This window comes from Nelumbo lutea, chromosome 4 (assembly GCF_056320005.1).
Source record: "Nelumbo lutea isolate HS-2025 chromosome 4, American lotus-T2T, whole genome shotgun sequence".
NCBI classification, from domain to species: domain Eukaryota; kingdom Viridiplantae; phylum Streptophyta; class Magnoliopsida; order Proteales; family Nelumbonaceae; genus Nelumbo; species Nelumbo lutea.
This window is the reverse complement of record NC_142687.1, coordinates 56,924,880-56,996,968: the sequence shown is the minus strand read 5'-3', so window position 1 is coordinate 56,996,968 and position 72,089 is coordinate 56,924,880. Positions and strand designations below refer to the sequence as shown.

General features: G+C 39.6%; 1 protein-coding gene and 2 long non-coding RNA genes across 7 annotated transcripts; 2 read left to right on the top strand and 1 right to left on the bottom strand.

Moving 5' to 3' along the window:
• The first annotated feature begins 29,638 nt into the window (after positions 1-29,638).
• On the top strand, positions 29,639-32,892 carry LOC148860739 (uncharacterized). Its single transcript, XR_016112578.1, has 4 exons — positions 29,639-30,747; positions 30,854-31,346; positions 31,444-31,515; positions 31,667-32,892. It is a non-coding gene; the product is annotated as an uncharacterized LOC148860739 (long non-coding RNA).
• A 6,678-nt stretch (positions 32,893-39,570) lies between these two features.
• On the top strand, positions 39,571-63,496 carry LOC148860738 (uncharacterized). The gene is made up of 2 exons (XR_016112927.1): positions 39,571-40,052; positions 62,944-63,496. It is a non-coding gene; the product is annotated as an uncharacterized LOC148860738 (long non-coding RNA).
• On the bottom strand, positions 55,468-66,661 carry LOC148860737 (eukaryotic translation initiation factor 3 subunit C-like). 5 transcript variants are annotated; one of them, XM_088984594.1, is made up of 5 exons: positions 66,335-66,648; positions 66,162-66,231; positions 65,923-65,994; positions 64,000-65,817; positions 55,468-56,734 (listed from the first exon to the last, which is right to left on the bottom strand). In XM_088984594.1, the coding sequence occupies exons 3-5, from the start codon at positions 65,944-65,946 to the stop codon at positions 55,742-55,744; spliced, it is 2,835 nt and encodes a 944-aa protein (XP_088840720.1). In that variant the 5' UTR covers positions 65,947-65,994; positions 66,162-66,231; positions 66,335-66,648; the 3' UTR covers positions 55,468-55,741. The 5 variants fall into 5 exon arrangements, with proteins under 5 accessions (XP_088840720.1, XP_088840722.1, XP_088840723.1 ...); XM_088984596.1 differs by having other exon boundaries at positions 66,079-66,231; positions 66,335-66,643; XM_088984597.1 differs by having other exon boundaries at positions 66,162-66,256; positions 66,335-66,505.
• Positions 66,662-72,089: the final 5,428 nt, after the last annotated feature.

Below are 72,089 nucleotides of genomic sequence, written 5' to 3'. Positions count from 1 at the left end.
CTTGTAACCACGCTGTAGGGCCTAGCCTTGGCATGGTACTCCTCTCTACCGCCGAGGTCTATAACATCATTGGCCCAGCTGGAGACCCAGTTCCTACCACAATTCACCTATAGTCAAAAGCATTAGAAAACTTCAGCCAGCCTTAAGCAAGTTTGATAGAGGAAGGCGGAGTCCCTTAGAGATTACCTGGCGAGGTTCAACAAAGAAGCACTCCAAGTCAGGGACTTAAATCAATCAGTTGCAGTGATAGCCATACAAAATGGACATTGCCCTTCCCCATTCAACTTCTCCATCTCCAAGAATCCTCCTTAGACATTGGCCGCGCTAATGAGCGATGTGCAAAAGTATATCAACGCTGAAGAGGCCCAGGCATAGCTCAGAGATGAAGATGAGACGCTCGACAGAAAAAGGAGAGATATCGACAAATGAAAGTCTGAGAGATCGGACAAAGATCACAAGAGACAAGATCGTCGGACCAACCATAGACCTCGCACCCCTCCGCCGACCTATCGGAATTTCATGCCACTTAATATTCTACGGTCTGAAATCCTGATGCAAATCAACTCCACCTATAACACTCATACTTGTCCGTGAATTGGCAACAATTCCGAGCTGGCACCTATGCTAAACTATCAGGTGAAGCTACGATTTGTAGGGTGGACTGAACGGTAAAAATCTCAATAAAAAAGAGATTGAGCTTAAATCATTCCCTTATTATGCTGCTATAGTAGCTTGGAGAAATGGGTGCTTAACACCTTCCCTCTCCCAATCCTTCTGGATTTAGAATCTCTTGGTTAAGTGCCTTTCTTAGTGGAGAATAGAGCCACTATCAAGAAAATAAAGTCAAATTTCAAAGTTGAAAATGAGGGCCCATTTCCTCTAAAAATTGGGTGGCGACTCCATCTTTTTGAGCCATCCATGAGCTTCTTGGAGTTCATAGCTGGTGACATACTAGGGAGGTGATTAGGACCTTTACTAGGTGTTGTCTGGGCTCATTGTGCCTAATCGTTGCATGCTGTTAAGGCTTAAAAGTTTAAAAGTTATTGGAATGTGATTTAAAATTGCATATTTGAGAATCTTGGTGCGATAAACCTTCCCAACTCGGTTCGAAATTGCATTTCAGTGATGCTTAGTGTGGTAAACCTCCCCAATGATTCAAAATCGTGTCTTAATGCTACTTAATGCAGCTAAAATTCCTAGAAGTTCAAACTTGCACCTTCTTGAAGCTTCATCGCAACATAGAACATCAAAGTCACACATTCTTTCAACTCTATCATAACTCAGAACATCAAACTTATGCTTTTTTGAAGATCCATTGCAACCCAAAACATCAAAATCACACATTCTTTTAGCTCCATCGCAACTCAAAACATCAAAATTATACCTTCTTTTAACTCCATTTAAACCTAGAACATAAAAAGCGTACATTCTTTCAACTCCATCATAACCCAGAACATTAAAATCATGCCTCATTTCGGTTTCTTCGCACTTTAGTTAGCCAAATCGCACCAACATTGCACATCAGAATTGAAGGGATGAGAGGTCCATCAGAATTCTCTCTCCCATGTGGAAATCACATTCCCTATTTTAGAAAATTACATTTTCAATGATCAATTTTGAACCCAAACCGAACCAGATCTGAAACCAAAAGGTAGGAAGATCTATGTTAGAAAATCCAAAGGACCATCCTTTTACCAACCTTGTGATACAATCTATGTTAATGTGACTAAGTTGGTAATGCCACAGGCACGTGTGATTGATTGTATCACGAGTTCTTTTCTTGGGGATATCATCCGACATAGTTTCGGTTATGTTAGTTTCCAGAGAATGATGAAGAACATAGAGACCATTCTCAAGTTTTTCGTATGCGAGAAATTTGTTATTTTTTTAATAGTAATCATATTACTAAATATAACAGAATATCCATACGCACACAAGTTTGAAACAGAAATCAGATTTCTTCTCAAATTAGGTACATAAATACAATCTTTAAGTACAATAATTCCTTCTCTGAAAATTAATTCTACAGATCCTATGGTTGTAGCTGCAACACTTGTAGAAGTCCCCAAGTAAAGAGTCACCTCTCTGTCACTCAGTCTTCTACTTGTCCTGAACCCCTGCAGTGAGCTACATGCTTGAGTCGAAGCCCAGAGTCAATACACCAAGAAACAAAAGTTACCAACAAATTGGTTTTATGATAAAGGATTCAAAATTACCTTGTTTCTTGGATTCGAGGTACTGAGGACAATTCCTCTTCTAGTGACCGGCCTGGTTGCAGAAGTGACAAGCATCTAATGCTATGTCTTTCCTCTGCCTTTTGGACTTAGTTGCTTTCTTCTGAGGCTTTTTCTTTGCCTTCCTCTTCTATTTGCCTGATTTACCAGCTTCAACAATCATGGCAATGGGCTCATCCTTCTTGATCAGTTCCTTGGCCCTTTGCAACATATTGCTGAGTTTCTAGATGCTAACATTTAGCTTATTCATATTATAGTTCATGATGAACTGATTGAAGGAAGGAGGCAAAGAACTTAGGATGGCATCCACCTTAGTGACATGGGCAAGCCTGGATCCAAGAGCCTCAAGTTCATTGATGTATCCCATCATCTTAAGACAATGGTCCAGGATATCCTTGGACAATTCGATATGATTGAACTATCATTGTATCGGATTGTCTAAGGATGCTATGATGTAGCAGTGGGGAAGGGAATTTTTCTCTTCCCATTCCTAGTAGTCCCTCCTACGGGCCTTAGAAGCCCTATCACCCGGATGTTCTGGAGCAGGGTTTTTAGCTACTTTGTCCAACTTTTCAGATGTCAGGACCCACATAAGGTTTTGGTACCAATCAGCGTAGTTTGGGCCTTTAAGTTTGTTGTCATCCAACAATTTTGCGAATTGTTCATTTGCCATTTCTAATAAAAATCAAATATTAGTCCACAACCTTATTTGATTCATGTTATCTAAATAGATATGGCTTTTAATCTATGTTCAATTCCCATTTGTACATCTCTGAGATTTTCCTCCCATCTCAGTGACGGAGACTACGAATTATGCCTCTGGAAATGTGGGAAATCACATAGAGTGCATGGATCCAACTGTTTCAGTTGCATAACCCCACCACCTTTGTATGAAGGATCATATCCACTCATCTTATGAGATTTCCCTTTGGCCTCTGTCAGACAAGGTTCATTGCCATTTTAGGTAAAACCTTTCTGTCCAGTGAGTGCTCACCCATCATGTTCGTGAACGCCAAACTATTGTGAGAGAGTCTTCCATTTTATGATAGGCCCCTCCCACATCGGTCTATGACGCCCCTATCATCTTATGAAACGTTCCAACAAATCCAGTAGCAAATGGATAGTCCAATTTTATGGTGTGTTTCCTCATTACTGAAGGTTCCATCTTTATGCTAATGATAGAAGACCTTTAGAGAGTTCATCATATGAATCTCCCTATCACATGCACTCATATTTCAATGGAGGGAACGAAAAATACGCCCTAATTTAATTTAGGTCAAACCAAAGTGGCTCCCACTGACTTTCATAAAGCCAGATTTAGGTGGGCCCTAAACGGCTAGAGTTCCGCACGGTTCCTCTCGGGGAGGTGTGGGGCCCACCATGAAGGGAGATCATCCAATGATCTTAAGGACACCATGGAAATAATATGCATTTAGCCATGGTGTGCGTAAGAGCCACTATCGTATCAGCATGGGCCAAGTACTTATGACCCATGAATGTTCCACATCACACATCCATACATCACAAGCATGAAACATAATTAACCCAATCAATTAATATCTGTAAAACCCATAATTAAAGCCCATGATTACCCATAATATTACTGATTAATATTATTTAGGTATATGGGCTGAATTGCAAAAAGCAGTTCAGCCCATATAGCTTTTATGCAGTTAATGGGCTAAAACAGTTTTAACATATTAAAATAGAGTTTTATAGGTGTGGGCTGAATTGCATCTTGCAATTAACCATCAACTCCTAGACCAAAGAGTGTAAAATTAGGACTGAGAACAGCCCCCATTGAACCATAGATTCGGTCCAACTGGTTGGTCCAATCTGGCTCGAATGGGTCTAGGGTTTGATCTTTAATTCAAGATTTAATTCAAGAACATGATCTGAAATTAAACTACTGATAAAAGACATTCAAGAATCAGTAGAAGGGTTGTTCATAGATTTGCTACCCTGCAAAATAGAGGTTAGTTCGCAGTTTGCAGTTTCTCAAACTACAAATCGCAAATAGCTGAACCCTAATCTGTGAAACTCCTTCCTTTTGTGCGATCTACTTCAAATTTGAATGAAATAAAAAAGAAAACCCTAATTTTCTATTAACATTACATCAAAAAGAATTCCTATACATTCTATCTAAAATAAAAAAAATTATAAACAAGAATGAATAGAACAACAGGTGCGCAATTTTCTTGCACCAATCAAGAATTTGATCTCCACCGTACGAACAACCCATAAATCAAGATAAATATAAAGAACAAATCTAAATATAAATCAGATTTAAAAAGATTTAATTTCAGATCAATCGCCCTTAATCTGAGTACCAATTTCCCAGTTTATCAACAATCTGCGCAAATTGGGTAGAACGCCTTCTGCCCATTTGCGCAGTTTTAGATCTGGTCAATTTCGGTTCAAGATTTGAACCTGGCTCTGATACCACTGAAGGGATAAGAGATTTATCATATGGATGGCCGAACCCTACAGGTAGGTTGGGCAAAATTTCAAAAAAAATCACTTTTTCTCTCTCTCATGTGGGAATCACATTCCCTATTTTAGAAAACTGCATTTTCAAGGGTCAATCTTAACCTAAACCGAACCAGATTTGAAACCAAAAGGTAGGAGAGGGATATACTTGATACGGAGTAGTAATAACCCCCAATGAAAGTGTTCACACCCAAGGAGAATACCAAAGACTGTTCCCACTGAAGATGACACAACGTAGGGTGGAGCAGATCAGTAGGATGGTTCTTCAGCAATAACCGGATTCGTTAGCAAGAACTCGACGGAGGGCAGGTGAGCACGACTTCTGATTATCTTTTCTCCCAAAAGATAATATCAAGAACTCTTCTTGATCACTCCTATAGGTGGAGATTGAATTAGTAGAGGCGGCAAGAGAAGGAAAGGGTAGAATTCTGAAGTAGTCGAACTACAAGATTTCTTTCTTGTGATCTGCGAAGTAGAAGATCTTTCTTCTTTCTGTGTGTTTTTGGTTCGCCCCTTGCTGCTCTATTTATAGCCTTTAAAGAGAGGTTCTCCTAATCCCATTAGGAGTTTCCTAATCCAAATCTTGTATTTGGATCTGGACTCTCTTTAAGAGATAATGATAATCCCTTATCTTATCTACAGATAAAGATCAGCCCTCCTAATCTAATTAGGAGTTTCCTTATCCAAATCTTTATTTGGATTTGGACTCTCTGAGTGGATAGGGACAATCCCTTATCCTATCTGCTGATCTGAATCCCAAAATCTCCATCTTTTAATTAATCACATTATGCTAGTTCGATTTGTGCTTTAGGCCCATTAAGTCTATGTGCTCACTTATCCTCCAAACTACTACCCAGTTGGATATCCTTGTATTGCATGGAACCCAAAGATTGATCTACACATTAGACACATGGGTTCAACCCAACCTTTGTTACAAGGCCCTACCGAATTCACTGTAGGAGATAGTGAACCCTTGAGCCCATCACCATGGACTCTTAATGGGCCCAAGGACTGTGGGAAGATGCAAGATTAGCCCAATAGGTATTACCCTCAATGGTTTTACACTTAACCTCTCAGCCCATAATGATCAAACACTGCCCGACAATGGAGGACCTCTCTCTCGGCTACAAGGTATAGTGCTGCACTCTCTACTCACATGGATCTTGGGAATTAAAACATTTTGCAAACATTTTGAAACCATAATATATATATATATATATATATATATATATATATATATATATATATATGTATATCTCTATATAAATATATTTTGCAAAACAAATTTCAACGGTTGAAATCAACTGCCAACAGTTTTGGTTTCCATCAGAGAGAGTGCATCCCCGATCATTCACTTTGTCTGACAAAGGGGTTGATTCTGTCACTATGATCACTCACTCAGATGAATTCTCGGACTATCCCAACGTACCCAGGTTTTGACCCCCTCTAAGAATCTCACTGATTGGCATATCAAAGACAGCCCAATCTGACACCCAGTGCAGTATCATAATCGAGTCTAAGGGTCAGGTGTAATATTCCAGTTTTGCCCACCAGTCCCAAGGTCCTGGGCAATACTGGAGTGCAAAGTTATGACCTTTGAAAGTTTGCATGCTTTGAGTGTGCAACCCACAACCCAGTCACCGGAATGGTTCTTGACTAAATCAACAGTTTTCGATCATTTGATGGGTCTTGATGGAACCGGACCTGAAATACCGGCTGGGTGATGATCTAGCCGATTGGGTCAATGACGATTTGAAAACATTGCTTTAGTACCCCTAAAACATTTACAATTCTCATTTGGTAGCCCCCTCTTTTTTTTTCCTCTCCCCTCTTTTCTTTTGGTGTTTCCTTTGAGAAAAAATGCAATCTTCTTTTTTTTTTTCTTTTTATTAAGTGAGAAGCTTTGATTAATCTTCTTTTTGAGTAGCTGTAATTTGTAGATGTTTGTTTTATTTCTTTCATCTTTTAGTTTCCTTTAACAAGTATCAATAGAACTTAACTTTTGTTAGTTCCCCAAATGTGGCCACCAAGAAACTTGTAAGATTGTTTGTAAGCCTGAACATGTGGTACCATTTTCTCCTTGTTCATTGCTTTTATCTTTGTATCTCTTTTTCATGATTAAACACTTACATTCACACACATTCTCATGTTATTCAAATTAGAATCCCATCTTACCTATTAGAGGAAAGATAGTAGGTGTGTGCCCTTGTACTCTGGTCCTTAAAGGTTTCACCAAAACCCTTAAAAGTGGCCACCAATAAAAGAAGCTCATTTGTCCATGGGTGGAGGTTTAAAGGATAGCAACCTTGTTGTAACCTTTGAGTCTAGAACTCACTTAACAACTTCATGCACTGCACCTAAAATACCCATGCATAGAAGCCTTAGATGGAAGTAGGATAGATGAACCTTAATGTAACTAGGATTAGGATCAAAATAGTCTCAAATCTTTTTAATCCATAAAAAAGAGAAAGAAACTTGGTCTTCCATTAAAAGTTAACAAAGGCTACACCCAAGTTAAAATTACCAAATTTTAATGTTAATTTACATCAAAGCTAGGTTTTCTAAGTCTAAAAAAAAATCCTGAATCAAAGTCAAACAATAATAATATAAGATAAAAAGGACTTCCAATCAAATTAAAAATCCAAATTAAGTATACAATGTTCATCTGAAATCAAAATCCAAGAAAAAATAATAAAAATAAAATAAATTCTAGGAATCAAGACCAAAACCAAACCTGGAACTTTCAAAAGCATTTGCTTCATGCGACTCCCAATTCTCGTTTTGTGTGACCTACCAAAAGTATTATGACTTTATCTTCAGGCATAATATTAAAATAAAAAAATGTAGAAAAAAAGATAGAGAATCAATCACTTGGCGTAATATAAAAATCTCAATCTAACGAAATGCAAAAATATTTCACCCCGTGTAATCTATCTTTAAGCAAATCAATCAATAGCTTTCCCACTTGTACATAATCATAAATGTAAAAATCTTTCACTTCATGCACAAAATTCTTTTTCTCCGACTTTAAATTTTATCTCATTGCATGGTAGTATGTGCAAAAGTGCAAAAAGATTGATAACTTGTGACCAAACCACCCTATCCTTAAACCACTCTCATGAAGTCCAAACCATTGCTAGGGGGCATCAGACTTACTTCAACATCCTGACACTTTGCACCACATAGTTTTCATCATTTGGTTCGTCGAAGTTTTGACATACAAGTTGCTCCCATTTGAAAGACTCTTATTACACATTAAAACGACGACATGTGCTATAGCAATTATAGGACAACTGTTAAGTTTCTAAAATATTTTCAACATCAAACATAAAAAATCAATAATCAATAACCAAAATCCATATTAACTGAATAAATTTTCACCAAATATTGAAATCAAATAACCAATTCAAGCTTCAATGTCAACTATATATCAAAAATCAAAACCTATAAAAACTTAATAAGCTTTCTAAACTTTAACATCAACTATCAAAAATCAAAATACCTATAAAATGAATAATCTTTCATTAAATATCAAAATCAAAATCCAAAAGATTTCATCAAATAACAAATTTGAACTTCATAACATCAACAAGTTTTATCAAATATTAAATTTCTAAACTCTATCAAATCCTTCAAATTGACACTAATGCGAGCATTAATCAAAAACAAAAATAAAATATCTAGCTATTTATGGGATGGCACCACTGTATTCCTCACATGTTTGTTTGGTAGTTGCATCTGACTTCAAAAACATAGGGTCATACTACACCTTCCAAGAAAAGGCAATGCACTACATCAACTTCACCCTTAATTGAAATTACAATAGAAGAATTTCCTCCTCCAACCTCTTGTTTGCCACAAAAATCTCAGTGTGCTTCTCTTTCTTTGTTGTTCGACATTTTGCTACCTTCAACAAAGTGGGACAGTTGTTAGCACCCCATTTTTGCTTGCTCCCTTCACCCTACCTCTCTATACCCTCCTTTTAGATCCAAAAACTGGGAAACCCAATCATATCAAATTGAGATTTTCCGAAAACTAAAATTTCCTCTTTTGACACAATCCACGAGACAAATAAGAACCTTGAGATTAATGTCAACATCCAACTAGACATGACCCCTAGATTTAAGAAATTATAACTTAGTTATATGTTAGTTTTTATGACTAAACTCCAAAGATCCACTATTTATCATGTCAACTTCCTTTCTAACTTCCCTGATCTATGTAGTATTCAAACTCCAATTCTCCAAAATTATATCCAACACATTCATCGCCTTAAGATAATTAGGATACAATCAACTAGAAAATCCCATCACAAATCTATGACAATCAACCTTGAAAATACTAAGATTTCATTTCAATAACCTTGAATGACTGGAGCTTGAAGACCAAGATCAACCATTTCTTTCTCAAATCAAACCATCCACTTGACTCTTTACCTTAATGTGTGCCCATATGTTAAATCTCAACTCAAAATTCCCTTATTTAGTCATCTGTTCAACAAAGATTACAATTTGACGTTTACAACTAAAGAACACAAAAAGTAATAACCCAATACCAAAATCCTTAAAATAAACCAGCTTAGATTATGTTCAATAAGTCCCAAAATTCCCTTGTTAGATCTTCCATCGAGCTTAGATTATGTTCAATAAATCTCATTGATCAAGGGCATACTAGCCGTCGATCTCCATCATCCAAAATTTATTTAACTGATCAGATCTCACCACTATATTTAAAGAACCAAAAGATCCAACATATCAAATTTCATGACCTAATTCACCTATTTGACCGTTAAATTAAAAATATACCATTTTGATGCGTTAGATTAAATTACCACACCAACTGTCCCAACCTAGAACTCGAAGAGGGTGGGGGATGATGTCATGCCCATTCTTGACCTGACCAAACATATGGACTAATGAAATTAAGCCTAATAAACTTAAAAAGCCCAAAACCCAAAAATACCTCCACTTAAAACCAAGCAAGGACAAAATAATATTTGTAAGTGGATTAAATTTACATTTTCTGCCACTAATAGCCCTAAATATGAGACTACAATGGTAGGCACGCCCCAATCTCCCATTGGATGCTCAAAACTCATAAAAACCAATCCCCCAAATTAAGGATAATCTTTCACCAAATAAGAAAGCTTGATTGGGCACCATTTTCTTTGAAAACTCTTTACCCATTTGTGTAAAAAAAAACTATCTTGAAGTCCAGGATTTCTGATTGAGTAAATTTTAGACATCTTCTCTTCCTTGTCTCCACAAATAATACAAAAATCAAGCTCTAAGGGGGACCTTTTTTGGGGGATTTGAAGAGAGGAGAAATAGAGGAGAAACCTCAAAAGCATTTCTAACTAACGTAGAACTCCATTTCCAACTCAACCTCTGAAAAACTCCAAATTCATCCTACTAAGTTTTAAATATGAAATTTGAACAAAATATCCAAACATTCAACAACTTTAAACCTCTATTGAGGTCGCCTAATCACTCTTTAATTTGTTTAATTTGACTATTAGAATATCATTAGCAAGGTTACATACAAGAGGTAAGTATCTCATCCCTCCTTTCAGCTTGAGTTTGTAATTTCTAGGTTGCATGAAGTTCTAAGACCTTAGATAACCATTGTTCTCAACTTCTTATAGAGTGAGAAAAAGAGGCAGAAAGACAAGGGTCTTAACCTAAGGCACAATAACATAACAACAAAATCGGTCTCGTGAGAGGTAGGAAGCATGTTTCTCCAAATTTCTGAAACTTCAGCAACCATTTCTATTGGAAATTAAGCATAAACCTTTATTGTATAAGGATAGTACAACAACTTGGAAAGAGGGGTGTCCAACATCGTCCCTCTTCCGATCCTTGGGATCCAAAATCTCTTGGTTGTATGCCTTTTCTTGTAGAGGACAAAGTCGTTATCATGACAATAAAATTGATTTTCAAAATTTAAAATGAGGATTCATTTTCTCTAAATAATGTGTGGTGACTCCATCTTTTTGAGTTAACCATGAGCTTTTTGGAGCTCACAGTTTTGTCACCTTAACGACCTTCCCAACTTTTGCCCATATTGGTCAAGAAATGATACTTTTATTTGTTATATTAGAAACTTCCTATGGATCCAAAGAATTTCAACCAAAAGGCTTATTGTGCCTACCATCAAGGATGAGGACATGAGACTAATAAATGTTGGCAATTAAAGTATGTTATCAAACACTTCATTAATGATAGCCAACGCAACCTTGAGCTCGAGCTTGTGGACATACTGCTAGCTAAAGCACCTTTGCATTGAACTTTGTTTTGTTAGTCTTAACGCTTTTAAAACTCGTTGTATTCATATGATTACTTAATAAAAGTTGGCTTTTTTATGTCTTTATTAATTAATCTATGTTTGTGTCCCAATGCTTACTCCCAATAAAACAACAAATTCATTTAGGTCTCATTTGTCCTTCTAATATATCTAGATTCAATGAACAAAAATGACCTTAACTAAAGACTTGATATAAGTCCCGTGGATGTGTTCTTGAGAAAAGATGGTTGTTGATTAGAAATTCAAAAAAGAAAATATTTGAAGAAGGGGACAACCCAGGTGGCATAGGCACTAAAGATACAAGGCGAAATCTACTAGCAATAGCTACTTCTAAGTCAGCATAGAATAAAGGCACCCTTACAATACCTGTGCCAATTGTTGATTGATCAAAGAAAGGACTGGAGGCCATTTTCGTCCAATCATTTCCCCTTAGTCCCTCATCATTTATTCAGACGATAGTTAGCCCATTTGAGCCTTTCGTCAAAACTTTCCTTTGACAAAACTCACAAGTTTCCATGGATGAGTAAATTAAAGAGAAAGAAAAAAAAATAATAAAAAGAGAAGAAAGTCACAAAAATGAAAGTAAAGAAAGAAGTAGCGAGAAACTAAGGGCAAGCTCACTAAAGAACCCCAACATTTGTAAAAGTAATAATTCCCCCCCTTGAGTTGTCAATTGGGGATAAGCTTAACATGTATTTATTTCATGAGTTATGCATGCAATCAAGAGATGAAGGGAGGACATTTATTAGTCATTTACTCACTCTGACCCCCATTATTTAATCCACTAGGCCACCCTTTGAGCCTTTATGTCAACCGGTTGTCTTTAATTGAACCCTTTTTTGAAGAAACAAATGTCAAATGTTCAAATTTCCTTACACTAAAACAAAAAGTGAAGTCAAAAGGAGAAAACTAGGGCAACAAAGTGCGATTTTGAAAGCAAAAAAAAATAAAAAAAAACAATTTCAGATGTTAATAGATGAATAGGCATGACACTGCTAAATGAGGGCAAGATATATGATTTCTTTAGGGATGTTTTGGAAAGTTCATTAGTTGGTAGAAAAAATCTCAAATGTTAATATATGAATAAGCGTTGCAATCCTAAATGAGGGGCAATTTTATCTTTTTAAATGGAGAATTATGGATGTATGATTTGTTAGGGAATTTGATTTGAAATTTCTCATTTTATTCGAATTAGCATATAATGTGCTTGATTTGGCGTTTAGAAATCTGTTTAAGTCATTGTAGATGTGGCACTCTTAAAATGAGGGTTAAAGTTGTCTTTTTAAATAAATAGGACCTTACTAGAGAAAAAGACCACCAAACGCCCGATTTGAAAAACTGGGTGCCAAATGCAAATAATTGCTTATTCAAACAAGCACTCCTAAACTTGGCCCTATATTAATTAACCATATTAAAGAAAATATAGTGTAACAAAGAATAATTGTTTTTTATTGATGATAAAAATAAGGGCCATTTACTTAGACACCCCTATAGTTTCAACTATTTACTAAAACCTAACTCTATTTTGCGTATTACTAAAACACCCCTTATAATTTGCATATGTTTTACTTAATTGATCCTCCATCAAGAACTATTTGTATTTCCATTTGGGAATGGTCACATGACCTAGGCATGCTGAAAATATGAAGGGGCATTGATCCAAGTTTTTGATTCCAAAACTAAATCTAGTAATTCTATTATGAACCTTTTAGAAAACAAATAAATCCTCACCTCACTTAATAACTTTGTTTGGAGAAGGGGTAGATTACATGTGATATGAAAACTTAAAAGGGTATTTTTAGAATAAAAAACCTTGGTTCCATGCCCTTTCACATTTTCCAATTGCTTTAAGAGGTCAAGTGGCCATTCCCAAATAGAAATACAAAAGGTTACTAACAGAGGGTTAAATAAGTAAAGTAATTGCAAACTATAGGGGGTGTTGTACTAAAATACAAACTAGAGGGAAGGTTTTAGTAAATACATAAACTACAAGGGGAGTCTAAGTAAATGACCCTAAGAATAAAATACAAATTTAAAACCAACAAAAAATGGAGTTGTTTTATGTTTGGTGGTGAATCAACAATTCAACCTTTTTGGGTCAAAATGGGTCAACCCTTGATGTCATAGTTAAATAATAAAAAAAAATTAAAAGAGATGAAAACACACAAAAATATAAAAAAATACAAAAATGTAGGAAACATGTGGCACATCACTAATATCATATATTCATCATAACAGACAAAAATAAGTATAACAAATGAGAATAACTTTATGGTGGAAATGGAAGACTTCCCGTGCAAGAAAGTGGAGAAGGATCCCTGAAATGGAGACTAAGGTCTTGTTGCTGGAGGAAATGTATGTTTAGGAGTTTATAATGAAAATTAGAAAAGGAAGAAGAGGTATTGTCCTACTACATGGTGAAGCATTGTTTTGGTTCCAAAGCTTTCTTGATGGAGTAGTTAATGTTAGCTGGTGCTCCGAATGGAAAAGCAAATTCAGCCATTCAAAGAAATAATACACACCAAAAAGGAAAAGAAGCTTAGAAAATTGGTTTCTTACCCTCAAAGAGAGATTTGAAAAAGAAAAAAAGCAAACAATGGTGATCTCAGAAGGAAGGAAGTTGGAAGGCTGGGGTCAAGAGGCAAATGAGTTACATAAAATAGTAGCTAAAATTTGGAGCACAAGTGTGAGCATCGGAAAACGGATCACTTGGGCTGAATTGGAGTTGCCATCCATCAATTATGTAAAATGGAGGTGATGGGACCTCCGAGAATGGTTTTCAAAAATATTTTATTTTAATAGTGACTCCAGATCCCGGGGCATTGGCTAACCGGTTTGGGTAAGACTCGGGTGGGAGAGGGAAGGGGTTAGGCACCCCTCTCCTGAGTCCAAGAGGTGGGGCCTACATGGTATTCCAAACAAGCACAATCACAAATGCATAATTTTTTAGACAAACTAGCAATAAAGGAAACAAACCACAATAACATACCAAGCCAAAAGAAAAACCTCCTTAATTTATTTATGTATTTTTATTTATTATTATTATTATTTTTTTTTTATATTTTCTTTTGTTATTCTCTTATGGAACCCTATTTGATTTTATTCATTTTTTTATATTTTTTGAATTCTTTATACTTTTTATTATTTTTTACTTTTACTTCATTTTTTGTTATCTATTATCATTTCTTGTGATGACCTATTCTCCCCTTTATTCATGATTTTCATTAAATTTACTTTTTTATATTTTTATTTCTTTTATTTTTCATTTTTTAACTTCCCTTTTTTGTGATTATATTAATTTACCCTTCCTGGCCTATCATCCTTCTCATTGTGAATCTGAAATGTATAGTTATATTCTTCTTTTCACCTAGCATATATTTGCTTACATTTTGTCTGCTACAGACAAATGGAACGAGCTAATTCAAACTACTTAATTCAATAACAAGAAGCAACTACTTAATTCTCAAAAAATAACTAAAACTAAGGAAATGTGATATAAACTAACAAGCAATTAACAAAGGGAAGTGAGAACCTGATACTGGACAGGAACACGATTGACAAAACAAATAACAGATCAACGAAAAGAACTAGGCAGTAGACTAGCTACAATAATCACCGGGGAAGAAAATTGATCAAACCAAGAATGATCAATTCCATAATGGCGCATGAATTCAGGTTAAAATTACATGAGAATTTAAAACTTCTGAGAACAAAAGGCTTTTTTGGATTGGTGACGAAGGTTTCATCAAGACTGGTTTGGACAGAAACTTCATCACCAGTTCTGTTTACTACTTTTGATCGGATTCCGGCTATCCACGACAAAACACAGGAGATACGATATGAGGAAATCAATCAAATATATATACGTATAAAAGCGAGAGGAAGGAGAACAAACAAAAACCAGAGAAACGACAACATAATACTTGTCCGGGATTTTGGCCTATGCTCAACCGACGGAACAAGGAGACCACTCATTGAAGAAAGACACTAAGAGAGAAATTCAATGGCAAAATAGTTGGTGTTAATACGGTGATGCAATCTTGACGGGTGAATCAACAAGACAGGGGTAAAATCGGTGAATCGGATGAACCCTGTGGTTAACCAGACGACGATTGATGGCGCGGATCCTCCTACTACTAGGGGGTTGTCCTTAACGCTGGAATATCAACCTCCCTGACCCCTGATCATTATCATCAGCTTAGGAAATCACCATTGCTGCCCTGTCCTATGCTCCTTCGTCGAAGATCAGAGCGACACCGATGAGCTTCAGAAGCCAGGAATGATAAAAGAAATGGGCGACATGGATAGGAGGAAACAAAAGAAAAAAAAAAGGGAAATAATGTTGAAGATGAGTTAAGGAAAGGGAGAAGAAAAAGAGAGAGGAGGAGATCGAAATCCCCTTTTTGCCGCCACTGGTTTACTCTGTCGAGAAGGGGAGGTGAATAGGTGAGAAGGAGGAGAGAGTGAGGGAGATCTGACTAGAGGTGGAGTGAAAAAGGGATCTAGCCGGAGGTGGAGGGGATGCCACCGCCACAATGGTTTTGTTCGAATAGGGAAGAAAATGAACAATGTATTTTCAGATTTCAAAAATTAGAAGAGAAATGAATAGTAGATTATCAAGGGGTAGCTGCTTCTCCTCTGTTTTTCGTTCGAAGGAGGGAGGATATGAATAGTAGATTATCTTGAATGAGAAATTTAGGTTGGGTTTTATATGTAGGAATGAGGGCATTTTGGTAAATCTAGAGAAATCTAGGGCATTTTGGTAATTTTGGAAAAAGGGTTCAAAACGGGTCTAGGGCTTCAGACCAGGCTTTTTGTTCAATGATGTGGGTTTTCGGTCAATGATAAATGGATTGATACGGTTTTGGGCTCAAAGAAGGGTTTTGCATGTACGGGCTAATGTGATTAGTCAAAATAGAATCTAAATTTGGCATGGTGGGGTTTTTGGATGTTATAGGTTGATTGTTAGGGCCGGTTTGGGCCAAATAGGCCCATATTAGACATGTAGGCACCCCATTTTTGTGCTCTTCAGTCTTTCTGCAGTACTTTAAGCTTCAAGCATGCTTCAGCTAACCCCGTGGTTGATTTGGGAGTATTTTTTGAAATTTTACAAAATTTGGGGCCTCAAGGATCCAAAACTATATGTATGTAGAACCCAAAAAACTAAACCTAATGACACCAATATCACCCAAATCCAACACTGTTTAGCCTTTCATATTTAGACCCAAAGCCGGAACTGATTCTGATCGTCTGATCGGAGTCATTTCGACCCAAAATCACATTTCACACCAAATCAGAAATCCAAAATCATAGGTACGTAGAGACCAAAAAACCAAACCCAATGACACCAATGTCACTCAAATCCGACATTGTTTACCCCTTCATCATTAGACCTAAAGCCGGAATTGATTCCGATTGTCCGATCGGAATCATTTTGACCCAAAATCACATTTCACACCAAATCAGAAATCCAAAGCTATAGATATGTAGAGCCTGAAAATCGAAATCCAACAACACCAAAATCACCAAAATCCGACACCGTTTACCCCTTCATCCTGAGACCTAAAGCCAAAACCGATTCTGATCATTCGACCGGAGTCATTTTAAACCTAATCCTCATTTCACATCAAATCCAAAATCTGAGACCATAGGTACGTAGAGCCCAAAATTCCAAATCCAATGAAACCAAGATCGCCCGAATTTCGACACCGCTTATCCCTTCATCTCAAGACTCAAAACCGAAACCAATTCCGATCGTCCGATCGGAATCATCTCTGATCCAAAATCCTAACCCCCATAAAATCTGAAATCCAACCTTATAAATGGATAGAGCTCGAAATTCTGAATCCAACTGTACCAAGATCGTCCAATTCCGACACCGTTAGCCCCTCCATCTTGAGACCCAAAGCTAGACTCGATCCGAGCCCTCCGTTTAGAACCATCTTCACAATAACTTCGAACTTAGGGCATTCCACGACCCAAATCTCCCCTAAGCCTCTAGAAACATCTTAAAAATCTAAGATTTGACCAGCTATAGCCTCCAATCAATCAAGCCAATCACCTAAACTTGGAATGCTCAAGTTAGGTAAATTGGTGAAGTCTTTCACTCTTTGTCTTGATTGATTGAGAGAATCTCTCACAAAGCTGTCTTGACAGATCACTCTCTCAATCAACATTCATTTTCTCTCTCAAAAAATATATAAATACCACCCCTTTCTCACATCCTAGACACACAATCAAACCTACACAAGCTAACTTAGGGAGAGAGCTGAACTCCCACGGCCATTACCCACGTCCCAAAACCTCCCCACTCACTCTCCATCGTCCCTAGAGTCCCCCATATCATTTTGAAGCCAAAGAACATCCTTGGGTCGTGCCTCAATTCAAGAAAAGAGGCATGAAGCATTCTTGAAGCGAAGATCTTATTGTAGAAAAGTTAGTCATCAAGCATGTTTTCCAACGCTTGGGCTACAATTCAAACCAAGAACAGCCAATGAATGATCAAGAGCACATACTATGAAAATCTCCAACTAGAAATCATTGAAAATGTCTACGTTGTCAATCTGTCATAGAGAATGCATCGGTGGAGAGAAAGACCGTTCCGGCTAGTTAAGTTCTTGAAAAAGATACGCCCGTTAGCACCCCATCAGCATAATTTCTATTCATCCTTTTTTCTTCTCTTTGTAAGTATCGAGTAGGATTAGTCAGAAATCTATCCGAAGAATTTTGTTGTTAAGGTTTCAAGTTTCTTCTTTTGATTAGTTTATTAGTTCAATCCAAAGATGGATTTGCTAGCTTGTGTTAGATTTCATGTTTAACGTATATTCTCTTCATTCATTGAGATTTTTTTTCTTTTTTTTGTAGTTCATTGATATGTTTATTTATTTGTTTACCTTTTTTTACACTTAAGTGGCACTGTACCTAGTTAGATAATTTGCATGCATCATGTTTAAACTTATTTAGCTCCGTTGCTCTCCCTCTCCTCCTTTTTCTATTAGTATTTGGACAATGCTCTCATCTAGTGTAGTGGCTGTTTGTTTTGTTAAATTACATGATCGTAGTCTGATGTCCACGATATGACCATGTTACTAGTTGCACATTCAGCCATTTCACATGTTTTCTTACCATTCCTTACTAGTCATCTAATTTTCATTAGCTATTCAACTCTTTTTTCTTATTCATTTGTTATTGTAGTCTTTGTGACCTATTATTTCTTTAGTTTGTTCATTAATATAGTCTTTTTATTCATTTAATTATTTGTCTATCTTAGCATGACTCTTTAATTGTTAATTTGCTTTTTTTTTTATTTGTGCAATTCCAATAATTTCAATAGCCAAAAAAATTAAATTTCCTTGGAAAATTGGTGAAGTAGAAGCTAGTTTAACTAGGCGTGTGTGGGGTGCCTAACACCTTCCCGCACCGTACCTTAGTCCCCGGACCCAAAGAATCTCATCCCCATTGGGTAACGAGTCACCAAGAAAACAAAATGTTTTTCTTGAAAAATCCCGAGTTTTCCTAAATTCCCAATTCCAAAAATTTAGGTGGCGACTCCAAACTCCATATCCGAATCCGTCCCCCTCTCGGGTCGAGAAGCCACAGATGGCGACTCCACTGGGGATTTTCTAAGAGGACCAAACTAAAAAAATCGAGTTCCAAGGATATTTAATTAATTTTGGGCCTGCACACATGATGCACACACTTCACACATATTGCATTGCATCTTGTCCTTCCGACTCGACTATAGGTGGCCCCTGGCATGACTGCTTAGGGACAACTGTCCTATATAGAGGAGGACCCTTCTCTCTACCTTCGGCATATCCAACCACCACTTGAATAAGGTTGGTGGCTCTTGATAAACGAGGTGAGGCCTCAAGAACATACCCATGACTTGTCTTGAGGTATATGGGCAGCCCAATCCGATTGAGGTTCCCCCACACCCCTTAGGAGCCGATAGAAACAAACCCAAGTCCTTGCATGTAGAGCCCTAGCAACTACCCATAGGAGTCCCAACTAGGCATTTTAGCACATTGGTACGTATCTGCATTTGCCTTTTACTTGTAGTTAGTTCTTGTTGTCTAGCATCTTTCTTTTTGTTGCATTTGTATTCTTGTTTTTGTCATTGCTTAAGAAAGCAGGTAGGAGCAATTGCGGGCCCACTCAGGTACAATTCTTCATTTTCTTTCAAATAAAAGCCTGCACAATCCAAGACCATGGTTACAACCCAAGGTCAACCTAACTCAAGTATGGACTTCTCACAATACCTAAGGGTTATTGAACAGATGTATCAGAACCATTTGGAAAAATTGCAAACTCAAATAGATCTGTTCAAGAATGAAGTCAAACAGCTCCGGCCCAATGATCAGGCCCAACCCAACCAAGGGCAAAGTAGTCAAGCCCAACCATTGTAGGCCACATCTATGCCAGTCCAACCCAACCAAGGGCTATACAACCAAGCCCACACTTCATGGTCCCCGTGCTTTCCAATTCAGCCTAACCAAGGGCAAATCACTCAATCCCAACCATCATGGACCTCATCCATGCCAATTCAGCCAAACCAAGGCCAAATCACTCAAGCCCAACCATCATGGGCCACATCTATGCCCGTCCAGTTCAACCAAGGGCAGTACAATTAGAGTCAACCATTGTGGGCCACATCTATGCCAGTTCAGCCCAACCAGGGGCAAAATACACAAGCTCAACCGTCATGGACCCCAGCTCAGCCCAACCAAGGGCAATATAGTCAAGCTCAACTTTCTCAAGCCCCATCCATGCCTATTCAGCCCATTCAAGGCCATCCCAGGCAAGCCCATCCATCACAAGCCACAATTCCAATGCAACCCATCCAAGGGTATTCTTGTCCAACCCATCCCTCACCAATGCTAGTCTAGTCAAGCCAAGCCCAGTTCAATCAAGCCTAAGTCCCAATACAAGGGGCAACAATAGCCCAACCAATCCAGACCCAAATACCCTGGTCCTCTGCTCCAACACATCCACTAACCCAAAATTCCATGCAAGGGACAATCTTCTTTCTCATGACCCCAATTGACCTAGGGTTGGACCAACGGTTAGACCGCATAGAGAAAAGGCTAAGCAAGTTGCAAGGCAACAACCTTGACTTGATTACTGAACATAGGCTACCTCCAGGATTTAAGTGGCTTGACATGGATAAATATGATGGGACAGGATGCCCAAGGGCCCACATTAGAATGTATAAACATATACTAAGGCCCATGAGCTTAACTGATGAGCTTCTAGTCCAATCATTCCTAAGGAGCCTAACTGGACATGTTGCAACTTGATTAATGAACACCGACCCTAGCCTGGTGAAGACTTGGCCAAGTCTAGTTGACGCATTTGCCAACCACTTCTCATATAACATAGACATCCTATTGTCAAGGCGTAAATTAGAATTGATCAAGCAAGGACCAGAAGAATCATTCACAGACTTCATAGCTAGGTGGAGGGCCCGGGCCGTCCAAGTCCTTAAGGGGCCTAGTGAGGAGGACCAAATTTCAATGGTCTTAAAGAGCTTAAATGAAGAATATGCTAGCAGATTGACTTTGACTTATCTTCCAACTTTTCAAGCCCTAGTTTGTGTAGGTTGCCAAGTGGAAGACTCTCTAATAGTCAGTAATGCATTCACCATCATGGTATCGCCAACAATTGACATCTCATCTAACAATGAGCAGATTACAGATGTCAAGTCATTAGAAATCAAGGTGGACCAACTAAGGAGTCAACTTTGAACTCAAGCAGCAACCTATAGTGCATCACCTCCTAACAACCAACCTCAATAAGCAATCTGTGAGAATAAGCTGATTCAAGCACTAGAAGACCAACATCAAATTGATCCTCAAGGCCCAACAAAACTGCAACAAGCCCTACCAAGTCATCAGGTCAGCACCATGCAACAAAAGAGCCAACAATTTGATCCCACCAAGTACATCAAGCCCATCCAATCAATGGAAGTTGTATCAAAGGCTAAAGAAGACAAGGCTTTTGACCAAGCCCAACTCATCAAGCCGATTCAAATCACAAATGTCGGGTCATTAGAAATCGAGGTGGACCAACTAGAGAGTGAGCTTAGAACTCAAGTAGCAATGTATAGTGCATCACCTCCAAACAGTAAACCTCAACAAGCAATCTATGAGGATAAGTCGACCCCAGCCCTAGAAGACGAGCATCAAATCAATCCTCAAGGCCTAGCAAAGGAGCATTAAGCCCTACCAAGTCATCAAATCAGCACCATGCAACAAAAGAGTCAATCATTTTATCCCACCAAGTACATTAGGCATATCCAGTCTATGAAGGTGTTATCAATAGCCAAGGATGATGAGGCTTTTGATCTGACAAAACTCATGAAACCGATTCAAAGGTCAGGAGAAGAACCCCCCAAAATGGTAACACACATTATCACTGTGTTGCAGCAAAAAACTGAAGAAGATCAATCGTTCGATCCAACTCAATTCATCAAGCCCATAAAGAAGATAAACATCGACGAACCAATTCAAAAAGAACATAATGTGCAATCTGACCAACTAGACTTAAAACAAGGTTCTATTGCCTCAATTCAAGTGATTCCCACAAATTGGAGTCAAGAAAATCTTAGTATGGGTCTAGACCAGGGACAAAGTTTTGTCCTAGAATCTCATTAGGCCACCTCTAAATTTGGTATAGGAGATTAACCTGGTATGAAGCAAGACATAGACATATGGCATGGTACATGGAAATTGGAGCAAGACTCAAATCGGGTCGATCGGGACTCCATCACTTTATCAGAAGATTAGCATGATGCAAGGAAGGAAAAACTAGAGCCAAAGCAAGCTGATCTAGAGCCCATCCCAAACACAGACACAAAAGACTGGCATGACACTGGGCAGGTAAATCAAGAACCTCAACAGAACAATCTAGAGCCTAGCCTCGTCATAGAAATAAAAGATTGGTAGAGCAAAAGACAAGGCAAGAGAAGTCAAAATTGGGTTGACCAAAACCCCACCATTAGCACATAATTAGAAGGCAGGAAATACCAAGAGCGGGTTAACCATGACCCTAATCGGCCTAACTTGGGGGTAACTGACAACTTGAGTATAGAGATGCAACATGGAAGCCATCATGTAGAATGGGCTAGCCATGACATGGATTTGTCTGATCTTAAGCCCGTCTATGACTCAAATGCAGAAGAAATGACCTTGGATCTCCTACAAGAAATTAAGCAAATCAAGTTTCTCCTAGGCTGCATTGATTCAGATCTTGTCATTAACCCGGACCTCAAGGTGGAACTCTTGGATCACCAACAAGGTATGCCTCTCAAACCTCCAGACCCACCATGGATGACACCCAAGTCCATCTTTGATCAACGCCTGAGTCTTAGGCCTCAAGACTCCCTACAACTACCTGAGCAAGGCTGCTTGCTTCCCAACCCAACTTCGAGTAATCTGAACATTGGTGCAGCATGGGCTAGTCTTAGGCCCACATTTGACTTCGGCCCTAGTCTAGGGCCTCATAATTTATCGCAACAACCTGATCCACTAGATCCACCATGGGTTGAACTTAAGCCCACATTTGTCCTTGGCTCAATCAAAGGGCCTCACAATTTTTCAGGACAACTTTACCCACCATGGGCTAACCTTCAGCCCATCTCAGGCATAGGCCCAAATCTAGGGCCGCACAACTTCCGGGATGAAAACACTACCAGTCAAAGAAAGCATCATAATCTAACTAGATTAGCATCACCTAATTCATCAGCACTCTCAATCAAGCAAAATAAAAAGTCATGCATGATCCCATTTTTCTGGTGGTTGTTTCTCATCTTCACTTTCATCCCTTTATGTGGCCTAGTCAACAAATTTCATATTCAAATTGTTTTTGCATTTCTTCACTGCTTTCCCCCATCCCGTATGCACTTAATTCATCTAGGATCTCCCATTAGATATAATGAGTCAACTATTCCTCAAGCATCCCTCTTTGGGGTTCTTTATCTTAATCTTTGACCTAGGTGGTTACCATCTTTCAAAAGGAGATAACTTTTCTTAGCATCGTTTTCAAAAAGAAAACAAAAAAAATCAAATATTTTCTTAAAAACAAAAAAAAGTTTCATAATACAAAAAATAAAAAAATTCGAAAGTCCAAAAAAATAAAAATTCTCAAAAGCAAAAAAAATGAAAAACTTAAAAAATCCAAAAGAGTTTTCATTCATCCATTTCTAAAAAAAGAAGTTGGGATTTTATTGTCTCTAGAAATAAGGTTTAAGCAAAGGAATTCATTGGCACTGAAGCACATTGAGAAGGATTTGACCTATTGACATGGAAAGCTAAACTGCATACTCAAGATCAAATGGATCCAAGAAATGTTGAAGTCTACGACTACCTACCAAGGAAGGTTGATCAAGTGTTGGAATCATAGCAAGAACAAAAGTGCAACATCATTGACCATCGTCAACACACTCATCATCAGCACACTCACTGACACTTGGCATATCATCAATCATCAGTCCTAGTCCACAAAATGGCAAGTCACTAGCATGACAAGGCACCATGATCCACATATCAACTCTCAGTGACAAGTCTCAATGCAACCCCTCGTGAGACCCTCAACGTGATAAGTTAGCCTATCAACTCTCAGTGCAACTCCTCAACATGACATATCAAGATATTTATATCCAACAAGTGCCAAGCGTGTCATCAATTCAGGTATGAATGGACTTCCTAAGCTCAAAGTGCCTAAAAAAATGAAAAAAAAAAAAGAGCAAAAAAAAAAGCAAAAAAGAAAAAAATGGAATGTCTTTTCCATCCCTTCCCAACTCTTTTGAGACTAGGGGCAGAGTAGCTGATTAAGGTTCACCAAAAGAGAGGCTACCTTTGTCCAATTGTCACCCCACTAAGCCACCTATGTTCAGACATTCACTACTTGCGACCCATGAACGGACCTAAGCCCTTCCTTCTTGAATCATGAAATCTTACCTCTAAACCATTTCCTAAAGTGGATAGCTCACCTTCTCAATCTCTTTAAGTAGCATGAAAAAAAAGAAAAAAATTCAAGTGAGACAAGAATTCTTTGAGTTAACCTCTTATGTCCTAGGCAAGGGACAATGAAATTCTTATGGGATCAACAAAAGAGGAGGCCATCTTTTGCCCAACACTTACCTTGAGCCACCCATGATCACATCATAATCCCTTGCAAGCCACTTTGGACCTAGCCTTTCCTTTTGAAAACCTCAACCTTTTTTTAAAAAAAAAGGAAAAACCCCAAAAATATTCAAAAAAATATTTTCTTTTTTACCCTTTTACCTCCCCTAGGGTCCTTTTGAGGAATACTCACCCACCTCCATCCAAACTTGGGGCAACATGGTCATGAGAACAAAAGTTTAGATTTGACAAAAATTCCATGAACAAAGCAAAAAAATAAAAATAAAAAAAAAAATCTACGAAATAGAAGAGAAACCCAAGGACAAGTTAAATCAAAGATGTAACATATCATGTCCCCAACTATCTAGTCACTTAAGTGAGGTGTTACGGTGCACTCATAACCCCTGAATAGGCCCTTAGGTGCCACTTTCAGTTTGAGCCTTTTATCCCTTCCTTTCATCACCCAAGCCTTGAGCCACATTTTGTCCCAAGGAAAATTCCTCCTCGGTCCCCTGGGCAATGAAAGCTTCGAGTCAAAGGAGATAGGTGGTACAACTCGGAGACACTCCCTTGCTCAAAGAAAAAAAATTGTCCTACAACTCTTAGCAAGAAAGTGATCTTTGAACACTTACACCCTATTGTCCTTTTCACCAGCCTACAAACTATTAAAGAAACCTTATATCCTCCATATTTGAGATATGACACAAGCTACACATAGATATATGACACAAGCTACACATAGATAAGGATGAAGGAAATTGAAGCCAATGGCATGAATTATGTTGAGCTTTGCTACATGATCCAAATTTGAGGAAATCATGAATGATTAGTCTAATGACAAGGCCTAGACCTACGTAGATCTGAGTGACATGCATATCTTGAGGAAATGCATAAGTTTCTAAATTAGTGGTTCAGATAAATTCTTTATGTGCAACATACTAATAACAGTTCAATAACTCAAACAGTGTTTCTAAAGCAAGAAGGTCCCAACAACAAAAAAAAAAGTGTTTCCACCAAACCATGCATTCACATTTATCAAAACAAAAAAAAAGTGTTCATAGCATCTCATATAGTCCATCACCACCATTTACTCCATCGTACATCTCCAAGGCATATCAGCTACAATCAACAACATCAACCATCGAGTGTCAACACAAGTAAGCACCATGTATGCAATCATTAGCTCAAGCATCTTCTCATTTGCATTATCTCGTCTTCACATCAGCATCAACAATACCACAATCATTTCATTGCATCCATTACGGGAGCCCTGAGTCCCATATGCCCCTAATCTTCATATTAGGTGACTGACCCAACTCCCAACATCAAAGCATATTTTGGACTTCAAAGCCAAATGCCCAAAGAGCCATGCATATTGACTTGCCCATGTCAAACATGCTTGGCTTAGGTGTGAGAACCTGCTAGATGTCTTTCAATTATGCTTAACAAGGAAATATGTTGGAATGACTTTCCCTCACTCAACATTTTTATGCAAAAAAGATTTTCTCAGTGACAAAGGTTTTCTTTCCTTTTTCATCATCTATTTATCAAATCATGTATCCCAAAAAATCTCAAGGAATTGGTGAAAGAATGGTAGGATCCATCGTATGAAATCCAAAAGGTCACGGAATGGGTGGGTGAATTTCAAAAATTTCCTACATTTCTCCAACTGTGAATCATATTCCCTAAATTTAGAATCAAGATTCAAGGATCTACTTGAACCAAACCAAACCAGATTTGAACCAAAAGAGAAGGGAGGGATTATACCTGACTCGGAGAAGCAGTATCTCCCAACGTTGGTGTTCACGCCCAAAGAAGATCCCAAGATCATCTCCCACTGAAGATGACACAGTGATGATGGAGCTGAACCAGCAGTGTTCGTCCCATGAACCAGGTTCTTTTGAAGAACTTGATGGAAGACTGAGAGCACCACTCGAACAATCAAGAACCTTTCTTGATCTTCTCTAACTGAGAGCTCAAACTGGCAGAAAAGGTGGTGGCAGCTGCTGGAGGAGAATGGTAGAGAAGAAGGTGGTGAACTACTATTTTCTTCTCTAGGGTTATCTGATATCCTATCTCAAGAATGCAGAGTGTGTTCTGCTAAAACCCCTAGGGTTCGAATTCAAGTAATTCGAAATTAGGGTTTTCTCCTCTTTCTTGGTGATTAAGAAACCTCCTAATCATATTAGGAGTTGCCCCTTATCCAAATCTGTATTTGGATTAGGACTCCTCTTAATCCTATCTACAGATTAGATAAGCTTTTGGGCTTAAACTAATCTCAGATCCGCCCCTCTAAGTGACTGATCAAATCAACCCAGATTGAAATGGGCTTTAGGCCCATAATGTATTAAGTGCTCAATAGTTTTCCAAACAGCTACCCAATTGGGCTTCTTTGTATGGCGTGGGACCTAAGCATTGATCTACACATTAGCCACATGGGTTCGGCCCAGCCTTTGTTACAAGGCCTAGCTGAATTCACTAGAAAGCCCAGTGAACCCCCTGAGCCCATCACATGGACCCTATGGGCCCAACACTTATACTAAGTGGTCATTGGGCCAAGCCATCTTATAAAAACCCAGGGACTGTACGCAGATGCAAGATTATCCCATCAGGTATTATCCTAAATGGCCTTACACTTAACCTCTTAGTCCATAATGATCAAGCACTACCCAACAAGAGAGGACCTTTCCCTCAGCTGCAAGGAACAATGTTGCACTCTCTACTCACATGGATCCCAGGAATTAAAACCATTTGCAAACATTTTGAAACCATATATAGGTATATATCATATATATAAATTTTGCAAAACAAAATTCCAACGATTGAAATCAACTGCCGGTAGTTTGATTTCTATCAGAGAGAGAGCATCCCCGATCATTACCTTTGTCCGACAAAGGGGCTGATCCCGTCACTATGATCACCCACTCAGATGAATTCTCATACTATTCCAATATACCCAGGTTTTGTCCCCCGCTAAGGATCTTACTGATTGGCATATCAAAGACAACCCAATCCGACACCCAGTGCAGTACCATAATCGGGTCTAGGGGTCAGGTGTAACTTTCCAGTTTTGCCCATCAATCTCCAAGGTCCAGGGCAATACGGGAAATCTGGTCCGGTTCAAAGGTTCAAGTAACCCTACACTGCGTGTGCCTTGGGTTTGACATTGGCGGCTGAGACAAGCCACCCCAACATTTGGCAGCACACCAGTGTCAGCCTTGGCAGGATAAATCTCTCCAAACTTATCCTACGGCTGTGAACATTTAAAACTAACACAAGTCTCATTAAGTGTCAAGTTTTAGGGTCTTAAATAGAAGCATACCACACAACATGAATCAAACATGTACTTCATTTATTTACATTAAATATCAAAAGTACATCAAAACTGATTTGAGCTAAGGGCATACAAAACTATCTATTTATTTGTTTACCTTTTTTTACACTTAAGTGGCACCATACCTAGTTAGATAATTTGCATGTATCATGTTTAAACTTATCTAGCTCCGTTTCTCTCCCTCTCCACCTTTTTCTATTAGTATTTGGACAATGCTCTCATCTAATGTCATGGTTGTTTGTTTTGTTCTTTTCTTTAGTTCAGTTTTGTTAAATTACATGATCGTAGTCTGATGTACATGATATAACCATGTTACTAGTTGCACATTTAGCCATTTCACATGTTTTCCTACCATTCCTTCCTAGTCATCTAATTTGCATTAGCTATTCAACTCTTTTTTTCTTATTCATTTCTTATTATTGTTTTTGTGACCTATCATTTCTTTAGTTTGTTCATTAATATAGTCCTTTTATTTCTCACACATTTTCTTAATTGGTTTTTTTCTTTTGGCATGTTACGGTAGATTAGATCATTTGCATATTTTGAGTTTAGCATAATGGTTTTTTTAAGATCTAATTTAATTTAGCCCATTCATTTAATTATTCATCTATCTTAGCATGACTCTTTAATTGTTAGTTTACTTTTTTTTTATTTGTGCAATTCCAATAATTTCAAAAGCCAAAAAAAATTAAATTTCCTTGGAAAATTGGTGAAGTAGAGGCCTATTTAACCGGGCGTGTGTGGGGTGCCTTACACCTTCCCGCACCGTACCTTAGTCCCCAAACCCAAAGAATCTCATCCCCATTGGGTAATGAGTCACCAAGAAAACAAAATGTTTCCTAAATTCCCAATTCCAAAAATTTAGGTGGCAACTCCAAACTCCATATCCATTTTATCTGTCCCTCCCTCTGAATCGGGTAGCCACAAGGCACATTTAGAGAAGGCTTAATTCGGTCAATCTAGAGATTTGAAATGAAATCTTGTTGCGATTGAGGGGTGGACGAGGGTATTTTGGGCTAAAATTTTTTTGATGGGTATTTTATGGTATCTAGGATCTGGTAGTCATGAAAATCGTATGAATTTGGGTTAACAAGAGGATTCAAAACAGAATCTTGGTTTGATGGAGGGGTAAATGAGAGAATCTTGGGCTAAAACATTTGTAGACATGTGTTTGGTATGTTTGGAGTTTAATGGTGTGGTCTGATTGGTCTGGATGTGTTAAGATCGAGGGAATTTGTGTTGTGGGTTTTTAGGCTAACGTGAGGGGTTTACTTGATGAAAGGGTAAATAGTGGAATTTTTAGTTGAGATTTGCTAGGTAGGTATTTTGGGAGGTCTTGAGTTTGATGGCGGTGTGAGTGGTGTGGTAAGGTTAAGTGTGGTGGTCTCCTTGAAGGACGAAGGAAGGTTGGGAGCAAGGGTAGGCTAGGAGCTTCTTTCAAGAGAGTTGTGTCTTCGTTATGATTTACACCTTCTTTTTTAGGGAGAGATTCTGAGGCCCTGAAGGGAAGGGTCCAAAAGTATTTGATTCCTATTTAGAAAGGGGATCTTTGATTCAATGTCAGTTGTCAGGGGGATACTACTAGGGGTTTGCCACGCATCTTATGAGATCTCTCTAGGACGATGTTTCCTTTTGTCTGAGGATTCTCATAATATATGTGTGCTACTTCTTTTTATGGGTCTCCTATACTGGCATGGCGTAACTAGTTTTAGTGCTAGTCCGACGTGTCTTACTTAATCATATTGGGTATCCTATCACAAGCGAAATTTGTTGAGAATTGTATTTTCATTCATCACTAGATTGCAATGGCTTTGAGCTTATCGTAGGCTCATGATAGCTTTAAGATCATCACAGGTCCACGATGACCTCGAATTCGTCATAGGTGTACTGTAGCTTTGAGTTTATCACATGTCCGTGGTGGCTTTGAGCTCATTGCAAGTCTGTGTCAACTTTGAGCTCGTCACAGATCTGTGGTAGCTTTTAGCTTATCGAAAGTTCGTACCGAGTTGTGAACTCAACGTGAGTGTCTTTATAGCATTGGTTTAGTACCTTTGTTGCCATTGCGGTTATGGTGAACAATATGTACCTACAATTAGCCCCTCTTATCATTGGTAAGTGTGAGCTTATCAATAGGCATTGGTATCGTTCGTTCATTTTGAAGAGTTGTAGTAGGGTGAGGAATTAGCTTTTGAGTTAGGGGGTTTTTGCGTTATTGGGCCCCTTGTTTCTTGGCTAGAGAGCTTTTATGGAAAGTCATGGATGTCGTGATTTCTTGTTCTTGTGACCCTCCATGATTTTTGACAAGGGGTTTCTTGGTAAGGAATGTGCGCTCATTTGGTTGGGCTGTGTGAGCGTTTCTGTTATTGGAGATGGTGCGTGGTGCTGATATGCTTTTAATTTGGGTAGGTTAGCCCCCCTGCTTATTGGTAAGAGTAAGCGTTTATGTCTTTGAGGCATCCTGGTGTTATACGGGCGATGTGTGTGGAGCAGTTGTTTTGATTTCGTCCTCTACCTGATTGTTGATTTTATCTTCGGATTTTGGCATCGATTGTTCTGGTCATTGGGGTCGATTGATTTTTTATACTCATCCCCACTATCTTTTAACGAAGTGCTTCATTTCAGGAGACATTTCAGCATTTTGATCATTTGGAAAAGTTCTTATCCCCCTGTTTCTCGACAGGAAGTGTTTTGTCAAAGGATTGCTTTAGCTTATGGTTTGATTTTCAGCCCCCTGTTTCTCGATAGGAAGTGTTTTGTCAAAAGACAATTTTAGCTTATGGTTTGATTTTCCGCCCCCTGTCTTTTGGAAAATCGGTTTCTTTTGGGAAACATTTGAGCATTCTGGCGGGGTTCTTAGCCCCCTGTGTATTGGTGATCATGCTCGGTTCCTAGTGGTTTGTGTGTTTTAGTATCTGGGGAGGTCTGTTGGTGAGCATGCTCTGCCTGTCTGCCATGCCTTTCTATGTCGGGGTTAGTGTTCCGGAGGGTGGCGATCAACAATGCGTCGTGGATGCTGAGAACCCCATTGTTCGTGCTATGCGGTTGATTTTATGGCCTATTGTGGTTGCCAAATTTGATCGCGTTGGGGAGGCACAAGTCATAGCCTATCAGCCCGATCGTCTTCTCCACTAGTTTGGATATGATTGTATGGGCTCACAGTTTTTGTGGTCAGGAGGAGAGGATGTTTTTTGGCAGCGCCATCACGGGCTAGCGTTTCCTAGTGTTGATCCATTTCCCTCTAGTTGGCTTCAAGCGTATGGAGGTTTGTAGTTCCATTTTCCTTGGCTACTTATATGCTCTTCTTGGCTGGCTGCAAATGTTTATGGTTACTGAGCCTTGTCCATGACATGTGATGGCTCCTTTGCTAGGTCATGCGATTGAACAAGGTGGGGAATCCCTTTTTGAGGTTTGTGGTCCCTAGGTTATGTTAGTATCCCAAGTAATTGTGGAAAGGCATGTCCTCCAGGCGTTGACTGTAAGGGTAAGCAGCCTGCGGTTGAGGAGAGGGAGGGCAATTGGCATGTTGTAAAGAAGAAATGTTGGGAAGCGAGGGTTGCTCGTACTTATTGGCCATCGGTAGTGGGGTGCGCCGGTGGTTCGATTGCAGTGTCGGATGAGAATGTTCCCCAGTATGAGGTACGGGATGCTGCTGCCGAAGGTGTTGCAAGGGACCGCTCTGGGGATATTGCTTAGAATGATGCCGATCCCTCGCTAGAAATGGGGTAGAGAGCTGATGTGGAGTCCGTGCAATCGGGGATTCATGTTTTGTCGGCTGATATTGTTACCATCCCCATCATAGGTGGGCGGGTTAAGAAAATGGCTCCTCATGTTTGGAGAAAGGAGTTGAGGACATTTGAACTAGTAAGTGTACTAACAATTGACTCAGTTTGCTTTGCAATTGTTATTTTCTTTCCTACTAGGACTAAATGTATATTTGTAATCGTTTGTTTTGAAATAGGTAGGGGTCAGGCAAAATTTCCTCGAGCTTGTCACCACACAAGCGCCATCTGAGAGCGCTATGAATGAAAAGGTGTGTGTAAATATATTGTTTGTTCAGTCTTTTTGTGGTATATTTTTTGTTTCCATTCATTTTGCCACAAGGAGTGTTTGATGTCAATTTGATTAGTGTGCCTGCAAAATTTATTATTAAGCGTTTAGTGGATGACTTAATGTCTCTTCAGCCGGGTGTCGGAGAGGGAGACTCGCCAAGGGAGGAGGCCCTATGACGTGGGTGTTCCGGTCGTTGGTTTGGGTGTTCGTAGGGGAGTAACGTTCATGACGGGGATGTTGTGCCTACTGACGCTGGTGTGGCTGTTGATGCTCCAGTCACGGTATTAGAGCTGCACCCCATGGGTCTTGTAACTGGTGAGAGTGTAGATACACTTGTGATGGGCGAGTTAGGGCCTGAGCGGGAGCCTTCCCCCTCTGAACATGTGGAGTCTGCTGTCCATGAGGATGTCTTGGTCGTTTAGTTCTTGTCATCTGGAGTTCAAGTGGAGTGTCCTAAATATCCTGGAGTCACGACTGAGCTAACTCGTGTGGAAGTTGATGATCTAGATTCGTAGACCAGGGAATTGGATATTACCAGTGAGCTTGTGACAGTGCACTAGGAGTTGAAAGATCATTATGTGAGAGAAGAGATTGTGCCTATTGGGTTTGCGGCATTTGACCCTGTAGTGGTTCAAGGGATTTGTAGGCGGGAGCAGTTCATCATGTCGTGCAGTGTTGCTGATACGATACCATTGATTATTCACAAGGGGTGGTTGCCATCTGCTAAGTTCCTGCCCATAGTTATGAGTGCCTCCTTGAACACGGTGGCAAGTCTGATGAACTCAATTATGTCTCAGTTGGTAGACGAATTGTCATGGTCTCGGTTTGCTCGATGGTTGAAGACGTGCATTTCATGTACTGTAATGGGATTCAAGATGGAATAGCTTAAAGAGTGGGTGGTTCATATGTTTAATGTGTTTTGGAAGGCCGGTTATAAGGAGTTGAACCCCATTTCTTCCAAGTGCCTGGACGAGCTTCATAGGCGATTGAATGTCATGGATGCTTGCATATCATAGACTGAGGAGAATATAGCAGCTCTTCTCAACGAAGCCGCTTGCCAACAAAAGGTGCTACCACAATTATGAGAGGAGCACAAAGAAATTGTAGCTATTCAGGAATAGAAGGCTAGTCTAAAGAAGGTTACCAAGATCCAAGACGTGTGGTTTAGTGAAAAGGAAATTATATTTTGTAATGCTCCTATCGTTCTGTGACATCGAGTGTTTATATCATTCAATAGAATGACTTTTTTCTTATGTGTAATTTTTATTCCAATTTGTTATTTTGTTATGCATCTGTGCCCGTTTAATGAGTGGAAGAGTGTTCTTAATCTCTAATGGTGACCGAGCCTTTTCATTGATCTGCTCTTGGCCCGTGTGATGTTATCACTCACATTTGATTATCTGTTGGTGATGTCTATGTAATAACATACTAGTTCTTAGGACTGATTGTATGGGTTTAGGTAGGTAGGGAACCATACCTAGGTTGTTGAGGTTTTCATCTTATTCCCTGTGTTGCCATTAGTATAGTAAGGGAGTTGCACTTGGTGTCTCCTAGGTCTTCATGGGATTTCCGGGGAGTATGGCGTTGCACCTGGGAGTTCCAGGGCTTTCCTGGGGTTTCTAGGGAATATGACATTGCACCTGGGGTTACCAGGGCCTTCTTGGGGTTGCTAGGGAATATGACATCGCACCTGGGGTTACCAGGGCCTTCCTATGGTTATCAAAGAGTATGCCGTCACACTTGGGGTTGCCGGGGAATATGGCATTACACTTGGGATTGCCATTGCCTTCCTGGGGTTGCCAGGGAATGTGTCAATCACACTTGGGGTTGCTAGGGCCTTCCTAGGGTTCCTAGGGAATATGACATCACACTTGGGTTTGCCGAGGCCTTCTTGTGGTTGCTAGGGAATGTCATTACATCTGGGTTTCCGAGGCCTTCTTGGGGTTGCCAAGGAATATAACATCGCTCCTGGGGTTGCCAGGGCCTTCCTAGGGTTGCTAGAGAATATGGCATTGCACTTGGGATTACCATGGCCTTCCTGGGGTTGCTAGGGAATGTGTCATAGCACCTGGGGTTTCTAGGGCCTTCTTGGGATTACTAAGGAATATAGCATTGCACTTGGGGTTGCCATGGCCTTCTTGGGGTTGCCAGGGAATGTGTTATCGCACCTGGGGTTGGTAGGGCCTTCTTGGGGTTGTTAGGGAATATGGCACTGCTCTTGTGGTTTTCAAGGCCTTCTCGGGGTTGTCAAGGAATATGGCATTGCACTTGGGATTGCCAAGGCCTTCTTAGGGTTGCCAGGGAATGTGTCATAGCACTTGAGGTTTTTAGGGCCTTCTTGGGATTAGTAGGGAATATGACATTGCACTTGGGGTTGCCAAGGCCTTCCTAGGGTTTCTAGGAAATGTGCCATCGCACCTGGGGTTGCCAGGGCCTTCTTGGGGTTGTTAGGGAATACGGCATTGCTCTTGGGGTTTCCAAGGCCTTCTTGGGGTTGTCAAGGAATATGGCATTGCACTTTGGATTGATATGGCCTTCTTGGGGTTGCTAGGGAATGTGTCATCGCACCTGGAGTTGGTAGGGAATATGACATCACACTTGGGGTTGCCAAGGCCTTCCTAGGGTTGCTACGAAATGTGTCATGGCACCTGGGGTTGACATGGAATATGGCATTGTAGTTGGGGTTTCCAGGGCCTTCCTGGGATTGCTAGGGAATGTGTCATTGCACTTGGGGTTGCCAGGAAATATGGCATCGCTTATGGGGTTACTAGGGCCTTTCTAGTGTTGCAAGGGATTATGGCATTGGACCTGGGGTTACCAAGGCTTTCCTAGGGTTTCTAGGGAATATAGAATTGCACTTGGGATTGCCAAGGCCTTCCTGGGCTTGCCAAGGAATGTGTCAACATACTTGGGGTTGCTAGGGATTTCCTAGGGTTTTTAGAGAATATGGCATCACACTTGGGGTTTCCAGGGAATGTGTCATCGCACTTGGGGTTGCCAGGGGATATGTCATCACACAAAGCATGGTTACTAAATTAAGATAATCTTTAGCCAAATCTAATAAAAACTAAACAATCGCTAAAGAAAACATAGTATACTTTATTTATTTGGAATGAATCTCATATATAAATCAAATACACATTTTTCATTATACAATTTCAACTAATGTCCATTCACTATCTCATTTTGTTCATTTATGTTTATATCTCTCAATACATAATACCTAGTTGGGTGTGCTTCTTGGATGATATATGGTCTGACCCATTTAGGAGCAAACTTGCCAGCTGATTTCCCTTGTCTCACACAGAGTTCCATCTTTAGTACTTTATTGCCTTCTTTGAACTTGTGAGGCTTTACTAGTTTGTTGAAGTTGGAAGCCATGAGTTGTTTGTATTTAATTTGTTTTTGTAGTGATTTTTCTTGGGCTTCCTCTATACACTCTAATTTGTCACAGCATCTGGTTCATCTCATTCGTTTGAAAACGCTTTCCCATCACGTAAGCTATTCTGGCAGACACTGTTTGTATTTTGTCGGTAAGACTACCTCTTGGCCATAGACTAATGAAGTTTGCAACATTCTCTGCATAGGTTCTCCTCAATGGGACCTCTGCCCGTTTTGTGAAATAATCCATGGCCACGAAGATGAAGCAATATCCTCTAGAGGGTGGGTGTATCTGACTTATCAGGTCTATCCCCCATATATGGAAAGGCCATACTGTGGTAATGGGGTAGAGGTTATTGGATGGCTGATGTATCCACTGGCCATGTACTTGACATGTGTGACACCTGCGTACATGTTTTTGGTTATCTTCTAAAATGGTTGGCCAGTAGAAGCCTAGGTGCAGAATATAGTTGTATGAGGCCATCTATCCTTGGTGTGGGGAAGGTTCAGAGCTATGGTCTGCATCCAATGCTTCTTTTAGTTCCTCACTGGCAAGGCAACACAAAGGCTTTCCTGTATAGGACTTCCTATATGGCACAACATCTTGTAGGTAAAAGTTTTTGGCTTTGGTTAGAAGTTTTCTTTGCAACACTAGGTCAACTGGTGTAATACCATTTTGGATATAGTTGATGTACATATCTCGCCCATCCACATCACCCACCACGAGGCATTCATTCTTATCTACCTCCACTACACATTTCTCATAATCATTCTGTATCCTAGCTGAGTTTGCCTTCATCTCTAGCCAATAGTAGCCTAACCTCTGCAACCTCCGGTACAATGTTGTTGTTACATCTCCAAAATAAGCTTCGTGGGTTTCATTCAAGACCACTACTGCTTCCTTGGGTCCTAGGCACCTCACCCATACTCCATGTGCCATTCTTTGATATAACACTCTATTCACCAATTGGAATCTTAAAAGAATCTTGCCATCCTGCATCACCACAGCTGGATTACTTAATTTCTAAATTATACTATATCTACAATCATCTTCTTTGACATCATCCTCAACCCAATGCCCCAATCTGCTCGTTGATGGTTCGCATTGCATTTAAATTGTTATGGTAATTGGACTATCACTCGGTTGTATCTTAGATCCCAGGGTGGCTAGTGTGTCACCATACATATTCTTGGCCTTGTCCTGATGCTCATAGGTTACTTCTAGGTTTCTTATCAAAATTTGGATTAATGTTTTGTATGGAAGAATTGTCAATTCCTTCACCGTTGTGCTACTTCTAATCTGTCTAATCACTAATTTGGAGTCCCTTACTACTTTCACCTTCTTTGATCTAAAATCCCTTGCTATTGTCAAACCTAGCACAAATGCCTCATATTTTGCAATGTTGTGTGAGCAGGGGAATTGTAGTTTGAGCGAGTAGGTTGAAGTCTCTCTGGTAGGTGAAGTCAATGTGATGGGGGGGGGGGGGGGAGGTCTCTACTTCCATCAAATATTAGGATCCACTTTGCATTGTCCACTATTGCAATGGGGGGAGGTCTCTAGGTATCTCTTCAGAGATGTGACAACCATCACTAATGGGGAAGGAAACTAGGAGATCTATGAATGCTTGGCATTTAATTGCCCTAGGTTGGGTGTACTCAAAGCTATATTCACTTAACAGCATCATTCATTTCACCAACTTTCAAAAGAGGGGGGGTCTGTTGATGAAGTATTTTATTAAATCACTTGTTGCGATCAGTTTCACCTCCTGGCCTAAGATGTAGTGTCTGAATTTTTGTGTAGCAAAAACTAGTGCCATACACTGTTGTTCCATGTGTGAGTAATTCTTCTCCGTTGGTTTTAGAGTTCTACTGGTGTAAAAGATCGGACACTTGACTCCCTCATCACTCTCCTAGGCTAACAAACATCTTATGACTTCTAAGTTGGGTGCTATATATAGCCAGAATTCCCGACCATTCTTTAGAGGGGACATGGTTAGGGCTTTAGCCAGTGTCTACTTTAGCTGGTCAAAAGCGTGTTTGATGCTATGTCAGCCACTTATACTTTGTGAACTTCTTAGTTAATTTAAGTGGCATTGTTACGTGTACTAGATCAGGGATGAACCTTCTAAGGTAGGATACTTTTCCCAAGAAGGTTTTCAATTGTGACTCAATGCTTGGGGGTGGCAGGTCCAGAACCATCTTTACTTTGTTCTCGTCTGGGTGAATCCTAGTATGGTTGACTCTATATGCCAAGAATTTTCCTGACTGTACTCTAAATGCACAATTAATTAGGTTGGGTCTTAGGTTCAAGACCCGACATGTGATAAATACTTTTCTCAGCACCTCAGAATGATCTTCCCTTTTCCTTGCCTTTACTACGACATCATCCACTTAACACTCTATCTCTTTGTGCATCATATCAATGAAGGCATTCATCATCTCCCTCTAGCATGTGGCTCCTGCATTTTTCAAATTGAAGGGTATCGTTTTGTAGTAAAAGTTCCCAATTGGTGCTATGAACGTTGTGTGGGGTGCATCTACATGGTCCATGTTTATTTGATTGTAACCAGCGTATGTATCTAGGAAGGAGAAAGTCGGTTCCTGTCGTGGCATCAATAAGAATTTCCTTGTTTAGCAATGGGAATTCATCCTTAGGGCAGGCCTTGTTTAGGTCCCTGAAGTCGGCACAACACCTAGGGTAGGTGTGGAAAGAAGTTAGTGCACTAGTCCTTTAGTGGTAGTCATGGGCTAATGTGTTAGAATTTGGGTACTAACCTTAGTTGACTGTTTCTTCTTGACTGGGATGACATTGGCTAACCATTGTGCGTTAGCAATTGGCTTTATGAAGCCCATTTTCAGGAGTCGTTCAACTTTCTCTTTGATTTTCAAGGCTATTTCTAGTTTGAAAACTCTCTATGGTTGTTTCACAGGCTTGAACTTAGGATCGATGAAGAGTGAGTGCTTGACTAATGCTAAGTCCAATCTAGGCATCTGGTCGTATGACCTGGCGAAAACATCTTGGAATTCTGTTAATATGAAAAAAAGATAGCATAGTTGTGTCTGATGTATATTCTACTTTTACGATTGGAGAAAATAAAGTTTTTGTACCTCTTAAAAGATCTAACAACTTCTTTCTTTCTTCGGTCTCTAATTTGGCTAACACATACGACCTTTTCTCCACTCCTTCAGCGGTCATGTTAATTTCTTTTAGAGGTTCTTCCACAACACCATTGGAGTCTTGCATGTACCGAGGGGGCATGTGGATTTCATCATAGTATTTCACTGTGTCCTTAGGGCGTTCCTGTTATTGACATAGTTTCAGTATTTTTCTTATTGCCAGTTGTGTATTTAAGTATATTCTTTTGTACCTTCAAGGTTGTTGAGTTTTGTTTTTCCTGTTTAGATTTTACTTGCAATGAGACCATTGCATGTCCTTGAATGGAGATTCTATGTTAGTGTAGTAATTCTGATTTAGACAAGATTTAGAATATGTATGTTTGTCTTTTCTTATTGCAAAAGTATGTAGATTACAATGATCAAGTGATTTTTTGAAAGCTATACTACGCAGTAATAAAATAAATCATACCTCTAGGATGGCTTTCTTCATGGCAGGAATGTCATCGTCCTCGTATTCCTCTACGATCAGTAGCTTTCCACATTCTCATCAATCACCCATACACACCAGGATCATTTCTTTCTTTTTGTGACCGTTGGAGGTGTAGACATCCCATTTCTGCGCTCTTTAGTCTTTCTGTAGTACTTTGAGTTTCAACCATGCTTTAGCTAACCTTGCGGTCGATCTGGGGTATTTTTGGAATTTTACAAAAGTTAGGGCCTCAAGGATCCAAAATGATAGGTACGTAGAGACCGAAAAACCAAACCCAATGACACGAATATCACTTAAATCCGATAGTGTTTACCCCATCATCCTAAGACTCGAAGCCAAAACCGATTCCGATCGTTCGATCGGAGTCATTTTAATCCAAATCCTCATTTCACATCAAATCCAAAAACCATAGGTACATAGAGCCCAAAAATCCGAATCCAACGACACCAAGATCACCCGAGTCCGACACCATTTACCCCATCATCCTAAGTCCCGAAGCCAAAACCGATTTCGATCGTCCGATCGGAGTCATTTTAATCATAATCATCATTTCACATAAAATCTAAAATCCGAGACTATAGGTATATAGATCCCAAAAATCCAAATCTAACAACACCAAGATCACCCGAATCCGACACTGCTTACCCCTTCATCTCAAGACCCAAAATCGGAACCGATTTCAATCATCCGATCGGGATCATCTCTGATCCTAAATCCTAACCCCCCATAAAATTTGAAATCCAACCTTATAGATGGATAGAGCTCGAAATTCTGAGTCCGGCGGTGTAAAGATTGTCCAATTCCAACACTGTTATCCCCTCCATCTTGAGACCCGAATCTAGACTCGATCTGGGCCCTTCGTTTAGAATCCTCTTTATAATAACTTTGAACCTAGGGAATTCCATGACCCAAACTTCCCCTCAGCCTCTAGAAACATCTTAAAATTTTAAGATTTGACCAGCTATAGCTTCCAATCAATCAAGCCAATCACCTAAACTTGGAATGTCCAGTTTGGGTAAATTAGTGAAATATTTCACTATTTGTCTTGATTGATTGAGAGAATCTCTCACAAAGCTGTCTTGACAGCCCATTCTCTCGATCAATCTCCATCTAAAATCCATTCAAACATCAGTCATTGATCTCCCTTATCTTCCATCTCAGCCCTCCATTTCCCTCTCAAAGAATAAATTCCACCCATTTCTCACATCCAAAATACACAAGAAAGCCTAGAGCAATTACTCTATACTCACTAGTATAGAGAATACCCCCTTTACATCCAAGAATTCCCCCATTCACATTCCCCACATCCTTCTATCCCACCACATCAATCTTATGTCTGAAGACCCCCTAGGTCATGCCACATTGAAGAAGAAAGCCGAAGCATTCTTGAAGACTGAAGTTGTTGCAGAAATGTTGAAGGCGTCGAACATCGTTTATTGGGCTACATGATCAACCCTTTCTCATTCCTCGGGCCAAATATATCTGCTGCTAAATGCATCTCTCTTACCTCTGGATCGATCATATTCAAGGTGAGTTCACGATCTTGGGTTGATTTGTTTGATCTGCTCATTGTTGCTAGTAATTGTCGGCTTGATCAAATAATTGTATGTTTCTTTCAAGGATTTCTGCAACATCATTATTAGTTTGACCGATGATGGATTGTTTTCACTAGTAGCTATTTATTTATTTTTAATGATAATCAAATTTCTCATTAATCATCAATTCACGTCACCAAGGTTGCCTAGATTTCATCAATAATTAGTTAGCCTACGGTTGATTTTCAAGTCTGTAGCATAAGTTATCATTGTGATCGTTATTAGTCTCAAGTGTTAAAACTGGCTTAATTAATTGATTTGTTTATAATACGGGCATGCATGCATATGTTCAATTATTATAGTTCTCATGTGGTTAACCGATTGTTTATATCTTTTCCTCCATTTATAAGCATTAATTAGGCCTGGCCTCCTTTAACATTTACTACATTTAATTTTTTCTTTTTTTATTGTCATCAGCACTTTTAGTTTAATACATTTGTTAGTTTCTAGGCTAGATCATTTGTTTACGTATCCATCCATCTTTTCTTCCTTTTTATTTTCAGCATATGAGGTAGGAAATATCTTTAGGAATTTTCCATTAAGATTTGATAGATCGCATTCTTAAAGGTTGCATTTAGACATTTTTTTATAAATAGGAAATTTAGTAGATAGGTTTGTGTTTCTAGTTTGCTAGTCATTTAATCCTCTAATTAGTGTTATCTTTCTATTTTGAGTTTTCTTCTTGTATATATTTGATTCATGGATTTATTACGTCTTTCACAAAATCGCCAATCTCATAATTTTCATAACTCCTTTTCCTATTTTGTTTACTAATAAATTCCTTTTCATGTAATACTAGATCTTTTTCTCTTGCTTGTGTTATGTTTGTTAATTTGACTTAGTCCTCTTTAGAAATTTTCTTTTTTAATGCCCAAAAATTATAAAATTAACCTTGGAACCTTGGTGAAGTAGAGGCCGGTTCAACCAGGCGCATGTGGGGTGCTTAACACCTTCCCATACCGTACCTTGGTCCCCGGACCCAAAGAATCTCATCTCCATTGGATAACGAGTCACCAAGAAAGCAAAATGTTTTCCTCGAAAAATCTTAGGTTTTCCTAAATTCCCAATTCCAAAAATTTAGGTGGCGACTCCAAACTCCATACCCAAATCTGTCCCCCCTCTGGGTTGGAAAGCCACAGGAGGCCTTACTCACTGGGTTCAATAGTTGGACACTTTCTACTTTGGCCACTCTAGTTTCCCCTTCCATGGCAAGCTCCATATAGTATATCACGTCCTATAGGTGGGTTTGTTTTCTGTCGAATGGGATGCGAGGGGTCGGGATCCTGGTGATGTGGCCCTTGTGCTTGGCTTTTATGCATTGGTGATAGGTGGGCGGGACCAGCCCCATGCCAAGTATTAGGGGTTTCCTTAATAGGGCATGATATGCTGTTGTTGAAGAAATCACTTGGAACTCCTGGCTGATGTAGAATGGTTCAATAGCCACTGGCAAGTCAATCGATCCTTCTGTGGCAGACGCATTCCTATTAAGGTTTGTGACCTCCATGGGTATCCCTTTAACAGTTTCCTTCCGTCCATTCATGAGCTTCATGGTGTGAAGGGAGATCAATATCATGGAGCTTCCTTGGCCAACCAATGAGCACCACATCTCATATCCCCTATTTTGGCCGTGATGTACAGAGGCCGGTTGTCGTGGGGATCAGTGGCCAGCATGTCATATGGGGTGAACTCTACATGGGATTTGTCTATGCGATGAGGTTTGAGCGGCCTTCTGAAAGCTTCCGCTAGTGCTCTGATGGCATGTTGTCGTGTTGTAGCACTAGTCACCTATTTATTGAGGAACTATTGTAAGTCTGGGCTTTGCTCGAACCGTTGAATCAGCATGTTTGGGCAGTCACCTCCTGATGACCCAACTACATTTATGCTACTTCCTTGTGAGTGTGCAGGGAGGGGGTCAGCCTCCATTTGGGTTGGCTTCCTTTTAACAAAATAATATAACTTTACCTTTTGCCCAAAAAGCCACTGGAGAGTGAAACAGTCCATTAAATCATGGTTCGGAGGCTAATGGTAGTTACACCACCTCCCCCCATGTCTTTCTTTCTTAGGGTCAACTCCAGGTGGTGGTGGTGGCAGGTTGATCACATGGTCTTCCACCATCATAATCATGATAACTTCACTCCTATTGCAGTAGAAAGGGGGAGGGGGTGGTGGTAATGGGCCATTCCGTCGATTCTGGTTGTCGTCATGGTAGTTAGGCCACTGGTTAGACCCCCTAGTGTTTCGAGGTCTCTGGTCGACGACATAGGCTTCATTTCTCACTTACTGCGATGCTATTGAAACTGGTTGTCGCGCTATGTTGGTGACAGTGCGCACTGATCTCTCTGTGCACTTCCATAACTGGCTGAAGGTATCAACTTCAATGTTCTCGATCCCTATTTTATAGGTCAGGTGCATGATGCATCCCCTGCACGTATTGTTCCATGAAACTTTTCTTTGTTGCATGTTCGTTGAAGACCGAATGCGCCAGTTTCTAGAACCACATAACATGAGCTAGGAGGTCTTCTCTGGCACGTTGTTCTGTATTATGCAGGTCCACCATTATCAGCTTCCGTTCAAGGGTGAAACCACTTGGATAGAAATTTCTTTGCCAACTCTACCCATGAGTTGATACTCCCTATGGTCAGGTTAACGAACCATGTGTATGCCAGTCTAGTCAAAGATTTGGAGAATTCTCGGACCTTTAAATCTCTATCTAGGGAAAATGAACCTAATGCGTCTTCGAACTTGTTGACATGCTCTTTAGGCTTCCCTTCTACCCATCATACTGTGGCCACTACTACGGAGGGACATAACCAGAGGTATACGACTTGTATAGAGTGCGGTTGGAGTAGGGATTCTAGAACATGAGTGCAGATTGGGCTTTTTTATAGCTTTCCTCCATTAAGGCCTGGACATACTCTTTTATCTCAATGTGGCTGATGGGCGTCTCTATCATCTTGTTGTCTCGTGGGACTGCATGAGGCTACTCAATGGAGGAGAAGCGGGGTTTTCTGCCCTACGTCTAGTACAAGTGCAAGGTTGGTTGGGGATGCTTATTCATTCTAGGGTTTAGGTTTCTAGGGTGATTAGTGGGGACAGACGCAGAAGGTCCAGCAGGTGTAAACGGGGAATATTTAGTTGTTGATGTCCTTTGTAGTAGTTATAAAGCGTTTCTCACCTTGGTCTACATTTTCTCCAATCGATTAATGCAAATCTCGAAGTCATATACCTTGTCGTCAGCCTGTTCGGCGGGCTCCTGACCAATCTAGTTTCTGACCTCTAGGTTGATATTCTCATGGTTGTTAGGTTGCTCCTCAGGGATAGGGGAAAGGTTAATTCTATGGGCGGTCATCCTTTGTGATCAAAGGATGAACTAGAGATTCTAATGTGGGTGGTGTAGTGAGGCTAAGTGTGGTGGTTTCCTTAAAGGACGAAGGAAGACTAGGAGAAAGGGTAGGCTAAGAGCTTCTATTGATAGAGTCATGTCTTCGTTATGATTCACACTTCCTTTTATAGGGAGAAATCCAGAGTCCCTGATGGGAAGGAGCCAAAAGATTTTGATTCCTATTTGGAAAGGGGATCTTTGATTTAGTGTTAATTGTCAGGGGGATACTACTAAGGATTCGATATGTGTCTTATGAGATCTCTCCAGGATGAGATTTCCTTTCATATGAGGATTCTCATAATACATGTGTGCTACTTCCTTTTGCATGTCTCCTACACTGACATGTTCTATTTAATCCTATTTTGTATCTTGTCACGAGCAATATTGGCTGATCATTGTATTTTCGTTCATTGCCAGTTTGCGATGCCTTTGAACTTATCGCAAGCTCGCGATAGCTTTAAGATCATTATAGGTCTATGGTAACCTCAAATTCGTCATTGGTATGTTGTGGCTTTGAGCTCATCACAGGTCTAAAGTGGCTTTGAACTCATCGCACGTCTGTGTAAGATTTGAGCTCATTGCAGATCTGTGGTGGTTTTGAGCCCATCGCAAGTTTGTGTCGAGTTGTGAACTCATTGCGGGTGTTTGTGTAGCTTTGGTTTAGTACCTTCATTGCCATTGCAGTCATGGTGAACAACATGTACCTATAGGTGGTGTCTGATATGAGGGTAAAAGTGTAGATGGGGGTTGATCGGGGCCCTTGGATTGGTATTATATAAGTTTAACAAGGGATTTGAGGGTCTTAGACAACACGTCGGTTCTTTGGATTTTTGGGCATTTTAGAGAGTTCAGATGGTTCTGATCAGAGGTTTGGGGTAAATTGGAGGTTCAAACAGTGGATCGAGAAAAAATTGGGTGTTGAACCTTCAAAATCAGGGTTAGAAGAGGGTAAATTGGAGATTTTTGGAAAGGGCAGGCTTGGAAGAGGGCAAGACGTGGAAGGAGGACTATGGTAAGGGAAAGGCAAGGAAAAAGATTTCCCCTACAGTATCATTTCATCATGTTCAAGCAATTTTATTTTTGAAAAAGTGACCTCTCCTAGGTATTAGGAACCTTCGAATTTAGGGTACATTTTTCGTATAGGAAAACATTAAAATAAATTCTTAATGTTTAAAACATTTGCTTTTGGCAGAGTGACCCATCTTAGGTATTAGAAACCTTAGCTCAAAATGTTGGAGGGGAGGTAGGTACCCCATGTGTGGAACATTGACAAATTGAGGAGATATTATCTATGAAGAGTTTGATAGTTTTGAGCAATGCTCGAAAAGACTACAAATTTCACTAAGTATGAAAAATGAGACCGCTCGCCCTACTGACTTGGTCTAACCGATCTACTTGAAGGAAGGGTTAGGATGCATCATAAGGGTGGCCGAACCATTCTAGATGGCTGGGCGAAATTCAAAAATTTCCTAATCCTTTCGAGAACCGAATTCTCTATGTTTCAAAAAACTTACATTTTTCAAGATCAGTCTTGCACTGAATCAGACCAAATTTGAAACCAAATAGGGAAAGAGTTGTATACCTGATACGGATACCACAAACGCAGATCCTAAGGTGGAAGTTCACGCCCAAATCCATGCTAAAACTAGCCTCCATTGAAAATGGCACAGTGTACTCCTCAAGTTGGTTCAGCAATGCAGTTTTCAAACAAACTACAATCCAACAGCTTGGATCGAATTGGGGAGATGAGCACGAAATTTCTCTAGATTTTTCTTGCAAAAATTAATTGAAAACTGATCTCTATTAGTCACAAAATAGTTGTAGTTGAACTAGGGTTTTATGGAAGACAAAAGAAGAAGAGAGAGAGCAGAATTGAGAGATGTCCTTGGTCAGTTCGCCCTCTTCTTCTTTTATCTCTTTATGGAGAACTTCTCCTAACCAAATTACAAGATTATCCAAATTTAATTTGGATCTGGACTCTATTAAGAGATAAGCCTTATCCTCTTAAGAGGATGGCTGCTCCATACCCATTTCCAAGCCCAAATTCACCCCATGTTAAGTTGTCATGTGATAGCTTAATTCTTCATATTAATTATGGGCTTTAGGCCCAACAGCTATAAGGCTCACAATCCAAGGGTGTTGCATGGCCGATTTATGCCTGATTTGTATGGCGTAGGACCCCACAATGGCCTCACATAAGTCCACATGGGTTTGGCCTAGCCTCTATGAAAAGGCCTGGCTGAATTCACTACTAAATGCAGTGAACCCCTGAGCACACCACTTTGGGCTCAAAATGGGCCCAACATTTACACTTATGTGATCCTTGAATTTTGTCATTCTATGAAGACCCAAGGATAATGGACTTAAATAAGATAAGCCCTATCAGGTAATCAGCCCTGTAATGGTCTCTTACACTTAATCTCTTGGCTTATAATGATTAAACATTGCCCGACAGGGAAGGACCTCTCCCCTGGCTGCAAGGTGCAGTGTCACACTCTCTGCTTGGATGGATCCCGGGAATTAAAAGATTTTGCAAACATTTTTCATAAAACATAATGTATATCATATAAATATAGTTTGCAAAACCAAATCTAAAAATCCCCTCTTCGAGCTCCCAAGCCTGCTCAACAATGTTGCTCTTCACCTCCTCTAGTTGGTGAGTCAGGCTGGATGACACATTGAGGAACTGTCGACGATCTTTTTGGGCTTCCAACTAAGCCTTTTCTAGTTGTGACTAAAGGGACTTGATCTTAGTTGTCATCTATGTGTTTTCGTGCTCCATAATGGTGGCGTTGTCATATAAAGCATGAGTCATACAACTCACCTGCAAAAAAGAAAGACATAGTGAGGTGAACATACATGAAGACCAAGTGTTGAAGGGTTAGTACTTATCGACAATGCATCCTGGAATATCGAGCTACTGAGGTTAGCAACACTCCACTGATTGAAGTCCCTCCTATCTTCAGGAAGAAGTATTCTAGTACTCACATCGAAGGCAACACGAGGGTCTCGGATCCTATCTGTGGTAGTGGCATCCCAGTTTGAGAGGTAGACTTGCCTGCGCGAACTGGATTCCTTGAAGTAAGGGGAAATCCATCATATGAATGGCCGAACCATGCTAGATGGTTGGGCGATATTTCAAAAATTTTCTTTCACCCTTCTAGGAATCGCATTCCCAGGTTTAGAAAAATTGCATTTTTTAAGGATCGTTCTTGCACCGAAACTGGACCAGATTTGAAACCAAAAGAAAGGGAGAAGAAAACCTGATATGGATTCAACAAATGTATCTCCCAAAGTGGTAGCTCATGCCCAAAGAGAGTTCCAAAATCAGCTTCCACTGAAGATGCCACAACTTGAATTGAAGCTGGTTCAGCAATACAATTTTTAGCAAAATTGTAATCCAACAGCTTGGGTCGAGCAAGGGAGGTGAGTACGAATTGGTTCTAATATTTTCTTGCAAAATTCAGAAATCAAGACTGATCAACATCAGTTCAAGAATTGGAGTTCAAACTAGGGTTTCTGGGGCGGCAAGAGTAGAGGGAGAGAACTGAGAGCAGAGTGATCTAGAGCAAATTCGATGCCCTCTATTTATAAACCTTAAGGATCAGCACTCCTAATCAAATTGAAGCCGGTTCAGCAATACAATTTTTAGCAAAATTGTAATCCAACAGCTTGGGTCGAGCAAGGGAGGTGAGTACGAATTGGTTCTAATATTTTCTTGCAAAATTCAGAAATCAAGACTGATCAACATCAGTTCAAGAATTGGAGTTCAAACTAGGGTTTCTGGGGCGGCAAGAGTAGAGGGAGAGAACTGAGAGCAGAGTGATCTAGAGCAAATTCGATGCCCTCTATTTATAAACCTTAAGGATCAGCACTCCTAATCAAATTAGGAGGATCCTAATCCAAATCTTTATTTGGATTTGGACTCTCTAAGTGGATAATACTTACCAAACCCTTATCCATACCCATATTCGCCCATGTCACATGACTGCTTAAGTTGTCATGTGATCACTTGATTAATCTAATTAATCACGGGCTTTAAGCCCATTAAGTAAGTGGGTCACGACCCTAGGTAGTTTTTGGTCCATTTGATTCTCTTTGTATGGCATGGTACCTCGATAATGACCTTACAGAGGCACATATGGGTTCGGCCCATCATTCGTGAAAAATCCTGTTTCACTGTCAAGTACAGTGAACCCCTAAGTCCATCAGTATGGGCTCTTAATGGGCCCAACATTTATATTAAATGATCATTGAGTCTAGCCATCCTATGAAGGCCCAAGAATAATGGACTTAAGTATGATATAGCCCATTAGGTAAAAAAGCCCTAAATGGTCTATTACACTTAACCTCTCAGCCCTTAATGATCAATCACTGCCCAACAGGGAGGGACCTCTCCCCTGGATGCAAGGTACAGTGTTGCACTCTCTGCTCGGATGGGTCCCGGGAATTAAAACCACTTGCAAACCTTTTTCTTAAAACATAATATATAAGTATATTTTGCAAAACAAATCTCAAACTCAGTTGAAATCGACTGCTGGTAGTTTTGGTTTCCATCAAAGAGAATGCAATCTCGATCATTCACTTTGCCCGACAAAGGGGCTGATCCTATCACTATGATCACCCACTTGAGTGAATTCTCAGGCTACCCCAACATACACAGGTTTTGACCCCCAAAGGATCTCACTGATTGGCATATTAAGGATAGCCTAATCTGACTCCCAATGTAGTACCATAATCGAGTCTAGGGGTTATGTGTAATTTTTCAGTTTTTCCCACCAGTCTCCAAGGTCCAGGGCATAACAAGAAAATGGTATGGGTTCAGTGTTTGAAACAAACACACACTACATGTGCTTCAGGTCTAACCCTAGCAGCAGAGACAAGCTACCCCAACCTTCTTGGTAGTACATTAGTGTTAGCCTTGGTAGGATAAACTTCCCCAAGTCTATCCAACAGCTGAGAACATTCTAAACTAACTCGGGTCTCTTAAGTGTCCAGTTTAAGGGTAATTACATAGAAACACATCGTTTAAGTGTCTAGTTCAAGTGTCTTACCAGTCTATAGCTCATAGGGAGTCTTAGGAACGGATTTGGTTGGAACCCGATTCAGCACGTATATAGCAGTCTCCAATGTGTGTCTACAAAAGGATATAGGTAGTTCTGAATGGATGAGAAGTGATTAGACCATATTTAATAGAGTTTGGTTTCTCCTCTCCGACGCACCGTTTAATTGTGGTGTAGCAAGATAAGACAGTTGTGATACAATCTCATTGTCCTTCCTTGAATTTGTTGGAGAGATATTCACCTCCTCGATTTGATCAAAGGGTTTTGATGTGTATCCATAACATTTTCTCAACTTCTTGTCTAAACTCCTTAAACTTTTCAAAGGATTCAGTGTTATGTCTCATTAGGTACACGTAACCATACCGAAAGTAATCATTGGTGAAATTTATGAAATAACAGTGATGGTTGCATGTTCTAACATTCATGGGACCACATACATCAGTATGTATCAGGTCAAGTGTACCCGGAGATCTTTCAAACTTTCTTGTAAATGGTTGTTTCATCATCTTACCTTAAAGACAAGGTTCATAAGTTGGAATATCTTATATAGTTAGAAAATCCAAAGGACCATCCTTCACCAATCTTGTGATACGATCTATGTTGATATGGGCAAGTCGGTAATGCCACAAGCACATGGGATTAACTGTACCACATGTTCTTTTCTTGGGGGATAATTTATGACGTAATTTTGGTTATGTTCATTTCTAGAGGACAGAGGACATAGAGACCACTTTCAAGTTCTCTGTAGGTAAGGAATTTGTTATTCAAATTAATAGTAACTTTATCAGTAAAAAGAACAGAATAACCATCCTTATACAATTTTGAAACTAAAATCAAATTTCTTCTAAGTAACGGTACATAAAGACAATCTTTAAGCATTATAATGCCTTCTCTGAAAATTAAATCTACAGTTCATATAGTTGTAGTTGCAATTGTTGCAGAAGTCCCCAAGTAAAGAACCACCTCTTCATCATTCAGCCTTCTGCTTAGTTTGAACCCCTGCAATGTATTACATGCATGAGTAGAAGCTCCATAGTCAATACACCAGGATATAGAAGTGACCAATATATTGGTCTCTATGAAAAGAGATTCGAAATTACCTTCTTTGTTTTTGGATTCTAGATATTGAGGACAATTCCTTTTCTAGTGTCCGGTCTGTTTGCAGAAGTGACATTCATCCAATGACTTGTCTTTTTTCTTCCTTTTTAGCTTGCTTGCTTTTTTCTAAGGCCTCTTCTTGCCTTTCCTCTTTATTTTGCCTAATTTTCCACCTTTAACAAGCAAGCCTACCAGCTTATCCTTCTTGATTTCAACCCTCTACAACATATTGTTGAGTTTGTGAAGGCTAACTTTTAGCTTGTTCATGTTATATTTCATGACGAACTAATTGAATGAGGGAGGCAAAGTTTAGGATGGCATCAGTCTTGGTGTCATCATCGAGCTGGGATCCAAGAGCCTCTAGTTCATTAATGTACCCCATCATCTGCATGACATGGTCATGAACCGATTGGCTCTCAATCATCCTCAGGTCATCAACAGTTTAAGGACCTTCTGTCGGGTAGAATGATTTTGCTCCTCATACATAGTCTTTAAACTATCCAGAGTTTCTTTGCAAACTTTGGTCTTATCAAATTGTCTCAGGATTGCATTGTCTAATGATGCTAAAATGTAACACTAGGCAAGAGAATTCTTCTCTTCCCTTTTTTGATATTCCCTCCTACGTGCCTTAGAAGCCCTGTCACCCAAATGTTCCGAAGTTGGGTTCTTGGCAACCTTGTCCAATTTGTCGGAGGTAAGGACCAAGGTTACAGTACCGGTCAACACAGTTAGGTCCCTTAAGTCTGTTGTCGTCCAACAATTTAGTGAATTGTCTGTGTGCCATTTCTGATAAAAGGCAATAGATATTAGTCCACAACCTAAAATTGTTTCATGTTATCTTAAATAGAATGGTCTTTTATCTATGTTCCATCTCATTTTATTCATCTCTGAGATTTCCCTCTTATCTTAGTGACGAGGACACGATGCATGTCCCTGAAAATTTTGGAAATCACATAGGTTTTTGGAGCCAATTGTTTCAGCTACAAAATCTCATGACTTTCTATGAAGGATCAAGTATCCACCCATCTAATGAGTTTTCCCTTTGGCCTCCATCAGACAAGGTTCGTTGCCATTTTAGGTTAAACCTTTCTGTCTAGTAAGTGTTGACTTGTCATATCGTGGACTCCAAGATACCGTGAAAGAGTCTTCAATTTTAGGATAACCCTCTCCCACCTCGGAAAATGATGTCCCTATCATCTCATGAAGCAATCCAACCGAATAGACCAACAAAATTGATAGCCCAATTTTATGGTGCATCTCCACCCACCGATTCAGCATGCTTTCATGCTAATGACAGAAGGCCTTTAGAGAATCCATCATATGATTTTCCCTATCTATTGCACTTATATTAATCCGAAGGGAACAAACAAAAATAGTCCTTAGGTCTGGTTTAGGTCATACCAAAGCGACTCCCACTTACTTTCATAAAGTTATATTTGAATGGGCTCAAAATGAGCTAGGGTTCCACGGGGTTCCTCTTGGTGAGGAAGCTGATCAGGGGGGCCATTGAGAAGGGAGATCATCCAATGATTTGTAGACATCATGACAATGATGTGCATTCAACCACGATGTTCGTAGAGAGCCACATACAATTAAACATGGGCCAAGCACTTATGGCCCATGAACGAATCACATTTAGCACATAACAAGCATACACATAAATTGATCCAATCAATTAAAAGCTTGTAAAACCCTAATTAATTTAAGTTAACACACAATCAGCCCATTAAAAGCCCATGAATTATCCAATAATTTTATCTAGGTATATGGGCTAAACTGCAAAAGGCAGTTCGGCCCATATAGCAGTTATGCTAAAATGGGTCGGTGTTGCTTTAACTTAACATAAATTAGGTTTTTCAAGTGAGGGCCGAATTGGTCCATGTGATGGGCCATCAAACCCTTGGCCCATAACCGAATTTGAGCCACCTAAAATGTGACCCATGGGGCTGAGATCAAACCCTACCGAACCATTGGTTCGGTCCAACCAGTTTGGACCAAACTAGGTCAAATCGGTGTAGGGTTTGGTGTCCAAAACATGCAACAATTCATGAAAATTCAATTTGAAATTTTTAACAACTAAATATTGACAATCAATCACAACAAAAATAAATAATCTAGTGTTGCAAGTGTGATTGTCTGAATCTGATCTGAATGAACTGCAAACCTACAAGAAAACTGGTTAATCATAGATTGCAGATTTTTTACAATAATCTTCCTTCTTCTCTGTGCACTCTAATCATCAAATAAATAATTCACGTGCGCAGATCTTGGCGCCAATTAAAGAATTTGATCTCCATCACACAGACAGCCCAAGAAGCAAAGAAATAATAATAGAACAATTCTAAAATTATATCAGAATATAATTTCATATCAAATCGCACAAAATATGAGAACTGATTAAACTTAACTTTAATACCACTGAAGGAAGGGGAAATCCATCATATGGATGGATGAGTCATGCTAGATGGTTGGGCGAAATTTCAAAAATTTTCTTTCACCCTTCCAGGAATCGTATTCCTAGTTTTAGAAAAATTACACTTTTCAATGATCATTGCACCGAAAATGGACTAGATTTGGAATGAAAAGAAAGGGAGAAGAATACCTGATACAGATTCCATGAATTTAGCTCCCAAAGTGGTAGTTCATTTCCAAAGAGAGTTCCAAAACCAACTTCCACTGAATATGGCACAGCTTGAATTGAAGTCGGTTCAACAACACAGTTTTCAGCAAAATTGCAATCTAACAGCTTGGATCGAGTAAGGGAGGTGAGCACGAATTGGTTTTGATATTTTCTTGCAAAAATCAAAACTTAAGACTGATATATATATATATATATATATATATATATATATATATATTTTATTTGATTGCAACACAAATCTCAAACTCGATTGAAATCAACTGCCAGTAGTTTTGGTTTCCATCAGAGAGAATGTAGTCTCGATCATTCACTTTGTTCGACAAAGGGGCTTATCCTATCACTATGATCACCCATTCGAGTGAATTCTCAGATTGCCCCAACATACCCAGGTTTTGACCCCCGAAGGATCTCACTGATTAGCATATCAAAGATAGCTTGACCCAACACCAAGTGTAGTATCATAATCGAGTCTAGGGGTTATGTGTAACTTTCCAGTTTTGCCTACCAGTGTCCAAGGTCTAGGGAATAACTGGAAAATGGTCTGGGTTCAGTGTTTCAAAAAATACACACTATATGTGCTTCGGGTCCAACCCTAGCAGTTGGGACAAGTTGCCCCAACCTTCTTGGCAGCACATTAGTGTTAGCCTTGGCAGGATAAACTTCCCCAAATCTATCCAACGGTTGAGAACATTCTAAACTAATACGAGTTTCATAAGTGTCCAGTTTAAGGGTAATTATATAGAAACAAACCAATTATAACATGAAACAATTATGTACTTTCATTCGTTTACAATAAATGGATATGTACATCAATCTTATTGGAGCTAGGGGCATACACTGTCTAACATCCCTCGTAGGCGACGTCGGGAAATGTGTACATTGAGGGTGGAGCGAACTGACTAGGCATGTTTATAGGGTTGATGGAGGTTGAATCGACGTGATCGTCATCGATGCTCACCACGTCGGGCTCCCTAGCTGGAGATCTTGGATGTGAAATCACCTCCGAAACCACCTCCGGACTGACTAAACAGTACCTGCTTATGTGAGTTGATCTTTGGCCGTGAAACCACCTCCGAACCAAATGGGCCAGAGATCTTAGACGCACTTCGTGAGCCTCACAACAACTAGCCTATATAAAGGCACCCCCATTCACAAAAAAGGTACGTGTGATTTATCACTCATAGCTTTCTAGTCGTCTCACTTTTTAGCACTCTCAAAGCTCTTCATTGACTTAAGCATCAGAGTGCCAACCCCAGGTAAAGCAACCCAAATATTGACATCTTTCTTTGCAACTCAACTAGGCAACCTACTCAGTCCGACGTCTAAGCTATGTGCCAGCAGGGAGCATCAGATCACGCACCATCAGCTTTCATTTTCACTTCTTGGATGCAAGTGGACTCTTATGGAAGTGGTGAATCTTTTCAATCAAATTTCTTCACCCCATCAAGAAAGACTGAAAGAGAGGCAATGTAATATGTAGATACCCTAGGGCAGCAATATTGTGGTCTACATAGGAAGAAAAGGACGAGAGATTGTTCAAAGACAAGATTCTACAATCATAGAAAGCATTAAAATGAAATCATCCATTTACTAAGCCATTATAGAGATTCATGAATGAACCAAACAAACTATGGGTTCAAGTTTTTAAAGCCAAGTCAGGGTCTATCTTCAATCAAAACCCAAAGTCTACATTTCGCTTGGTGGAGAACCGGAGACAAATGCTTAGCAAAGCAAAGTTTCTAAAATGGCTTCATATGGCAAATCCAAAATGGAAGCCAGGTCACTAACCATACCCCCTCTTTCACAAGAGTCAGAGATCTGCCACACCTAGATGGATCCTGGACAACTTCTACACTAATATTTCTCTCCAGGCACAATTGCAGAACTGAAAGTGAAACCTACCCTTCACTTGCATCATGATCAACTCGTTTTGATACATTAAAACTCATTTATGTTCTCAGTGAAATCCGCTTACACTTGCTTCTTAGGAGAATTGTCATCCACTTCTCAGCACACAATACCATGGCGAGACATCTGGAATCTTGAAGTTCCTTTCAGGTTTCAGATCTTCGCATGGAAACTATACTGGGATGCAGTTCCCACCAGAGACATTAAAGTTTCTGAAGGAAGATGAACAATCTTGCATTCTGTGCAATGGAGCTGCTGAAACATGGCATAACATTTGCAAGGGCTGTTTAGGCTGGATTACAGGTGGGCATGGTGTACATTCTTTTTTTTTATTATCTTTTGAAGGGCTACACAACAGGAGGTAGCCCATCCCCCAACCAAGGTGCAGGTGGGATTCAATCCCAAGTCTCCGACCTGTAGGAAACCTTACCAACCAGCTGGTCGGCACCTTGCCTCAACACATGGTGTACATTCAGGCTTCAGCAATGGTATACTAATTTTCCCTAGTCCGGATCACCTGCCAACCAAACATGTTCCAACCCTCTACCAACATAATCTAACATTGCACATCTCATACATAGCAGGTCCCACTTTTATGATGAGTCCCAGTCTCATGATAAGATGTGCTGTGTAGGGTTGGAACGTGTTTTGTTGGCAGATCTCAATTCATTTTCCCCGTGTTTTTATCAAAACATTAAAATAATGCATACATGCGAGAGTTGACATTGCTCGTAGACCAATACGAGATGCATGAGAATATCCCATCAGATCCCATCCGAGTTATCAGTAGGCAATTATCTATGTCCGCCTCACTTGTCCCAAATGAAGGTGCAGGGTATGCTAGCAATAGAGGAACAATATTGCTTGTATATTGATGGCTTATACATACTCTCTGAATTCGGCTGCTAGTTCATATGTACTGATTCAACGTAATTGCAGCAGCAGGTCATAGGGCTAATATCAAACAACCATAGGATACCGAATGGGAGGCAGTCATTTTGGGTCTTCAAGAAAGCAGGGAGAAGTGTTAAAGAGCTTGTTTTTTCTGATGTTTATCTATTGTGAATATCATGAATTACATACAACTGGTAACAAAAGATGCACAGAGACACTGTAGTGGCTATTCAAAAGTTTCTTTTTTATTAATTCAATACTCAAAAGTATTTTGATAGCGGTAGAACATGTTAAATAGGCAGTAGAGCACTAGAGCTACTATATCAAATACCCCTCAATGGAATTCCTGTAACATCTTTCAAGTAGATAATATAAGTTTCTTTGGCATTTGTAAGGAAAAAAAGACAATCTAACATGAATGAGGTAGGCACTAAGGTGACATCACTTGGTTCACTACTAGCAAGATACTATCAGAAGGATAAGAAAGGAAACAAAGTACTACATATCTAATACACATAGTTATTTTATATATGTAAAATGCCCGTAAGTACTTCTCCAGAAACAAAAAGCTAGAAACTAAAATTGCATTCAACTTTTCTTAATTTTTTGATCATTTTCTTCTCTTCTTTATTTCTCGCTATGCACGAGCGACCCTGTTGAGACTGACCATGCGGGCTGATGTGTCCATTTGCAATCCTCTTCCTGCAGCACCTGTCTGGTAAGATCTACCAACCCCTCCATATGCATCTTGATATCGTGTGCTCTGGAAGCCAACAGAATAGCCCCCTGTTCCTCGTGACTGACCAGATCTATCCTTCAAAAACACTCCACCAGAAGCCTGAGTGGAAGTAGATGGTCTCCTTCCAAGTCGGTAGCCTAAGCGCCCACTACTTTGCCTTCCCTGAGAAAAGTTCTCTTGCCACTTACTGGCTGCAGCCCCAGCATAATCCTGGCCCTCTCTACGCCTTGGGGGCAACCCATCCAGCCCTCCACCTGTCCTTGCTTCTAAAGCCCTCTCATTGCTCTCAGCAAGAACAGAAAGCTTCTCTGTCAACTGGAATACAAGGCTCTGCAGTCCTGTGTGCTCAACATTGTGGAAAACAATGCACCGAGTTGGCTGGTCCCAGCTTGCATGAAGCTCCTCCATGATCATCATCTTACTCACAATGCTGTGGACAAGGTGGTCTGAGAGGTCAAAGATTGTTGTAAGCTGATCTAAGCTCAGGGAATCATAGGATGAAGCGTAAGTGAATAGGTAGGTCCTCAAGGCCTCTTCCTTTATCTTGGACATAAGCATCTCCAAAACATTTTCACAGTTCCTCAGGAGCTTCCAGACATCAAGGGATCTAATGACATCAAATGCCTTTTGGAAGTCTCCTTTGCCCAGGGCCCTGGTAGCAGCCATGACATGGTCTCGGACATTTTCAGGGGGGCCTGTGAATGTCTGTCTCTCACTCACCTCAAGCAATCTACGAAATGCCTTACTTATGACCTTGCGTTTGGCATCATGGGTATTAGCAGCCATATTAGGGACCTCCAAAAGCATGGCACTTATCAAATGGACAGCCTCTAGGAGCTCAAGATTTATATGCATGTGGTATGGCATTTGCCGCCTCCTTTCAAGCTTTTCCTGTAAATGCAAATTACAAGGTAATTGAGATTTCAGAATTGCCAACACACATCATTGAGTAAGAAAGCGACTACAAAATGGTATAACATACCTGCAGATACAGAGAAAACCACCTACTTAATTTTCTTTGCATGTGCCACTTAACAAGATTCCAATACAATAATTACATTGTTAACGAATTATGTGATTCCAGTCATACTATAGTTACATTTAGAAAACAAATCCAACAAACTACAAGCAACAGATGTAGCATATCTCCTTGTTTACAGTAAATGACACTTTAAAGCCACCCATCCCTTATCAGTATTTGAGGCTAGAGGAAAATGATGATGATAATAATGATGACAGTGACAATGATAATTACCAGAAAGAAAAAGAGAAGAAAATAAAAGAAATTGAAAATAGAGTTTTACCCACTCATCCCATTTATCTCCCTAATACAAATGGAAAAAAGAAAATTACAAAAACACCCTCATGACTAATTAATTATTTGTGGTTACTAGAGTGTAAAAACATCTCATGAGCTTCAACTTTCTCTTTCATGAAGTCACAATCTACTTTTATATGTTTCATGTGGTCATGTTGGATAGGATTGTATAATAGCTGTCAAGGCATCACCTAGGCGACTAGGCACCCTTGGCTTGGCACCTTGCCCAAACGCCTTGAATTATAGCAACTAGGCAACTAAGTGCCCACCTAGGCGACAAAAATGACAATGCAGGTGCCTTGTACAATATCATTTATATTGCTATATTGTTGTATCTTATTAATGTATGTGTTAATACTTTTTATTATATGCTATATATATCATTTATACTTTGTTTTAATATTTTACCATTCAAATTTAAAAGATCAAAGGGTTTTGAGGAGAGAAAAAGAAAGAAAGAAAGAAAAAGAAAGAGGAAAGAAAAAATAGAAGTATAAAGAGGTTCTTTTCTTTATATTCTCTCCCTCTCTAATTAAATAAAACAGAAATTCCATCCTTGTTTTTTATTTTACTTTCCATCTTGCAAATTTATCATATAAAGTTAATAACCTTCTTTAGCTTCTAATTGATATGAAATTAAATTGTTATTATAGTTGTTTCGAATGCTGCTACAGTAACTCGAACCTGGAAGAGAAGAAAGAAGAAGAGGAAGAAGAAGAGAAGAAGAAGAAAGAAAAGAAGGGTTTGTCCAAATCTGATGGACCTCCCATACAGTTGACCCCCTTAATCTTAATTAGATTCTAATAACCTTTACAATGACTAAATTGCCCATACTTAAGTGTAGGGCAGAGTACTCTAATAAAATTGCCACATAAGCAAACTACTTAACACACATAAGATGACTAAACTACCCCTATTCGGTTCACTTTAACACTCCCTCTCAAGCTGGAGAATATATGTCATATAATCCCAGATTGTCACATAGGTAGTTCACCTTCCCTGAGCTTAGAGCTTTTGTAAATAAATCTGCCCACTGATCATTCGAGCCCACATGTTCTGTATCTATCTCTCCAGCAAGAACCTTCTCCCTCACAAAGTGGCAATCAACCTCTATGTGCTTTGTTCTCTCATGAAAGACAGGATTGGATGAGATATGGAGTGCAGTTTGATTTTCACAGTACAATATCATAGGTTTATCCATGTGAAACCCAATTTCACAGGTAGTGTGTGCCATGGCCCTATACTCGGCTTCAGCACTGCTTCTAGCCACAACCGTCTGCTTTTTACTCTTCCATGTCACAAGATTTCCTCCAAGAAATGTGCAATAGCCTGTAGTAGATCTTCTGTCATTCACTGAGCCTGCCCAGTCTACATCTGTATACCCAACTATTTCAAGTTTTCCTCCTGGTTTATACAATAGCCCACGGACTGGAGCTCCTTTCAGATACCTTACAATTCTAAGAATTGCATCCCAGTGAGGTATACGAGGGTTCTGCACGAATTGGCTCACCATACTGACTGCAAAGGAGATGTCGGGTCTCGTAATAGTCAGATAGTTCAGTTTTCCCACTAGTCGTCTATACCCTCCAGGATCTTCAAATACTTCTCCTGTTTCACTGCTCAACATAACATTTGGTTCCATAGGGGTCTCAGCCGGTTTTACACCTGACAGTCATGTTTCTTCCAATAGATCAAGAACATATTTCCTTTGGCACAGATTTATACGTTGTTTTGACCTGGCAACTTCTATTCCCAAGAAATACTCTAATGTTCCAAGGTCTTTTGTTTGAAAATGATATTGCAGAAATACCTTTAGTTTGCCAATCCCCAATTTATCACTGCCAGTAATGACAATATCATCCACATAGACCACTAATAAGATCTTCCCAGCTTCTGAGTCATAGTTGAACACTGAGTGATCACCCTGACATTGCTTCAATCCAAAACTCGTTCACCACTTCGCTGAACTTCCCGAACCAAGCACATGGTGATTGCTTCAACCCATAAATTGCCTTCTTCAGTCTGCACACCTTACCATCCTCCCCCTGAGCAACAAACCCAGGTGGTTGCTCCATATATACCTCATCCACCAGATCGCCAGGGAGGAAGGCACTTTTTATGTCAAGCTGAAACAAAGGCCTAGTTTTTTTTTTTTTTATTTGGATAAATACCTCTCTCAAGGTGTGTCTATAATGCCTAGTTTTTTTTTGATAAATAATAAAGCATTTTATTAAAATTAATCAAGATGAACTAACAAAAGATACAACAAAGAGTTCCGCAAAGAGGGATGAGATGCTCCCCGATTGGACCAGAGAATAAGGCAACAATCTGAACCTCTGCATTCCTGAATACACCTCCAATACCAGAACGCCTAGGATTACCAAGGCTACTGCCGTCAAAGTTTAGCTTTATAAACCTTCTTTAGGGTGTTTCCAGGTTACAACAGGTTTATCCTTAACCAAAGAAGATTTTGCAACTAATTCCCATTTTCTCCACATGTCAACAAAAGAGAAATGTGAAAAAAAGATCCAACGCTTTAACTCAATAAATAGTCCTAATCATCAAACAATCCCAACAGTAGCCTCATCCGTTTCTTTATCATCAGATATCCTGTTATTTTTTTCCTCCCATACTATCAATACTAAGGCGACCTTAACACATCTCCAAAAATACTCTCCCACTTCTCTTAGGCCACCTGAAGGTTGTGGGGTCAAAAAGACCCCCTCCCTCCCAATTTGCGAAAATACAAAGATGGATGAGAAGCATTTGGGTGATGATAGCTCCCTATTAGCTGCTTTTGGCACCCACCGAATGGAGCTTTCCTGCCCCTAGTCCCTCGACTAAAGGCAACAGTCGACAAGGGGACGACGATAGACCCAACATTGCATCTACCATTGACCCATTAATACCACCTACTTGATCTCTTAAAAAGTCACACGCCTCGTCCTTCTTAATTAATAATGGGCTTGGCCCATTCAATACCCCTTTGTTTATTTCCTTTGGACACATTCCAGGTACTTTTAAATTTAGTGGGTCCAGCCCACTTAAATCCTTTTTACAAAACTCAACCTGGTCCACCCTATTACATAACTCAACTGGGTCCATCTTTTTTGCACCAAGGCCTAGCTCAATGTCAAACAAATGGGCTTCCCACTCACCACTACTTTCCCTACCACCACTAATATAGGAGTTTAAGAGAGCACCTTCTCTGCTGATGCCTACGTGGCTCAGGACTAAATTAGCATTAGTTGATACCTTGCCTTGCTGATCAGATTGGTCAAAGGAGCTTTGAGTCAGTTGACATCCCCTTGTAAGACTATTAGTGTTCCCTTCTAGTCTAACCTGCCCACCACTTGTTTGCCCAAAGCTATCCTGTACAGATGACCTGCCACATGCCTTTGTTCCCTTGATGTTAATCTTTCTAGCTCAGTATCAGTTTTCTTCCCTTTTAATATCTCCTCCCCTAAACTTTCCATATTCGTGAAATTTTCAAACCAAATTGAACTAACCACTCCTTGAAGTCCACGTAAGCATTCTTCTTCAACCTTTCTTCATTCATGCCACAGGGAGACCTCAATGGCAGCCACCAACCAGATGGGGCAGAAAACTCCATGTGACCACATGGTCCACACCTTTTTTTTATCAATGCCATGTGTTCACTCCTCCACCATTCTAGGGACATCTTAAGGACAAACACTACTCTAACAGACAACTGCTGAACACAAGTCTCACAAAAACTCCATTCAATTGGGCCTTGCGAAGGGAGGCAATGGAACAAAACAATTCTGTCCTCCATGAATAAAAGGGCAAGCCTAGCAGCCGAACCAGAACTCTGTCCTCCACACTGAAGCTCTTGGAATTAGACTCAGAAGACCATCTGGAGATAGTAACTGTACCTGAATCCAACTTCAAGCAGACAACATCGATCCCAACCTTCACCCCTACCAGCTCCAAAAGGGCCTTACAGTCCTCAAAGGGGGTTAGAATAATAGTATGGTTCAGCTTAAGCACCCTTTAATACCTCCTTAGCAACTGCTCTCCAATCTCTTGGTGGCACATTAGCAGTCACTATTGATTTCTTTTCCCATTCTTTCTTTGAAGCATAAATGATTATTTTACCATCAATTGCAGTCTGACCAATTGTCACCAAGCTCTTCGGAATGTCTCTGCTCCATTTCTAGCAGAGCTTTACCTCTCTCCTGTGTCATCTCTGTAACTTTCCAAGTCTTTTGCAATCTTTTCAGCAAGACAGAGAAGTCCTCCAGAATGCCCAAGACTCCTTTCCAATTGGCTTCCTTTGCTTCTGGGATACAGACCATTTGTTTTTTCCATCTCCAAAAAATTCCACAAGCACCAGAAATCTACCCTTAGCATTCTGTCTTCTCTCTGCCACATACTTCCTGTCATAACCCCTTACAATCCTGCTTCCAACTAACCTGAGTTGCTTCCTCAACAAAGGCCTTGAACCACTCAATAACCTCTTCCTCAACCAGAACCACCACGCCCTTTTCATCTCCCTAATCTTCAGTGCTGGTTTCTTTTAATCCTTTTCACCTTGCAACTATTGAACAGGAGCTGCTTAGCTTCAATCTTCACGTCTTCTCCACTTTGCAGTCTGCACTTAACCTTCCTCCATCATTAAGTATCTCCAACTAAGGTAAAGGAACGCTTTTTCTCTATAATGCCTTGTTCCTCAACTATTTCCTTTAACCAGCCCACCATAATTCTAGATTTTCCTTCTATTACTATGTTTCTCATGCTAGCCTTTTGCTCAGTCTAAAGACCTTGTAGGAGTAGGACAGCCATCAATTCAGCTTTTTGGTGTCTCCAAAGCCTATAGGACCAGAATACAAGGCCATCACTGCACCTTGATTATTTCTAGCTACACCTCCAATACCTTCCCCAGGAACATCCATCAAAGTTTAATTTCAATTGACTTTTAGCTGGTTGTCTCCATTCCCTTTGAATGCTGGTTCTAGCCTTGGGAGAATGAGCTACTATATGCCATTCTCAAATAATGTCATCCATGGAGAACTGCTCAAAAGGTTTAAATGATAGTTTTCAAGGCGCCAAGTCAAGGCTAGGCGACAGGGGAGTGCCTTGTTGCCTAGTCACCTAAGCAATGGATTTTTTAAGTAAAAAAAATATATCCTAGGGTAGTTCCCTAGGTTCCATAACCATATTTTCTTAATAATTATCCATAATTTTCATAAGTATAAACTTTGTGTTAAAGTATAGAAAATCAACATATTCATGGGAAGAAAAAGAAGAAGAAAAAGAAAATTCAAAAATATAGGGGCTGAACCCCTACTTTTGTTATAGGAATAGAAGAAAAGAAAAGGTGAAAGAAAAAAAAAGAGGATGTGGAAGAAGAAAATGTGTTGATTAGACAAAATTGTAAGTTCTTCCTTATTGGTTAAGGTTTTGAATTCTTTGAGGGTTCAATAAACCAGTTAGCAATGTTTGTGTTATTTAAACCCTAACAAATAAAAAAAATAGTAAAAAGAAGTTAGTATATAAACACACAATAATGTCTATTTTATAATTATAATCTAAAAAAAATTAAGAATATAAAAGTATTTTATAACACAACATACAAAACTGCTTGGCGATTAGGCAAGGTGAACCTCCAAGGGAACCTTGTTGCCTAGGCATCACCTTTACAACTATGGTTTATATGTTTTGACCCACTGCACTACTCTTATGGTGATATTTTCTTTGATTGCTTCCTAGGATTCTGAATTTTAATTGAAAATCCTTGTTTTCCTCTCCTCCCAAACAGACCATAGAATGGCAGCCCTGGTACACCTCAACAAGATATTTCCCTACTTTTAGCCAGATTGAAGAAAGATGTCAGAGGAATGGTCTTCAAATCAGTTGGTGGGGACTTCCTGCAAGAGAAAGAAACTACTCCCAAACGCAAGAGGTGGACACCTCAGTTGGATTGCACAGAAAGCACATGTGAAAGGAGAGACACCAATTAGACCTCCTTTTCTGCAGTGCTCACAGGAGTTGTCAGGAAAAACCAGCAAGCGGGTAGGGAAAAATCAAAGATTTGAAAAAAAAGGCACAACAGAACAAATCCATAGAAGAAAGTATATAGACTCTATTGTCGAAATGAGAAGTGTAAAAACACTCCCTCCAAAAAGGAAGATACTTTGGCAGTGTACTAGGGTCTAGGGCTGCCATGGCGCCCTAGGGAGTTACGTCTTTTGTGCTTTCAAAGAAAAAATGCAACCTTTGACCAATTGATGTATACTCATTATCTGTGTTAATTCCTTACCAAGAGATCATTGATTATAAGAAAACTTAAAAGAAACCCTCCTCCATTTTCATCAGTGTGCTTTATTTCTATCTTAGAAACCATTATCCACTCACGTTCCATCACAAATACTTCAAGTGACAGCGAGCTTGTAAACAAAGCATGTTTGAGACAAAGAGCAGCCACCTTGTGCAAAAAAAATAACAAAAAAAGCCAAAGGTTATGTCTGTATCTACTCCATCCCACCTGATACTCCAAATGGTTATATATCCATCATTCATATATTAGTAAAAGTTGGTAATTCAGATTTAGCTGAGTCCCAGTATAGCCAGATTTTGAGGTTAGACAAATCTGAATCCTAAACACATACCCAAACCAGACCTTTCCACTCCATTGTTAAAAAAAATCAAACACCCCATAAAACAAAAGAGAGATTGAGAAAGAGAGAGAGAGAGATTTTGCCCCTACTCCAATTCCTTTAACTGGTATTGGCAATCTTTTAACTAAAACTCTTCCAACCAAACGAGGAAGTAAGCAAATGCAATATAGGACATTTATAGCATACAAAGCATGTACCTGTTCAGGAGTCTTGTCATGATAACGGCTCTGTGAAACACCCTGTGCAAGTAATTCCTTTACCCTACCACCTGCATATAGTTCAGAAAGGCATCCATGTGCCTCTGCTATTAGCCCGACCCTAAATGCACAAAGACCAAGTTGAGCCATAGCCCTGTTGAAAAGAATCTGAGTTGAAATATCCATATGTTGAACCCCATCCTGCAAATGACTCATCAGTAATAAATCACGGGAGGTTGAAAAGTCATCCAGAATAGCATGGTGGTATATATCACAGAGCATTGCACGAGCTTTGGTTCGCTCATCCCCATACTTGTAAATAAGGGAAACCAGTACATCCATCAATGTCCTGCTATTTTCCGGAAAAGTGGATCTTCGAGGCACAAGCTCAGGGGTAACAACAAAGGAAGGAGGGCCCCTAGTCTCCTCAACTGCTTGGGGCTCCTCATTTCCTTCAGTTTCCCCATTCTCTACACTCTCTGTACGCTCAGCCAGCTTCCTCATGGCATCATAAACTTCTTGGGGTTTATAATATATTAGCTCAACACGTCTCAGTGCTACCTTTGCAGCTGACTTAAAATCTTCAATCCTTTCCAGATAATCCTGAACATTCTGGGCAAGAACAAGGAATGTAGGTTCATCCCTCAGTCTCTCAACATACTCCCGAGTGTGTGGATCAGCGGATTGCAAGCTTTTAAAGAACTCAGCATCAATCCTTTCAAGGAATGCAACCAAATTCCCCCAAACACGAATCATCTCCTTATAGTCTGCCCCTTTCTGGGTCTCCTTTTCGTCAGGTTCAACTAAATCATCTACCACAATGTTCGGATACTGCTCAAGGATGTCAAGTATCACAAGCATGTTCTGCACACACTTCTTCCATACGTTTATAGGCATGTGTCCACTGAGACTTGGGTTCACATCAAACTGGGCAGAAACGACATTAAATAGGATCTCAAGCTTCTGGGCAGGAGTCTTGGCAACCCTTGTAAGGAAGGTGAGCTGCTCAACCTGCTCAACCCTTCCAGTTCCCTTCCGACCCCTTCCAGCAACGATCTCCTTAAGCTTCTTGTCAACTGTATCCCAGGTGATTTCACTTGGGTCCTTCATGAATTGCTTGTCCATAAGTTTATCTTTCTTGCTCATCTTTTTCTCCCAAACTCCAGTCCCCTCAGCTTGGTTATCCCCACCCTCGTCATCTTCTTCCTCATCCTCTTCCCCAGAATCTGACATCATTGCAATCTTTGATGGGTCCTCCTCAAACTCTGAACCTGATTCATCCTCATCCTCCGTCTGCTCCTGCTCTCCTTCATCCTCATTCTCAGGATTTTCCCTGTATTTATTAATCAGATCCTCAAATTGCTTATTGTTTTTCTTAAGCTTCTGCTTCATGGAATTCAATGCTTTGGCATTGCTACTACTCATCTTCTTCTTTGCATCCTTATTGGCTAATGCCTGAGCCAAGAAGTCCTCTAACATCACTAGAGTCTTGATATAAAGTGCAGGGACCTTTTCAGATTCGGCCACCCGGATAACCTTCTCAAGCTGTTTGTTTATCTTGTCAAAGCTCTCCTGGAGACTTACCCAGTCATTTATCTTCATGGCATTCTTCATCTGGTCCACAGTAGATATCATCTCCTCAAACCGCTTATCTTTTGCAGATCTAACCACACGCTTCTGACCATCAGAATCATCACTATCGCTCGCATTCCCTTCGAGATATCTGCTTCCAGCAGCTGCTCCAGCAGACTCGCCAACACCACCAGCATCAATGTCATCCTCGTAATCACTCTCCTCCTCCTCAGTGTCATTATCACTCTGTGAACAAAACACACAGACATACAATTTTCGCATTAGTTGAATATACATGCTTCTTCAAAATTTGATAATCACGATACAGTTCATATAAGAGAATGCATGAACCTGAACCCAGAACCGAGACGCCATTGTTTTGAGTGTTTTAAGCTTTCAACCAAACAAAAGCCTTAAAAAAAGCTGTAAAAAAAGAACTTAAATTACTGAAGAACTGGCAAATAATATAACTTAAATATTGAGATACAGAAAGAAGAAAACAGAAACCTAATCTAAAGACACCACATCAGGAGCGAGGATCTAACATCCTCTTCTAGGGTCGACTGCACCCACGAAGGAAAATCTTATACCAAAAGCCTGTCTTCCATTACGCCATGACTGGTCGCAAGATGGATGAGGGCTGTGGGCATATCCCATTTCCTGAGGTATCCGACCAGCAAAAAAGCTTCGTAAACAGAAATATTCTAATAATTTTTTTTCAGAATAGTTGAGATAAAACGAGAAAAATGGAATTGAATCTTACAATGCAGAAAAGAAGATTAAGGGAGAGTATTTGATCTTCTGGCGTTCTTGAGAGTCTTAAGCACAGATTTGGTTTGTTATCCACCCGTTCTTACGCGAACCAGAGTTACCAGAGCTATTGGGTCTTCTGCGCTGGAGAGTGGAGACGCCTAGACCAGTAGACCTCCCCCCAAATTGAGCAGCTGGGTTAGGGATATTTAAACCTGCTAAAACTCAAGCGAACCAAAGACGACTGAGACGAAGGGTTGAAGGGATAATGGGAATGGGAAAACCGCACGCGAATAATTAGGGTGTTTGGTTCCGTTTACCTGCGCTTTGCTGTGATTGCAAAACCGAGAAATATATTTAAAATTTAAATATAAATTTGTAGAGTGTAAAATCTTATATTTTATATTATTTTGCATATATTTGTATGTATATATTTAATTTTGTATTGTTTCTGAACATAGCCTAATGACCGTGCAAAACCTAAGAATATACTTAATGACAGCGCTTAAGACACATAGGTGCTGCCATTAGATGCTACATCAGTAAAATGCCAATAAAACGTCTACCAAGAAGCTCCAGAATGAAAGTTCTTGAAATGGAGAGGCGCACAAAAACCAAAATTTGTTTTCTGTAAAATTTTGATACACGTAAATGCAATTAAATGAGGCATTTGTTGATGTCAATAAACATTTACTCAATAAATGTAAACGGAACCAAACATATACTAAGTGGTGTTTTTTTTGGACATGTCAGAATTCCGAATTCTACTATCCTATACAATTCAAAATAAACACCAATAATCGCTAGTGTATTGAACCTGGCACCCACCCAACTATACGGTAGGGTTAAGATTTCTTGGAATATATTGAATGGTCATTCTCCCTTTTTTAGTAAAATATAAAAATTTTTCCTAAGATTTCTAACAATCATAAAAACCTCCCTCAAGTTTTACTTTAACAAAAATCTCCCCTAAATTTTTGAAAAACTCAACATAAACCTCCCTTCCATCAATGTCCCACAAGGAAAATGTTTGATTAATATATTACTAAAGTATATTTTAAATACAAAATTTATCCTTTTATATATAATTTCACATAAAATTTTACTAAAATAAACTTTAATTTGAATAACCTATTTGCCGTCCATTTTCTCTTCTTTCAATCTCCCACTTGTGAAACTCCATTGAGTTTGGACTCATACCATGGAAACAGGGTGCAAACCCGTAGGGGCCATAAGTCCAGACTCTTCTAATATAGAGGACTCCACCATTTGGAGTCTGGATGGCAAAGTTGAATTTTGACAGTTTCTCATGCATTAGTCTTGGAGAAATTAATGCTATCATTTTTTTTTCTTTTTTCTTTTAATATTTGTAGATCTTAGATGTGTTTTAATTGCATTTTAATCGAAAATTACTAGCAAAGTTAAGCTTAAACAAGTGAAGAGCATCAAGTTTGTATATACATTACTTCATTTTCGCTAATTGAATTTTGAAGTTTTATTTTCCTGATCAAGAACCGAGAATAGGGAGTTTAGAAGTAAAAATGAACCCTAACAAGTTCACTCACAAAAACAAACGAGGTTATTGTCGGGGCTAATGAACTAGCAATGCACTATGGTCATGCACAGTTTACAATCACATTAATAACTAACCCAAAATGGTATCCTCCTAGCAAGCAATTGTTGATGCTGGTGGTGGAGATAAGGCTGTGAACTCCTTTGAACGAGGAGTTCACATTTGTGCCTCACAAGGGGGCGCCCCACAATGCCCCACAGCACATCCTCACCTTGTATTGGGAACATCTCCCAATAATAAGTATGGGAGATGTTCTCGATACAAGGTGGGGATGTACTATGGGGCACTGTGGGGTGCAGATGTGAACTCTTGAACAAGTCCTTAATCAATCATGAAGAAAATTCCGTCTCAACATCCAGCCCCAAATGAAACCCTTGCAAGCACTTATTTGATTAAGGTAATCAAGTGAGGCTAATCGTTGTAGAAATCTCGTGGAAATTACCCATCTTGCCATTGATCAATTGATTCTCAGTCTTCTTGAGGGCTCCCAAATAGGAGATCTCCTCAAGGAGGTTGGGATTAGTGCGAAAAGAGTGGAATCAGAGGTTGAAAAGCTTCAAGAGAAAGAAGGAAGAAAGGTTGGAAGTGCTTCCAGTGACACCCATTTTTAGACTTTGAAAACTTGTGGCTGTGACCTTGTTGAGCAAGCTGGGAAGCTAGATCTAGAGCATGTTCGTTTGCTCTAAAGTCTGACATCTGAAAGTGCAATAATTACATTAAGAGGTATATTGGTATTGGTGAGGTTTTCTTTGTTAGACAATATGCCCTTAGCTCCAATCAGAATGATGTACATATGCATTTATTGTAAATGAATAAAAGCACATAATTAATTCATGTTATATTTGGTGTATTTCTATGTAATTATCCTTAAACCAGACACTTATGAGACTCATGTTAGTTTAGAGTGTTCTCAACTGTTGGATAGACTTGGAGAAGTTTATCTTGCCAAGGCTGACACTAACCAAATTGGTTGGGGTGACTTGTCTCAGTTACCAGAGTGAGACCCGAAGCACATGTAGTGTGTGTTTGTTTGAAACACTGAACCCGAACCATTTTCCAGTTATGCCCCTGGACCTTGGAGACTAGTGGGCAAAATTGGAAAGTTACACTTAACCCCTAAACTCGATTATGATACTACACTGGGTGATGGATTGGGTTGTCCTTGATATGCCAATCAATGAGATCCTTAAAGGGGGTCAAAACCTGTGTATGTTGGGGCAGTCTGAGAATTCACTCGAGTGGGTGATCATAGTGACAGGATCAGCCCCTTTGTCGGGCAAAGTGAATGATCGGGACTGCACTCTCTAATGGAAACCAAAATTGTCGACAATCGATTTCAACCATATTTGAGATTTGTTTTACAAAATATATTTATATGAATATATATATGTATATATATTATGTTTTATGAAAAATGTTTGCAAAATGTTTTAATTCCCGGGATCCATCTGAGCAGAGAGTGCAACACTGCACCTTACAACCGAGGGAGATGTCCTCCATTGTCGGGTAGTGTTTGATCATTAAGGGCTGAGAGGTTAAGTGTAAGACCATTTAGGGTTATTATACCTGATGGCCTAATCTCACTTAAGACCATTGTCCTTGAGCCTTCATAAGATGGTTGAACTCAATGACCATTTAGTATAAATGTTGGGCCCATTAAGAGCCGATACTGATGGACTCAGGGGTTCACTGTGCTTACCAATGAATTCGGCCAAGCTTTGTCACAGAATCTAGGCTAAACCCATATGGGCTTTTGTGAGGTCAATGTTGGGATCCCACTCCATACAAAGAGAGTCAAATTGGCTAGCAACTAAAAGGGGACATGAACCACTTGCTTAATGGGCCTAAGACCCATATTAATTGGAGTAATCAGGATGTCACATGACTGTTTAAAGCAGTCATGTGACATGGGCCAATTTAGGTATGGATATGGGTTTGGATTAGAAGATAGGATAAGATGATAAGTCTTATCTACTTAATGAGTCCAAATCCAAATAAAGATTTGGATTAGGAAGCTCCTAATTGGATTAGGAGAGCTGCTTTTTAAGGTATATAAATGGAGGTGGGCGAACTGCTCTAGTTTACACAATGCTCTCAGTTTTCTCTCTCTCCTTCTGCTCTTGCCACCCTAACCCTAATTCAACCTCCATTCTTGAACTAATAGAGATTAGTTCTGATATCTGATTTTGCAAGAAAACATCTGATTTATTTCATGCTCATCTCCCTTGCTTAATCCAAGCTATTAGATTCCAGTTCTTGTTGAAGGAGTGTGTTGCTGAACTAGCTTCACCCTAAGCTGCGTCATCTTTAGTGGAGGCTGGTTTTGGTACCCTCTTTGGGCGTAAACACCCACTTTGGGAACTACATGTGTGAAATCTGTAATAGGTATTCTTCTCCCTTTCTTTTGGTTTCAGATCTAGTCCGGTTCGGTGCAAGAACGATCCTTAAAAAATGCATTTTTCTAAAACTTTGAATGTGATTCCTAGAAGGGTAAAAAGATTTTTTTTTGAAATTTCACCCCACCATCCAGCATGATTCGGCCATCCATATGATGGATTTCCCCTTCCTTCATTCTTTCCTCTAAACTATGAATGTAGAGAATGTTGTTCTGAATTCTTAATTTTGAAAATGATCAAATATCCATTTTGACCCCATACATGAGAGTTTTTGTTTATCTTTTTGGGGGTATCATTGGAAAACAAAGAGTTGCATGGTTGCACTTTAAGAGATAAGAGATAAGAGGAAATGAGCAACAATCATTCTCTTAAAGTTAAAAGATTTCTCTTAAGAGATAAGAGTTAAGAGGAAACAAACATGCCCCTAGTCATTGGTAGGGATGAAGATTTATAAGGATTCTTTCAAGAAGAACAAAGAACATTAATCCAGTTTTGATTGGAGAGCCTGGTCTGGGTAAGACTACTGTGGTGGAAGGGATGGCTCAGAGAATCGTTAGAGGAGATATACCAAGTTATAGTTTTTTCGAAGTTACTTTAATAAAACACTATATAAAATCATATAAAAAGGGTAAAATAGGTATTTTTCCAAAAAAACAATGCATTAGTCAAACATTTTCCTAGGGTTAGTGATGGAAGAAGGTTTGTGTTGAGTTTTTCAAAAGTTTACGGGAGGGTTTTGTTAAGTAAAATTTGAGGGGAGGTTTTTATGATTGTCAAAAACCTTAGGGGAGGTTTTTATAATTTACTGTTTTGGGAAACTTCCCGATTAGTATATTGTACTTTGAGCCTAGTGCCACTTTGGTCTCCAAACTTTAAAATGTGACAATTCAATACCCAAACTTTCAAAGCGTGCCAATCTAATACCTATCACTAACGGAGAATTAGTTATGTGCATCATGGGTGACATCATGTACGGCTTAACACTTTCGAAAATGTCAAAACTATCATTGAAAATAAAACATTGTTCATCATCTTCTTCCTCAAGAAGATGAAACAGAACCCAAACTCTTTGTCATAAACACCAAAATCAGCATTTAGATGTGATTTGTAATAAAAATAGGTAATAATGATGCACCCTATTCTTTATTATATTACATTGAAAAATCTAGTATTTGGTTTATTCTGTTTTTGTTTTGATTCTCCTAGTATTTGTTCACTGCCATTAAACTCAAGTAGGATTTTTTTTTCATGAAAATACAAATGAAAACCAAGTTTTTGATTAATTGGAACTAGGAAAAAAAATCTCACTTCTATTAAATGATGGATTTGGTATTACAATTTACAAATGGAAATTTTCCCCCCAATTAGGATACATAGATGTACAAATCACCCTCCCATCCGGTGGCAAGAGTGTAACTCTTTTACAACACAATTATCTATTTCCTGCTCCCTTATCAAGTCGGCCATTTCATTTCCTTTTGAACTACAAGAGTTGTAACTCCAACACCAATAAGGCAATAATCCCTAGCAAATCAAATGGAAGAAAAACAATCTTATCATCCTCAAAGCTGCAATGCCAAGGTCAGGTTGTGGTGAATCAACCCTCACATTGGAATTTGGAGAGCTTGGTGACTAAAATCTCACATTCAAGTCTAGTGGAACTGAATCTGGATTTTGTTGTAGTGATTATCCCCTCCAAGATGGTTGAGAACATAATCCTGTTCTAGGTGTTGCTTGTTTAATTTCTCATGGTCATCCATGGAACCACTAGAAATTATTGTATTTGAACTCCTAGGAAA

Excerpts from the sequence above, each read along its gene's own strand:
- LOC148860737 (XM_088984593.1), bottom strand. The coding sequence starts at position 65,946 with ATGGCGTCTCGGTTCTGGGTTCAG. Across the intron at positions 65,818-65,922 it reads CGTCTCGGTTCTGGGTTCAG|AGTGATAATGACACTGAGGA; the intron begins GTTCATGCATTC and ends TTTTGTTCACAG. Across the intron at positions 56,735-63,999 it reads ATGACAAGACTCCTGAACAG|GAAAAGCTTGAAAGGAGGCG; the intron begins GTACATGCTTTG and ends TTGCATTTACAG.